The sequence below is a fragment of the Stylophora pistillata genome, chromosome 2 (assembly GCF_964205215.1).
Source record: "Stylophora pistillata chromosome 2, jaStyPist1.2, whole genome shotgun sequence".
Taxonomy (NCBI): domain Eukaryota; kingdom Metazoa; phylum Cnidaria; class Anthozoa; order Scleractinia; family Pocilloporidae; genus Stylophora; species Stylophora pistillata.
In genome coordinates, this window is record NC_142520.1 from 32,180,183 (window position 1) to 32,231,261 (window position 51,079).

At 38.6% G+C, this 51,079-nt stretch overlaps 6 protein-coding genes and 1 pseudogene across 7 annotated transcripts; 4 read left to right on the forward strand and 3 right to left on the reverse strand.

Annotated features, from left to right (window-relative positions):
• The first annotated feature begins 4,445 nt into the window (after positions 1-4,445).
• LOC111341123 (geranylgeranyl pyrophosphate synthase) lies at positions 4,446-16,340 on the forward strand. Of its 2 annotated transcripts, XM_088750854.1 has the most exons (13): positions 4,455-4,605; positions 5,264-5,388; positions 5,866-5,934; positions 7,869-7,954; positions 8,382-8,428; positions 8,543-8,659; positions 9,340-9,441; positions 10,458-10,518; positions 10,879-10,957; positions 14,047-14,149; positions 14,891-14,955; positions 15,070-15,119; positions 16,206-16,340. In XM_088750854.1, the coding sequence occupies exons 1-13, from the start codon at positions 4,533-4,535 to the stop codon at positions 16,285-16,287; spliced, it is 1,059 nt and encodes a 352-aa protein (XP_088606980.1). In that variant the 5' UTR covers positions 4,455-4,532; the 3' UTR covers positions 16,288-16,340. The 2 variants fall into 2 exon arrangements, with proteins under 2 accessions (XP_022803813.2, XP_088606980.1); XM_022948078.2 differs by lacking the exon at positions 5,264-5,388 and having other exon boundaries at positions 4,446-4,605.
• Positions 16,341-17,080: 740 nt separating this feature from the next.
• Positions 17,081-22,669, forward strand: LOC111341113 (uncharacterized). Its single transcript, XM_088750840.1, has 7 exons — positions 17,081-18,282; positions 19,027-19,137; positions 19,303-19,413; positions 19,847-19,960; positions 20,601-20,711; positions 21,666-21,776; positions 21,911-22,669. The coding sequence occupies exons 1-7, from the start codon at positions 17,418-17,420 to the stop codon at positions 22,018-22,020; spliced, it is 1,533 nt and encodes a 510-aa protein (XP_088606966.1). The 5' UTR covers positions 17,081-17,417; the 3' UTR covers positions 22,021-22,669.
• Positions 22,670-23,577: 908 nt separating this feature from the next.
• Positions 23,578-25,285, forward strand: LOC148738369 (uncharacterized). The gene is made up of 4 exons (XM_088747864.1): positions 23,578-23,634; positions 24,085-24,161; positions 24,640-24,805; positions 25,061-25,285. Exons 1-4 carry the CDS (start codon positions 23,578-23,580, stop codon positions 25,283-25,285), a joined length of 525 nt encoding a protein of 174 aa, XP_088603990.1.
• A 524-nt stretch (positions 25,286-25,809) lies between these two features.
• On the forward strand, positions 25,810-33,750 carry LOC148738370 (uncharacterized). Its single transcript, XM_088750909.1, has 12 exons — positions 25,810-26,033; positions 26,652-26,756; positions 27,330-27,492; positions 28,325-28,518; positions 28,924-29,043; positions 29,491-29,647; positions 30,003-30,084; positions 30,792-30,844; positions 31,538-31,804; positions 32,294-32,368; positions 32,739-32,855; positions 33,220-33,750. Exons 1-12 carry the CDS (start codon positions 25,836-25,838, stop codon positions 33,609-33,611), a joined length of 1,923 nt encoding a protein of 640 aa, XP_088607035.1. The 5' UTR covers positions 25,810-25,835; the 3' UTR covers positions 33,612-33,750.
• A 247-nt stretch (positions 33,751-33,997) lies between these two features.
• Positions 33,998-37,776, reverse strand: LOC111341110 (scavenger receptor cysteine-rich domain-containing protein DMBT1-like). The gene is made up of 3 exons (XM_088750864.1): positions 37,201-37,776; positions 35,397-35,753; positions 33,998-35,007 (listed from the first exon to the last, which is right to left on the reverse strand). The coding sequence occupies exons 1-3, from the start codon at positions 37,523-37,525 to the stop codon at positions 34,682-34,684; spliced, it is 1,008 nt and encodes a 335-aa protein (XP_088606990.1). The 5' UTR covers positions 37,526-37,776; the 3' UTR covers positions 33,998-34,681.
• A 2,124-nt stretch (positions 37,777-39,900) lies between these two features.
• LOC111341109 (uncharacterized) lies at positions 39,901-46,256 on the reverse strand. The gene is made up of 6 exons (XM_088750863.1): positions 45,432-46,256; positions 43,963-44,289; positions 43,387-43,509; positions 42,739-42,861; positions 42,229-42,372; positions 39,901-41,009 (listed from the first exon to the last, which is right to left on the reverse strand). Exons 2-6 carry the CDS (start codon positions 44,279-44,281, stop codon positions 40,654-40,656), a joined length of 1,065 nt encoding a protein of 354 aa, XP_088606989.1. The 5' UTR covers positions 44,282-44,289; positions 45,432-46,256; the 3' UTR covers positions 39,901-40,653.
• Positions 46,257-47,728: 1,472 nt separating this feature from the next.
• On the reverse strand, positions 47,729-50,437 carry LOC148738371 (uncharacterized; annotated as a pseudogene).
• Positions 50,438-51,079: the final 642 nt, after the last annotated feature.

Here is a 51,079-nt window from a genome sequence, read left to right on the forward strand (position 1 = left end):
GAGTTATAGTAATTCAAAGAGCAGTTAATGAGTAACAAATGGTTTGATACGTTTCAGAAGCGAAAATATGCTCCTAATGAGAGAGCACATATCGCTGATGTGGCTTTCCCAGGAAAGAAAGGAATCAATTGCTATGCCAAGCAATTTAGCATGCGGGACTTGCTCAATAAGGTTACTATTAACAACAATATCAAAAAGAGGTTCAGATAAATGGGCATATTTCTGAGATGTAGTCAAGAGAAGAGCCTTAGTTTTGATAAAATTAAGTGCCATCCTTTCAAAGACAGCTCAAGCAAAAATTTGAGTAGTAACGGAGGTAAGACAGTTATTTAAGCAAGGGAAAGAAGGAACTTTCACTAGAGCAGAGGTATCATCAGCGAACATGGTAAGATCAACATCCGAAGACAAATAGAGAGGTAGATCATTTATGAAGAGCAAAAAGAACAAAGGACCCAAGATGCTACCTTGCTGGACACCAAGAGACATAGGACAAGACTCAGATAGGACTCCCTTGAAGGTTGTACGTTGTGAGCGATTTGAAAGGTACGAGGTGAATCACTCAACAGAGGATGGAGAACAACCATAGGAGTTGAGTTTAAAAAGAAGCACACAATGATCAACTAGATCGAAGTCCTTTTTTAGGTCAACAAGAGGCCACTCAAAAGACGGTGGTCCATATTAGTGAGGATGTGATCAATTAAGTCGGTAAGAGCCAATTCACAAGAGCGAGACTTCCTGAAACCAAACTGAGAATCAGAGAGCATATCATGCAAAGAGAGAAATTGGTAAAGAGAAGTGTGAACATGGCGCAAGAATTTTAAAAAGAATGGGAAGAATTGAGATCGGACGATAGTTTGAACAATCAAAGAGTGAACCGTTTTTAAAAAGAGGAGAAACTTTGGCCATTTTCTAGATATCTGGAAACATGTTCAGCGGAATGCTGAGACTGAAAATGGCAGTGAGAAAAGGAGTAATGGATGGAGCCGTCATCTTTAAACAATAGCCACTAAGACCTTCAAGACCAACAGCCTTTCCAGTAGAGAGATGAGACAGACTGTCAAGTACAAAAGAAGACGTAGCAGGTAAAATAACAAAAGATTTGTCAATAGGTAATTTAGACCGGATAAATTCATGGAGAAAATTCCAATCAGGAGGAGAATCGAGAGGGTGTAACTGAACAGTTGAGGCAATATTGGCAAAGTGAGAATTGAACAAGTTGGCAATATCAATGCTCTTGTTGTAAGTTATGCCATTGACAGTCAGGTGATTAGGCAGCTTGGAATAATTAGCTGGAGTTATATTACGAATTATACTCCATAGATGTCTAGGATTATCAAAATTAGACTTGATAGATTCCTGAAAAAAATCACGCTTTGATTGCCGAATAAGATGTACAACGCGATTACGGGCTGAACGATATTTACGCCAGCGTATCTCAGTATTGTGTCTGACAGCTAGTGCATGAAGACAACTGCGCTGTTTAATAGCGTCATAAATAGAATTAGAGAACCAATCAGGCTGAAACTGCCTTTTAACACGGCGTGTTTTAATTGGCAGATGGGTGTTAAGAACACTATTGAAAAGACAATACCAGTGTTCTAATGCCTCATTAACATCAGAAAACAAGTCTAATGTATTCCATGGAATACTGTCCAAGTCAGACATAGATTATCAACATTGAGGTTTTTTGAAGAGCGATAAGAAATAGTGACATGAGACGAAGATTTGGAAATAACAGGTCTAGACCTCCGAGCTGTATACACAGGCAAGTGGTCACTTAAAGAGAGTGGCAGAGAACCAGACTTCAAGATGTTTTCTCTGCTATTGTGGAGGTCATGGGTTGAGATCCCGTATATACAGGCCTAAATATTGTCAACCTTATTTTCACTACTGCTCGAGCAGTGTTCATTACTGCAAGGATCGCTTTCATATTTATTTAATTAGTTGCTCAGATTTGATTCTACTCCCTTGGCTCTCTTGATAGGGAACATAGCTCCCAGCGTTATGGTCTGGCCTTGATTCCGCATTTAAGGGCACTTGCCAAAATCTCCTCAGAATACTGCAGTTTGGCCAAAGTCCCCAGCAAAGGGTTGCTGTGGACCTTTGTTTTCAAGGTCAGTAACAGCCGCAAATGTTAAGAGCAAAGAGAGGAGCTTCACGACTGTTGAAAAGAAAGGGCATAATTTGAAAACTTATTTACACTCCGTTGCAAAAAAAGTTGACAGTTAAAAAGCGTAAGCAAAGGACATTGAGACTCAACGGCTATATCGGAACACATGTACATGGTAACCACGATAGCTTGCACGTGCCAAATGATAAAAGCCATTCACAATTTTCTTAAAAAAAAAAAACTTAACATAAACAAAAATTCATGCAAACTACTGATTACTTAACTGTGCGAACATTTCTCATGAAGCTGTTGGGCCACATCGCTCTTGGATCATGCTTTTTCGGTTACAACATCAAAACTCTATTCATTTAGATTATATGACAATAACTTTTTCAGAGGGATTTTTGCAACAAACGCGTTCCAAAATAACCATGGGGAGAAAAATTTGCTCTCTAAGTGAACCCTTGCCCTAGTTGAAGGGTCTGTTCAAAGTCAACGTCAACGTCGGCGCCTGTGACTTAAAATGGCTCTTGAATGCATGTAACGAGAGGGAACTTTATCGATCAATAAAATAGAGCTGTTTTAATCAATTTTAATGCGTTCGTGGCCGTATATGTAACGATAAAAGATGGCGGACTGTTGAAAGAATACATGATATTGATTGGTTTCAATAAGCGCGCCCAACCGTCATACTGTTCTTTTAAAAGGAGATAAGTAGATGTATGTTGGCAGGTTAGTGTCGATCAGGAGGACATGTCAATTTTGAAGGTCATTCACTTGATACCATACAGTATAAGATATCGAATTTCAAAAACCCATTGACGAAATTGATCCTGGTCAAGCTATTTTCAGTATATTTATCTCGATAAACGCTTTACCATGTGGTTTTGAATTTCTTCGTCATATTTTTCCTTAAAAGGTAATAATAGCATCCTGCATGTAGAGGCATTTTTAGATGTGGATTATTGTAGGTCAAGGAAGTTCATTCATAATGAAGGTTATTCATATCTTATTGAAGAAAATGACTTGATTTTATTGTGTGGTTTATCTTAAATTTCCGCGTTGCCTTGAAAGCCCTTCGCTTAACCATTTGCATAATAACTAGTTTGCCGAGCATCTGAATAAGACTTAAGCTTACTATTTAAACAATAGAGTGTTCCTGTCGAGGAACTATCGGCTGATAGTTGCCCTGCGGAAATTTGATGTTCTTAAAACAAATATTTGCCCGAGAAGCGAAGCTTCGAGGACAAATATGCTAGTTTTAAGAACATCAAATTTCCAAGGGGCAACTATCAGACCAATAGTTCCGAGACATAAACACTCTATTGTTTTTATTGTTCACCACTAAATTTTCTTCCGCGCCTACAGCTTGTCACAAATGTCAATAATTCGCAACCGTACATTGGCTAAAGAATACGTTATACCTGTCAGAATTGAAAAGTCACTGTTTTCCGATCTGCCTAACTTCGCGGCCGTCAAACTATTCAAAACTTTTCACGGATGAGTACTATCAATCCAGGTATTTTACGCGGACGGGCACTATCCATCCGGGTATTTTCCGCGGGCGGGCACTATGGACTGATAGTTTCTCTCCACGGATGAACACTATCGCGTCACGTGATCGATTTAAACCAATAAGAACCGGAGAAAATTTAGTGGTGAACTATAACATTGAATAGAGCAGAGTTAAGAGTTAACCAAATTGAATAATTGTTTCATTTGGATATTATCTCTCGGGTCAAGTAAGCAACATAAATAATGTACATGGGCCATTTGATACATGTTTTTTGATACATGATTAGGGCAGTTTTCATCGCTGGCGTATGGTGAACACATTTAATTAGTATGGGTAATCGCATGGGGCCGAGTAAAATTAAGGATTAATATCACTTGTGTTTTCGAAAGTTGCTGAAATTGCCCGAGTCGCGCAGCGACTCGGGCAATTTCTGCAACTTCCGAAAACACAAGTGATATCAGTCCTTAATTTTACGAGGAACCATGTGATTACTTGTTTATAATATAGGGGGCAAAATGTTTTATTACTGATCTCGAGCAAAACGGGACGCCATTGTTACAACACAAACAGAAATTTCTTTACCTTGACAGCCGATTTTCAGCCAATCATTTTCAAGTAATTTTGCCCGGGGCAATTACAGAAATTAAAAAAAATGCCCTCTGTCTTGACCAATCATAATTCAGTAATTTTGCCCCTAATATGATAAAGAGGATAATTCCAGTCGCGTTACAGCAGAAAACATCTCCTGGCGTAGCCTTGCGTGACAACCTGCTGTTAGTAGTTGCCAGGTTCCGGTCAATCAAGTACGGATCAGCTGGTAACAGCCTGAGCTTGGTAACTAGCAAGAAACAAAATGGCGGATACGAGAGGGGCGATTGCCAGGATGTAAAGCATTTTCACCTTTTTATGTTTCACAAGTCAACCTGTGCGTCTAAAGATGTCTTCAACTTCAACAGACCCTTCTTCCATGCAGGAAAAGGTAGCTAATGAAATATAAACTAACTTAAAAAATCCCTTGACACTTGTGAACTAGTCCCAAATACCATGAGCCGCGAAGCGGTAAGTAATATTAGCATAATGTTTTTATACATTTTTTTTTTACTTGCACTGTTCAAGAACATAATCCCTCCCTGATAGATGGAATTGCGGTCGTTCTTCCCGAAAGATAGTCCGCCTTAAGTCGATCCGCCCGAGAATGGAAGTCGATCCGCCCGACGAATTGAACAAACACTTGCATCAAATAACAAAGATTAAGCTGTTATTCTATTCTTTTGATTTCTTTTAGTAATGTTTGTTGATATCTGTTGACCATGCTATCAAAACAACAGCTCAGTCAATCGCTGGAATATTGAACTTCCTCGGAACTTCTGCGATCGAAAGCGACATCATTTTGTTTCGTAAATTACTATTATAGACGCATCGAGGCCAGCTATTTGAGGCAAAAAATCAATCGTGATGTCAGTTGAATAAATTGTCTGGTTTTGTTCGATATTTCACTGAAGATGCTCACAACTTTTGCTAAAATACGGGCTTAAGAATGGGATGCCAAATTTGTTAAAGTTATGTTTTTTATGGCGGCCATGCAAACAGTGGAAGGAACATAGCCGAGACGAATTTTTCCACTTTTTTTTTTTTAGTTTTATTGAAGACACCATTAAAAAACAACTCTACACAACTAGATAAGATGATGTATACAGCAAGTGAAATGACTTTGAAGTTCAGGCGGAAAGGTCTCGGGCGGAACGACCGGATACTGATAGATGTATGTGCCTTGAAAGAAAATTAACAGCATTAAGTTATGTATGTAGAATTAGCTGTAACACAACATCATAACCACAGTGTCAATGTCATCAGTTCCAAAGTAAGTTCCACTTTCAACGTAATACATGTACCACTATTAAACTGAAATAGTGATACTGTCAACCATCTGAATCTCTGAAATTTCTTGGCTTATACTATAAAGAAATGTGACACTCATTAGGTTTGAATAAGATTTTATTTGCTGGGAAATTCAGTGAATATTTCTACTAATAAGACTGAGCCAAAATTTATGATTGTTAGAAGCATAATGATGTTTTTGATCAACTACAAAACAAACAGAGTTTTTGGAATTACTATACTCTATTAACATCTTCTAGCATACATCTGACACTTTCGAAGGAAACTTTGTGGTAATTTCTACTTTCCGTGCATTAAGTAGAACCACTTTACAGACTGATATTGCCTTTTTTGTTCTTAGATTCTCTTAGAGCCCTACAGCTATGTTCTAAAAGTTCCAGGAAAACAAGTCAGGGAGAAGCTTATTCAGGTGAGAATCTTATTCTTTTTAAGGGTGAATTTAAAATACAGCCAAACCTCTCCACAGGGGCCACCTTGAGGACAGATGAACTGAGGTGGCCACTGTAGAGAGGTTTAAATGAATGTATGGACAGCCCTCCAGAGCCAAAAAAAGTGGCCTTTGTGGTGAGGTGGCCATCAGTGGAGGTTCAACTATATTGAGTAATTATTTATTTATGTGGAACTTTGAGCTAGTATAATATAAGGTTGTTTTCTGATTGTAAAATTTTACTGGATTGCAATTTACTAATTGATGTGTTGTGATGTGAAATCAATTGCCTGTAGGAAATCATGTGGACTTTTCTTTGATCCTCTTTGGGCCCTTGGATTAAGATTGCCATGACCTCAGTTTCTTTGTGCAGCCTGCCTTTTGCCAGTATCTTTAACTACAGTTTTACTCCTGCCAGCTAACTCTCCACATGGGCATCATTCTCTTTTTCACTGGGCATCTCTTTTTCACTTTTTATTGCTAGCTATCTCTTGTTCTTCATCTGGCATAAGGTTTCGTCTTGTCAAAGTCTTCCATTCAGAGACACCTCTGCTGCCTGCCTTTTTCCTTCTTCTCTGACTACAGCCTAGCTCCACCCAGCCAACTCACTACACTGACATCTGTTTGTGTTTTTAACTACACCTGTTTCCAGATTTCTTTAACTCTTCATCTGTTTTGTGGCTTTAGTAATGGCAGAAGGCTCCATTCTGTCAAAGTGGTCCATTCATTGACATGTCTCACCGTAACACTTAACACCACATCATCAGCATACAAATTCTCCATACTGCTATATAATACATTTCTAAGTTGCAGACCTGGAGAATTTCTTTATCAATCATTGGAGCTTCTTTGGTTGGTGATCATTTTCTTTATTACTGTGATTCAGGGTTGACACTGTAACGAGAATATAGATGATGGCGTCGCTCTTAGCAGCAAAAAAGTTAAAGGTGCTTTCAGTGCGGCCTGCATCATTTTGTTTTCCAACATGGGAAATACTCAGTCTTCTGCTTCTTTGTGGACTATTCTCACTCTTTTGCACTCTATCCTGCTGCTAAATTTGTTTTTGAAAATTAACCTCCTGTGTTGTTGGTATTAACCTATTGACGTCCAGTGCGCCCATAAGCGCCCATGTGGAACCACACTCTTTCTGCGCCTTGTGACGTCATCACTTTTAACCCTAGAGCACGACTTTGAGCACGTACTTAAACAGGTTGAAAATACCTTACAAACAATACCAGAAAGAGTGCAATTGAGTGAAGGAGATTGGAGAAATAGCCAAAAAACCATGTAACTTTGACCTCAAAATCTGCACGAAAATCTTGTTCCATTACCCACCTACCTTTCTGAGCATGTGGTTTGAAAATAATGAGTAGTTTCCTAAAAAACCTCTACACCAAAATGAAGCCTACTAAATTTCCAGCAAGTGAGGAGAAACTTCAGGCAAGGAAAGGTGAAAAAAAGGGAAGGAGAAAGAGAGAAAAGTAAAAGTCGTAAGTGGGGCATTACTTTTCAACCCAAAAATCTCGAAATTTTGCTTTCTGCACCTGCCCGAGATTTTCAGGCTGCCATTTTGCATTTGGATAGAAAGGCCGTCGAGTGTACAAGCCGTGAATGGGTTTGTGGTAAGTTTGAGCTTTTAAAACCACAACAGTGACCCAAAATCTGCTCGACTAGCTTCAAAACACAGTTTTTCACAAAAGCTGTGGCTATTAATGGGTTAAGTTAACGTGCGTGGGATATTTTGTCATTTAGAATGGTGTTTCCAAGGCCAAGAGATTTTTCGAATGGGACATGCAAAATCACTCCATGGAAATTGGAATCAGAAACCCTGGAATTCATGTTATTAAAAAACCACAATCATGAAATTTTCTCAAAATAGAGTCTCAAAGATACTGTTTTTTTTTCTTTTTTGACAGGCATTCAATTTTTGGCTAAGCATACCAGAGGATAAACTAAGTGTGATTGCAGAAGTGGTTAAGATGTTACATAATTCTAGTTTATTGTAAGTGTTAAGAGTTAGAAGAATATGCCGCTTTTACTTAATTAGGTCAAGCATGTCTGCTTAAAGCTAATTTAGCCATTTAGCAAAAGTCACCATTAATAGGCTGAAGAAAATAGGCCACTTTTAGAATTTTAATCACCGATTTGTGGATATACATGTAATGCCTGTCTATTGTATGCTTCCCATCTCATGATCTATTGTACTTATTGTCACATGGCACGTTCATTTTAACGTTATTCTGAAGTCACTTCAAGTTTGCTTATTATTTTGAATATCATTATTTTCCAATCGTTATCCTATGTTGAATTTTTTGATAACTACAGATAATTTGCCAAATAATGCCATGCCTTGGCGTAATTCTCAGGACCAAAGTGCCATTGTTGTCCAAGCATGATAGTAATGTTTTGGTTTTTTTTCTTTTTCACAGAATTGATGATATAGAAGATAACTCAAAATTACGAAGAGGAATTCCAGGTAATATCTGATTACATAAAATATACACAGAAATGTAACTGGCTGTTGATCCAAAGTTTGTCAACTGCACACATGCAACATCTTAACCTTATTTTTTTTTCAATGATGTCTTAGTTGCTCACCAGATTTATGGAGTGGCTAATACGATCAACAGTGCTAACTACATGTATTTTAAAGCTTTGGACAAGGTGCTCTCCTTGAATCATCCAGATTGCATAAACATATTTACAGGTACTAACAAAATAGATATAATTCTTATATTGCCAAACAGGTGAATATTTCTAACTTGTAGAATAGATACGCTTATTAGATTCAGTACTCTACTGCTAGTCATGTGGATTGAGTACTCAGCTCCAGTACTCAGCTCCAGTACTCAGCCCCAGTACTCAGCTCCAGTACTCAGCCCCAGTACTCAGCTCCAGTACTCAGCTCCAGTACTCAGCTCCAGTACTCAGCTTCAGTACTCAGCCCACTAACTCTTAAAAGTGATGTGAGTTCTATCCACTGATGGAATACATCATCAGGCAAACAGGTTAAATGCTCAAGAGTAAAGAAACACATCAGCTAGGAAGTGCTATTTGCTAGAATTTGAGTTAAAGATTTGGTTTACAAAGAGTGAATAACAAGTCATGATAAATATTAATTTTTTCTTTGTGTCACACTTTTAACATCCTTCAAATGAATATCAGTTTCAATTTTTATTTATATACATATGTAGAAGTGTTTCATTTTAAAAGTGGAATCAACACATTTCATGGAATTCTGATTCATTCAAGTTTAAGTCATTAATTTTATTTATTATTTACATGTATAAAAACAGAATAACAGCAAATTTGTACACCTGGTAATTTTTTTTTTTTTTTCAAAGTGTGTTTTTGATGTCTTTTACAACTTGCTATTTCTTGATTCAGAGGAACTGTTGGAGCTTCACAGAGGCCAGGGAATGGATATTTATTGGAGAGACAGCTACACCTGCCCATCTGAGGATGAATATCATGAAATGGTCAAGAAAAGTAAGCCTTAGGTTCAATTCAAACTTGAACTTGTCTCCTACTCATAGCCCTACTATTATAATACCTTTTCTCTTTATATCAGCTCGTGCTATCAGGGCTCAACACTAACGGAAGCCAACTAGCCACAGACTAGTAGAAATTCAGTTTTGGCTAGTGGTTTTCGATGTCCACTAGCCAGTTTGGGTAATGAACAAACAGTACTTAAATTCGTATGATGCACGATCCTCCCAGTAGATAGCGCTATTTATAGCGCCAATCGCCAACCTCTAGGCCAATAGCGAAAATCAGACCTGAAAAAAATCAGGCCTGTACGGGATTCGAACCACTGACCTCTGCGATGCTAGTGCAGCGCTCTACCAATTGAGCTAACAAGCCAACAGGGAGCAGGCCGTTAAGTTGATTCGTAATAAACCCGTGAAAGTGATAAATAAGATACCATGAATATATGAAGTTCATATATTTTGAACTGCGGTATTAGATACGTATGATGCACGATCCTCGCAGTAGATAGCGCTATTTATTCAGGTCTGATTTTCGCTATTGCATAAATAGCGCTATCTACTACGAGGATCGTGCATCATACGTATCTAATACCGCAGTTCAAAATATATGAACTTCATATATTCATTGTATCTCAGTACTTAAATTGTTGTAACATCTAAGTTGTCACTAGCCACTTGGCTAGTAAGTTGAAAAGTTAGTGTCAAGCCCTGGTTATAAAAAAGTTTGGGTACCTTGGAGTTACATGTAACTATACGTGTAAATCACGTATGGCATGTGGAACTTCTATGCAGCCAATAACAAACTGATCCTCCAAATTTACCTTTTCACTCCCAGCATGTGACTTCATACATGGACATACTTTAGCTGCTAGTAGCAGTCAATTATCCCTAGCATCTTTGCTAGTATTCCAAAATGTTAAGTCATTTTTTTTTAATCACAATTATAAAACTAATCAGACAGCAATTGAAAATGTGTACTGCACTTATTGTTGAATGGCTTTGTTGTTGATTTAGAGACTGGTGGCCTTTTCAGGTTGGCCGTGAGGCTGATGCAAACTTTCAGTGAAAATACAAGGTGATCCTTTTCTTACAATTTTTAGACATAATCTTTCAATAAATACTGTGAATTCTCTTGTCACAGTATTAGGAGTATAGAACAGAGTAGATGAGATACCAGTGTGTGTAGTCAGCTATAATATATAAAATCACGACACTGATTGATTGCAGTTGCTTGCTTTTTTAAGATTCAGATGGTTTATGGCTTCTGTTTCAAATTTACGGTCACTTTCCCTTTTTTAGATATCTTATTTTCAATCTGTTTACTTTTTTTTCTGCTTGTTTGATGGTTTTTTTCAAGATGTTGTGCAACTAATTTTACTCTTCTCTTCAATCGTCTTTATCACAGTTATCCACTTATTTTATTTTGTATTTTCAGTAACTTTGTCCCATTGCTGGATACGCTGGCCTTGTTTTTCCAAATCAGAGATGACTACGCCAATTTACTCTCGGAAGAAGTGAGAAGTGAATTTATTAATTTCTGACATCTAAAACGGCTGTTCCGAAAACGCGGAGTGCGGAGTCTGAAAAAAAAAATTAAAAAAAAATTAAAAAAAAGAAACAAGGAAAAGAATAATTAAATACATAAATATACTACGAATAGAAATTTAAGAAATAAAAATAATAATTATTAGAAAATTCATGCCGCCTGAAGTGGACTGTTCATTTGGTATATTTAACCCAAGATTTTCATAGTTAGCAGTTCACTTTTACCTTGAGTTAGCAATTCACTCTTACCACTTATTACCAGCTTTAATTGAATATATTAAGTACGTTCATCCCCGTCACATGCCTTTCCATCTCAATTGATTGAATGCCTGGGCTAGGTGAGACAACTTATCCCTAACCTCTTCCAGGCGTTCGGCTAGTTGGGTCATAGCTCGGAAAACGGTGAGCGAAAAAATCGGGAAAATGTGCTTTTTTTACTCTGTTTTGCGTTAAAAGCCTTCAAGTACTGTGTACCAACTTAACTTTATTTCCAGCTTGAAATCGGCAATTTTCTTCCGGAGAAGGTATTAGGTTCCAGCAGGCAAAAAAAAGAAAAAAGAAAGAAATACATAGCTGCAGTCACGGTAGTTGCACGTGGAATTAACGAGATAAGCAAGGGTTGCTTTTTTGGGGTTTTTTGGGAAAACATTTTATTTTTATAATTTGATTTCTCAAAGTGCAACTTTACTTGCGTATTGACTTGTTTCTCTATTTGTCAATCTACATTTTATATCTTACTATTTTTCAGCGCTGAATATCTTTCAAGGTTTTAGATTGAGCTTTGCAAGAACTTTAGGACGCGCAGTTGACAAGTTGTGAGAATGGTTCAAGGGTTAATTCACACGGGCAGTTTATTTGTGGAAAGCAAAGATTGAGATTGTTTCGAGGCAGTACAGCTTTCCAGCAAAACCGAAGGTGTAATTTCTCGCATTTTCTAGACATGGTCAAAACTTGACTGTGCTTTACTTTTTTTTTCCGTAAAAGTGAGTGGCTAACTATAAAAATCTCGAGTTAAATATACCATATGAACAGTCCAGTTCAGGCGGCGTGAATTTTTTTAATAATTATTATATTTATTTCTTAAATTTCTATTTCTAGTTTATTAATGTATTTACTTATTCTTTTAATTGTTTTTTTTAATTGCGTTTTTTAATTTTTTTTTAGCCTCCGCACTCCGCACTCCGCACTCCGCACTCCGCACTCCGCACTCCGCACTCCGCACTCCGCACTCCGCACTCCGCACTCCGCACTCCGCACTCCGCACTCCGCACTCCGCACTCCGCACTCTGCACTCCTCGTTTTCGGAACAGCCATCTAAAACCGTAAATCAACATCGATTATGTCTTTTTTTGTGCATTTCAAATATGTAAATGCATGAAATTTATGAGTATTTTGTGCCGTATTTTGACGAGCCCGTAAGGCGAGTCAAAATACAAATAACGAATAAAGTTACTCAGCGATACTACACAACAAAACTCTTAATAAGTTATTTATTATCTAACACGCCATATTGTTATTTCAGTGCGGGCGAATTTCGCGGATATTTATTTACGGAGAGTGCGTGACAGAAGTATGCGAAGCGGAACGGAATTGGCGCGTTGTCGTGGTGCTGTTTCTATTTTCTTCAATAAATGAAGCAATTACCTGGTTGTCTAGCTGTTTTTCTTCGTTCGATTCATTTTAAAAAGCTTGATCTATATTTGCCAGCCATTCCGACTCCTCGTCGTTAGAAATCCGATATAAATTGTCTGCCATTTTTTTTCGTAACTTCAATCCAATTCTTCGCTTGCGCGATGCGAGAAAACCTGTCTAACCGGTTCTCTGGAGCACAAATACCGCGTGGTATTTGTACTTGTCTATAGCGTTATTTGTACTCTACGGAGTCTAGTTGGATAATAAATATATCTTATTAGACGTTTTGTTGTGTAGTATCACTGATTATTTTTACGAGTTGTGTCGTATTTTGACGAGCCCTACGGGCTCGTCAAAATACAAATAACGAGTAAAAATACTCAGCGATACTGCGCAACAAAACGTTTAATAAGTTATTTATTATCTAACACGCCAAACTGTTGTTTCTGCGGGCGAATTTCGTGGATATTTATTTACGGGAGTGCGTGACAGAAGTATGCGAAGCGGAACGGAATTGGCGCGTTGTTGTGTTGCTGTTTCTATTTTCTTCATTAAATGAAGAAATTTTCTGGTCGTCAAGCTGTTTTTCTTCCTTCGATTCATCAAATGAACTTGGATCTATATTTTCCAGCCATTCTGACTCTTCGTCGTCGGAAACATGATTGAAATTGTCCGCCACCTTTTTTTTTTCCGTAACTACAATCCAACTTCTCTTGCGCGATGCGAGAAAAACAGTTTAACCGGTACTACAATAGACGAGTACAAATACCGCGTGATATTTGTACTCGTCTATGGCGTTATTCGCACTCGCCTAGGTGTAGTTGGATAATAAATATATCTTATAAGACGTTTTGTTGTGTAGTATCGCTGAGTATTTTTACGAGTTCTGCCGTATTTTGACGAGCCCGTAGGGCGAGTCAAAATACAAATAACGAATAAAAATACTCAGTGATACTACACAACAAAACGTCTAATAAGTTATTTATTAACCAACACGCCAAACTGTTACTTCAGTGTGGGTGAATTTCACGGATATTTATTTACGGGGAGTGCGTGATAGAAGTATGCGAAGCCGAACAGAATTGGCGCGTTGTTGTGTTGTTGTTTCTATTTTCTTCATTAAATGAAGAAATTTTCTGCTTGTCAAGCTGTTTTTCTTAGTTCGATTCATCTAATAAACTTGGATCTATATTTGCCAGCCATTCTGACTCTTCTTCGTCGGAAATATGATTCAAATTGTCCGCCAGTTTTTTTTTTTTTTTTTTTTTCGCAACTACAATCCAATTTTTCACTTGCGCGATGCGAGAAAACCTGTTTAACCGGTACACTACAATAGACGAGTACAAATACCGCGTGATATTTGTACTCGTCTAAGTGTAGTTGAATAATAACACCCTTTATTCACTTTTCGTTCTTTCCACGACAGTACAAGGAAAACAAAAGCTTCTGTGAAGACCTAACGGAAGGAAAGTTTTCATTTCCGATCATTCATGCCATTCGCAGTGACTCAGAAAGCACGAGAATTTTGAGTATCCTTTTGGAAAATTTGTCCACCAATAGATCCTAACGACTTTTAAGTTCTGGCTGGGTTGGGTCTTGCCGGGGGGGGGGGAAGGAAGGTGAGTATGATTTGAGGAGAGGCTGAAGGGGGAATAGGCCTCCTGCAAAGGAGAGAGAGCTTGCGCAAAAGGCCTTGCATTATCTGGTCGAGCATTGCGCTCAAGTCAACGTAAAATGCTCACATGAATGATACATTCGCGATTACGGCTTTCTGCGCGGTGGGAATTGACAAACAAAGCGAAATAACATTAAGTTTTGAAATGAAACTTGTTACAATGACGAGCCGTTATGGGGTTTGTGGACGTTCTGCCGCAAGCGGCATTGTTATGTTGTCTTTGGATCATAGTCACGGCTAAGTTGCCTGAAGAACAGGAGTAATTTTTTTTTTGTTTAGTTTGTTTGATCGTTTCTTGAATTTTGTGATTGTTTTACAGGAAGAAACTGCGCGAGGCAGGTGCAATGTACGAGTCATACCCCCGCACGTGACTTGTTTCTTGCGCTCGCCTTGCTCGCCTCGCGAGTGCTTACAAAACGTTGAAGATTGACTCTGACCGCAGACTGTTGCTGCAGGCGACAGTGTTGTTGTTTTCCATGGGATTAAGAACGATGAGATGTGAGCTTTCCTAAAGCTGAATTCGTTTAGTATTTAACTTCAACAAAAATGTCTCAATAATGCTTACGGAGTTAATAGAATCCTTAGTATTCCATAGATATTTTGAGACAGAGAACTACCGACGTAGATCTTAAGAAGTATTTTGTAGATTGTTTAGAAGAGGTGAGTTGGACATGCTTTGACTAAACTCACGATGAATACTGACACTGAGCATGCATAGGTACTGTATTATTAATGTAATGAAGTACTTCTTTCTTTCTTTCTTCTTTTTGGCAGATTGGCTCATTTGCGTACACCAAGGTGATACTCAAACAAATGGAAGAAAAGTGAGTAGATCAAACCAGCTAAACGTCGAAAATGTTCATTTGTTACAGCTAGGTGATGCCAATAATGAGTAGCCTGTACCAGGGAAAGTCGAGAATGTTCATTTGGTACAGCTAGGTGATGCCGATAATGAGTAGCCTGTACCAGGCAAAGTCGAGAATGTTCATTTGGTACAGCTAGGTGATGCCGATAATGAGTTGCCTGTACCAGGGAAAGTCGAGAATGTTCATTTGTCACAGCTAGGTGATGCCGATAATGAGTAGCCTGTACCAGGGAAAGTCGAGAATGTTAATTTGGTACAGCTAGGTGATGCCGATAATGAGTAGCCTGTACCAGGCGTTTACTTAACTGTTTAACTCCCAAAAGTGATTGACATGTAACTTCTCCCTTTAACATTCATACATTATCAAGCAAACAGGTAATGAGAATACTCAAACTTATCAGGTTGAGGTTGTTACCTTGATTGAACACCAAATTCTTGTAATCAATTTACAAGGAAATGTGTAGCAGCTATAGGGGAGAATAGTCCATTTTACAGTTGTGTGCTTGGTTGCCAAGCCTTTCAACGGGAGTGAGGCTAGAAGTGACTTTGTTATGATACAAACCTTGCAGCCTTTCAAATGTAAATCACTTTGTTATCATTCTAACTAGATACAAGTCTCTATCACGACAAGGTCACCTTCAGCCTTACTCCAAATCAAAGGCTTGGCAACTAAGTACACAACTGTAAAATGGCGTATTGAGGGTTATGACACAAAGCGTGATAGTAAACGGTGCAGTAGTGGCGAAGGAATGAAAAAAAAAACAGAGAGGTCTGGGTTGGGGGGGCGTAATGAACGCTACTCCACCTAAGCCTCCCTCGTTTTCTCTCTAGCGCTAATTTCGCTCTGTTTTACTAACTGAACGCTTGGAAAAGGCAAATTTATAAGGCGAGTGAAAACTGGAGCTTCTTTTGAGTCACGAATTTTGGTATTAAGAATTTAAGTATTAAATGGGATGACATGATGGTAGATTGTCTCTTTTTGTAGATATATCTCAGCAATTTAAAGTGACGCATATAAATTGTTTGAATTCTTTTGACATTTCAGATCTCAAGCACTGATCGCAGATTTGGGTGGAAATCCTCAACTTTCAGCTATAGTTCAACAACTAGCAAAACTCTATTCCTAGTTAATTTTTAATGTAATTTAAATAAGAAAAATAAAAATCGAATAATCACTGAAGGACGCCGTAAAATCGTGAGTTAATTGTACCATAAATTAACTGAGGAGAATGTGCTGCCTTTGGCTGGTATGGTATCTGCAAATGGTTAGACACTCTACTCTTCACGGTTAAGAACGATGAACCGTAGACCACGTCTTTTGCATCTTCTCTGTACACGTGAAAGAATCCACGCACTTCGCGTAAAGATTAGGGAACTTAGTGGTGTAATGGTCTGACCTTGTTTTCAAAACATTCTTAATTGAAGGCACCTACAAAATTCCCTTTCAAAAATCTGTAAACTACTCAATGCAATCAGGCCAATGTCTCTGGCAAATTGTTGTAAAGCGCATTAGAGCTTTTTCACGTATATCAGGAGCCTGCCGACGGTCGCAAGTATCGTCTTCGCTGTCAAGAGATTCATCCTATACTTTTATTAGGGTTTAGTTGTCGAACAATAACTTCCGTTGGTGGACACTTTATCTATCTATCATATACCCTCTTTATACATACGCCTCGTCAGAGGTCTCGGTTTTGATTTCGTACTCGAAGATTGTCAGTTCAATTTGAATTATTCGTTCACTTTTTTTTTTCCATCGTGAAATATGCTATTCTTATTCCACAAAAGGCAATAGAGACTCCGATCTGTAAGACGCATGTAACAAACGATGTGTCAAATTAAACAATGACTTCCGGGAAACCTTAGATGCGGGTGGCCTCTTTCACATGCCAAGATATCGCACAGTTTTGACAAAGAACGACCTGTGTCACCAAATTCAAGGTGAAATATTCGTCCTTGGTGGTTCACTTTTGGGATTCTTATCGATGAGGGATTCCACGCCAATGTGAACAGAGAACACTTAAACTATAATTCACTTTCTTCCAGCAATTTCTTCAAACAATTTCGTCAAACAGCGGATCTAATTGGCTGTGGAGGTTTATTGGTAAAACTTTACATAGTGCATGAATTAGTAATATTGTAAGTCGAGGGCTGTGTTCAGTAACCTTTATAATCTCAAAGGTCGATACTGTCGAACGAAAAAGATCAGTCATTGTCGAGGTTCCAATCACAGGTGAGAAAAAGGACAGCGCCTTGTGAGATGAGTGGATGTTTTGCGAAAGTTTTTGTTTTTGTGACATCATTTCTTCTGGTGGCGGGAAACAAACCCAACAACTGCAGTGTCTACGGTCATTGTTCTAGCGATAAAACAGATTCAAAGAAAAATTTGACCAACCTAGGGCCAGACTCGAATTTCGAGAAGAAAAGAAGTCAATTTCATCAAACCAAAAATTATGTCAAGGAAGAAACATTTTCTAAGAGAGACAGCACTTTCACCGATGTGCTTAAAAACCTCTTAGCTAAGGTGGACAAGGCAAAAACTACCATCATAGATTTGAATAGTGTACCAAAACGAAATGCTTCTTCTACCGTAAATCCTGTAACGAATCCCGTGAATGTTTCCAAAACAACTGCAGCCCCCAGCACTAGCACTCTCCCTACTGTTGCAACTACGCCAAGTTCAAGTTCCACATCCGGAGTTTCAACCTCGCCCACGGTCGGAAGTGAGGCCACTACAACTGCGGCACCCACCGTTGCAAGCTCTCCGAGCCCATCCTCTTCGACCCCGGCCGTGAAACCTACGGGCAACGCCTCGTGTAATGAAACTTTAGGGGCTTGTGCCGGCGGTACACTTGTGAAACCTGGCGGAAATAACATCACCATCGCTCCTGGGGTCGTTTTAACTCCAAATGGTGAAATTATTTTAACTCCACACCTCCCACTATTGCCAGGGGCTGGTCAAACTACAGCGAGTAAACCTTATCCCGAGATCTTTCCCGCTTTATTAGCCGGATTGGCCGCAGCAACCGGTACAGCTGGAGTAACCGGGGCAGCAGGAACTGCAGGAGGTGCTACCTCGGTTGCCGGACAAGGAGCTCCCCAGACGTCCTCCACTGCTCAACAAAGTGCGTGAAATTATCAAATGATCTTATTTTATCCCGCCTTATTTAATGGTTGTGAAACAGCGCCCAATTGGAGTTTGTTATTTCATTTAAGCCAAGTCAAGAAAAGCGGTTTCCTCTATTCGAATTGAGGAGAAAATATAATTCAGTTTGAAGGTAGATGTTAGAGAATAATCTGCTTAAAAGTGTGACCCTACGGTTTGAAATTTTCAAGGAGACTGCTTATTTTAGGTAAAAGCGCAGGGAATAATCTTTATCAGTAGGCGGCGTGGCCGAGTGGTGGGGGTGCTGGACTTGTACTCCGGTTTCCCGGGTTCAAGTCCTCCACCCTGCCACTCACTGGATTTGTTCTCGGTTGCGCTCTGTAAATGGCCCACTTGTCTGCCTCCTGCCAGTGGGGATTTTTTTTAGCACTTAGTCCACATTGTGGCTGAAAAGCCCCTAAGGGGGAGCTTCAATTTCCGTATTTATTATTTATTTAATAACAGACTCCAATATTATTCTGAGTGAGATGATGGCTACACCACAAAGCTTAAGAGCTTTCAACGTTATATAGCCAACCAAACTACGATAATACACCTGTATGCGTCAAAAATATAAAGACAATTATAGTCATAACACATGCAGAAGCCAAAAGGTACGAGAGAGGCCAAAGTAAGAAACGAAACACAGCCACGGATTACATTTGAGTAATCTTGAAAACCCCAACCAGTAAAAACTAAAATGAAAAGTTTTCTTTTATCACAGGCCCATGTGTCAATAACTTCGATAGCTGTCAGGATTGGGCTGCTAAAGGAGAATGCACCAAGAACTCTCCGTTTATGATGGTAAACTGTCGACGCAGCTGCACCAATTGTGGTAAGGAAATAACCAATACTGAGAGAGATCTTTATTATGGGAATTAGTTTACGGAGAAAAATTCTGCAATCTTATGTATTCTTTTCTATCATTTTATTTTCTCGGCTAAATATGTATTTTCCTTTTCATCGCACTGACATCGTTTTTTTTGTCTTTGTCATGCAGCAAAGTGCGAAAACAACCAACCGCAGTGCGTTGATTGGGCAAAACATGGAGAGTGCAGAAAGAACAGGCCATACATGGAGCAGAAATGCTGGCGAAGTTGCTCGAAATGCGGTACGTAAAAATTAAGATAAAGACTTCTTGTTAACTGAGAAAAGAACACTGTTTTTGTTCCGGTTCCCGCCCTTGCTGGATGTTTCTTTTAGACTCCCATTAATAAAAGGAGAAACGCTAGTATTGTCAAAAAACACAATAAATTATATCGCTAAAGTTTGATAATCCAAGGTTGGAAAAATTCAGCCAGATGAAGTCGCCATCTTCTATAGCGGACTTGCATGGGCCCCAGGTGTCATAAGATCTCTCTTTGTATAAAAAAGAACAGTTTGTTTTGAAACTTATCTGTACCGGCATGCTGCATTTTCAAATGAGAAGTGAGTTTGGGAGTCTTCTGATGAAAAAAAATAACTGTTAAGGCTATCGTGATTTTTTCTGCGTTTTAGCAGTTCAAATGCTGTTTAGCTAACATTAACCTCATCTTATTCAAAAGCTCCTTGCGTGAACAAATATCCCCACAAATGCATCACATGGGCTAAAGATGGCAAATGCTCTTCAAACAGAAACTTTATGGAGACGATGTGCTGGAGAAGCTGCTCAAATTGTGGTAAGAGGAAACTGGATTGATTGAGGGAATGTCTACCATAATCAAAATACTTGAATAGGTAATTGAAAGCGACTGATCGCCCGTCTCTTTGACTGATCAGCAAAACAGACGCCCCGGAAAAATGTTGTTTAATACACTAAGTTCCTTGAAATGCTATTTCGTAACAGAGTAGATCACAGTACCTGGGTAGTTGACGCGCTGTATTACAAATCATAATGCTTGGTTTAAGGCCTTGGCTGTTATTATGCTGTATTCCAGAGAACTAACAGTGCCCTTTGTCATCGTGAAAGATAAATTAGGATCAGAAAACTTTCAGGGAACATGCAAATTGCCGGAGGTTACTAAGATGGAAGAGGGAGATGCAGGAGAAAAGCGTTATTTTGCTGAACTCCAGATCAAATGTTTCGGGTTCAAAGCCTTAGAAATCCCTGTGTTGGGCCCTTGATCAAGACACTCTCACAACCCCCTTACTCCACTCCTGACTGTAAATGTATGTCGGGAAAGTATCAGGAAATGTTAGAGAACCTGACAAGGAGCTAGGCGATAACCCTGTAGTGGGTTATTTCTTACAGGTACTCACTGCTCGAGTAGTTTTCCTACCTTTCTTCACCTTTTATTTAATATTGTTTTCCAAACTCAGTGAAATGCGAGAACAAGAGAGATGGATGTGTGGACTGGGCTGCAGATGGGCAATGCACTAAGACTGCTTCTTTTATGTTAGCAAACTGCTGGAAGAGCTGTTCATTTTGTGGTGAGTACCATTTTATAGGTTTCGATGTTAACCATTATTGTAGTAGTGTAGTAGCATAGTAGCGATGCGCGTGACATTTAGGCTCCTTTCTCAAAAGTAAGCTCAGAATTCAATCTCCTCCCGTGCGGTGACTTACTCTTAAGAGACACATCCATTGATGGAACAAAACCAAAGTGAAAGCTAAGTTTGAAATTAGGCGGAAACCGTTATGAGTGTTGATGAAATTGTCTTTGTTCTTGGCTTTTGTTTTTTCTGAGCTTAGTTTTCGCGCCTTCATACCTTTTGTTACCATTATTAATTAGTTATTAATTGGTCGCAGAGTGACTTCTGAAGGATCTCAATATAAGTTTCTTTTGGTGTTTCGACCGACCAACACCAACACAGCTTGTTAATACTAATATTTCTCACAATATTGATGTTTCTTCATTCTTATTATCATCCAAGTTATTATTACTATTCCTTTTATTGCTAATGACACTTCAATTATTATGATGATTGTCTTAATGCATTTCAATGAACTTACGTTTAAAAACCATCGTGAGCAGTTAGAATAGTTTGGTACATTGGTCTCAGAGCTTAGCGGAAGCCTTAGGGAAACCAACTTGGGAGCACAGTAATTGGAATGATGGGGTTACTTCACAATTTCTTTTTAGGCCTCCAATGTGCCCTCATTGACAGCGTTTCGGCGCGAGCGTTTCTTCGCCCGCGGGAAAAGTCGAAGCCTTAAGTAACTCAAGCCCGCGATCGGTCTTCAGGATCTATCACTGATGTTAGAGCCAGACCTCCAGTAAACCTCTTTCTGACTCGTCTCAAATCATCACGCGGGTGGAAAAACGCGCGTTCTGCAGCGTTACGTTATTTTTTTCATTTCTTTCCATTATAAAGACATTTCTCATCATCATCATTGTTGTCTTAGTTATTTATTGGTGAAGTGTTAACCTTGTTCCCTTACAGCTCCTTGTATCGACAAACATCCGACCAATTGCCCACTCTGGGCTAAAGATGGAGAGTGCAAGAAAAATAGGAAATTTATGGAAGAAAATTGTTGGAAAAGCTGCTCAAACTGTAAGCAATTTTTTTTTCGTTGTTTGTGCATCAGTGATAAAAATGTACTTTTAAGAATAAGGAGAAGACTCTTCAGAATCTCTTCTTGATTTCGGTTCTTGATTTTCAGATGTAAATTCGACTTTTCCCTGCAGGTTGTAAGGATAAAAACAAGCATTGTGCAGAATGGGCCAAAACCGGAGAATGCATGAAGAATCCAGATTTTATGAACGAAAACTGTGCTAAGAGTTGCAAAAAATGCTGAAAAAATTTATTGCTACATCACTTATGCAAAGTTGGTAGATCAGCGGGAAGCTCTTCTTGAATTGCCGTTTTTTACAAACCATTTTATCATCATTGCAATACAAACTGTTTAAGAGGAAATTACTTATTGAGAAACAAACTGCGGGCATCTCTCGACAGTTATTTTGCTTGACTCAGAGTCGTTTGACTCATCGATTTGCATTCACCAAAGCTAGTCAGTACAGGTGTCATGGTGACACAGATAAATTAGACTAAAAAATCTCCTACGTGGATGAGATATTTCTTGAAGAGTGGCCAGTCAGGCAACTCGTTCAATAAATGACTATGGTAGGTAGGAATCAATAGGAGCGTATCTTTGATATCGAATATGTCCACTGTTATGTGATATTCGAAGTCAAAACGCATTGTAAATAGTTCTCCATTCATAGAGACAAGCTCTCTGATATCGATTAATCAGTTCCTGTGTTTTTTGTTTGTTTTGATTTGTTTTTTTTCCTTTCTTCTGATCTACGAGAGCACAATTTTAAAGGCTGTTTAACAAGAAACATGTAGGTAGTGTCATGATAAATATCTTCCTAGAAAAAAAGTCAATGGCTAATGTAAAAGACCATTAGTTAGATAATTAGAGATTAAAGTCAAATGGAACCACATGTTCGTTAGCTGGTTTTTTGTCTTTCTTTCTCCAATTTCCTTCAACCCTCTTCAGACGGGGTTTTATGTAGCTTTCTGGAACATCGGGAGAGGTAGGGAGGGAGGGGAAGAAAGGTGAAGGAGGGTTTCTAGAGATCTCTCCATATTTTGAGGGGGATACAAAAAATTACTAAGATAAAAATTGGTAACTTTTTGCATGCCATGGCCACAAAATGCCTACTTCAATCACTATGTCAGTGCGAAGGCATTAAATTTTCGAAGGAGAAGCGGGGGGAAAAACAGAACAAAATATAACCGTGTTACAATCTTAATAGCTGAGCATATTTCTGGTTTGTCCTGAGTAGTTTACATGTGACTTGTTCCACCAATCATAACTTGGTAATATCTGAGCACATTGAGGGTGATGTTTTACTCAAGTTTGAACGTTGTCCTGAACTGCCGTTAGATTGGAGGAAACCAAAACTTTTAAATGAAATAACCTAAAGTACATCTATCTTCTCAACATGAGAAGATAGTTGTCAAAATACTGCGCTTTATTACAAAGGGAAGTTGCGCTGAATTGCGTCACGAATCCAACAGCAATAAGCTAAAACGGCGGGGACATTAAATGTGGCAGGTGTTTCTCAGTGGTATAGATCTTTCCATCAGTCGATTCTTTATGTCAAGTTAATAATGTTTTAGTCCACCTACTGATAAGCACATTCATTGAGCGGCTTCAAGGCGGAGTGTTAACTCCACAAAGCTTTGATCGATGAGATCTGAAATCAATACTTAAGAAACACTCTGAAAGGTACTTCATTAATTAAGACTTTCAGTTAGCCTGTTTTAAGCATGCGAGCTTTCACATCTTTAAGAGTCAGTCTTACATCAACTTCAATATATTCGTCTTCGGTTGCGTAGTTGCGAAATGGAGATTCGTCTTGTTTTAATCCAAGTTTTGATGTGGTGTATACTATGCCTTAAGGTAAGTAAAAAATGTTGTTTTACACGGTAGCATCATTTGAAACTAAGTCGTAAAATTAATTACAGCCCACGTTTCTTCATTTACAGCGTGAGTTCCTCTACCGAGCCATGTTTTATTCTTTAAGTGCACTACTACATTGCTGAGGAAAGATTTTAAACCTTTGAAGATGAAAAGGTTAATCAAATCAGTGCAAACAGCTCGATATATCCCGCTTAGAAGACATGGAAAATTAATGTCAGGAAATAATTCAAAATATCGTAATTATTTTCTATCGTTTTCAATTCCTTTTCGGCAAGCTTAATCCAGTCCCTACAAAATGTATTAATTTCTATAGATCTGCAGACAGAATGCAATCCTCAGCTTCATTCCCCAAAGCTCTTACAGTGGCAAGGTTTCTCTTTCTTGTAAAACTAACGTCTATTTCCTTTTTTATCTCTTTTATATTTGCAGGGGATTTCCGTAGATCGACCAAAACCAATCTTAAGTGTAGAGCTTTCAGTAGATGACAGCCAGCCCTTGTTTCAAGGGTAAGTCTAGCAAAAGCTAAAGCTATTTTTAGAACAGTTGCAAATTTTTTTTGTTTATTTACTTTGTTCCTTATTGGCATGATTGCTTTCCCACAATACTCTGCCATAGCTTGTCATGATGCCTGATTTGTTAGTCGACCAAAACAAAAACAAAAACTTAATAAAAAAAAATGTCTGTGACCTTCACATGGCGATCATTGGAAAAGCTTTTGAGAGGAACGCACGGGTATTTGCAGTTTCATGGTTTAAATTATTCATTCTTCACTTTTTTGCACAGAAATAAGACCTTATGTTTATCTATTTCGTCTCTGAGTGGGATGACTTCTTTTCCACCACGTTCTTCCCATGCTTGTCATAATGCATAATTTAATCATCGACAAAAAATAAAAAAATAAAACAAATAGATAAAAAGTCAGAGGGCGGCACATACTTTACGGTTTCATGGTTTGAAATGTTTTATTCTGAATTTTTTTTACAGAAACAAAACTAAACTCAATGTAAATGTAACCCATGATATCAACTCCACGTCTGCAGCCAGCCATATAATTATCATTCCACAGGCTTCATTTAAAGCAGAGTTCAGTTCAATAAATTTATCATCGCATTCAGTGACTCCAGACGTGCTACAAAATAACAGAGTCGAGGTACGATTCCTCTCTTATTAATATATCTATTCAGTATATCATCTCGTTTTAAGGAAACAATAGAATAACAGTATATTCACACAAATTACAAAAAGGAAAGCGGTGTGTGTCTTGCAAGTTCCCATCGACGTATTATCTCTTTGTGGCTTTAAATTGGATCGCAGTTTTACAAAACAATAAAAACAAAAGGAGTGAAGAAGTTGTATTGTTTCATCTAGTTGTAGTTAATAGTAACCATCCTTTGGCTTTATTCAGCTCAACAGGCTCGAGCCGGACCAACAATTCTCGTATGAAGTTTTCATTTCCATTGATCCTCATGGACTCACTGAACCTGGTCGCGTACATATAGCTTATGTGATCAGCACCATAACATATAGCGGCGATTATGACAATTTTACAGATCCGAATACCGGAAAAAGGGTGACTAAAACTACTGACAACTCTCACACTTCGTTCTACTTCTACGTACCAGGTTTGTAAAGAAGCGCTAGACTTAAGTTTCTCCCTAGACCAGACGCCTTACACTTGGATCTGCTAGGCACACCAATGTAAAAAAAGGTATCAAATTTGGTCGTCGTAAAGGAACTCGAGAGCCATCCAGTTGCATTTTGTTCCTCGGCTATGGCGTACGGAACTCGCTGCGCTTGATCCGTAACTCACGACCTTAAAGGATAGGGTGGATAGAGAAAATTTCTAATAACATACGGAGGTTTTGAAAAGAATAAAACTGTTTCGGAGCCCACGTGAGGGAAGCTGTTATTATCCGTCCATCTGCATTTCGAAAAATTAGGTTACTGTTTTTTTTTTTCGATGTAGCATTTTATGTTCTTTGCTTACTCAAGTCGAAATGACCCTTAACCAAACAAACGGTAAAACAATATATGCTACCTTTGAAACAAGCCGCCCATAAGAAACTATGATAGAAATTAAACCTCTTTCAATCAATATCTGCGACAAGCAGATCGCGATATCACGAATGCTCAGTCTAGAATTTTCCTTATTAGAGTTTTCCTGCTTTGAGCCGCTGGGTATGAGAAGTGGGTACATCAAGGAGAGCCAACTTTTGTCATCGTCATTCTTCAAGACATCTCAAAATTCACTCGGTGACAGTCCCCATCAGGCTAGGCTTGGCAGCTCAGGGCACTGGTCTCCAGCTGCTGGTAGTGCTTCAATTGACAGAGAACAGTTTATACAAATCAACTTTGGGAGATTCATTCAATTGAAAGTGGTTTGTTTAAACACCTTTTGTTTACCTCGATGTATTCCTATCATAATAACACACATGGAGAAAATTTATGCGTGTCTGATTGGCTGAAAACGGGAAAATTGTAACACGATTGCAAAGTTGTAACATGAGTACAAATGACAAATAGCGCGCGCTGTCAAATTTCGTCTGTATTGACTTTCTGTGATGCATTTTCATGTAAATTATTATCAAGTCCCAATATTATTTCTCCTGATTCCAACGGGCTTGAGTAGCTTTCTTCTCTTTGAAGAACTTACTCTTGCTTCTAACACCAAATTGCAATCGAAATCGTGTTGTTAACTATACCTATCTAATACATGTAGCCTCCTTCCGAATACTTTTGATACTCCCTTCTCTACTAATAATTAAGTTCATACAAGCCAGTTATTATCGTCCATACTTCTGTAGAACCAATATTAAGTAGCTAGTTTATGACCGTTCACCAAGGTCTGAAGCTCAGGAGCTCATTTCGCAGTGATTTCACCTCAACCCACGGATATTCCAGCTTCAAAATTGTACTTAAAAACAAAATTCCTAACAGAGAAGATGCTACATTTGAATGACTGTATGTTTTTCTGTTTCTGAATGTTGATATTTTAGATTGCATTACAAGGAAAACCAAATTCTGAAGAACACGTTAAAACGTTTAATGCTTGGACGAGTCTTGACGGTGAGGAATGGAAGAAAGAAAATCCTCTACCTAAGGTTTCTGTATGTTTTGATTTTATGGCGCAACTATCTCACTTGGTGTACGTTACTGATAGGACTTCATAGAATATCGATTTTCATTAGCATATTGGAACGATGATCAGCCTGAAAAACCTGACTTTCGAATTGACCTCTGGGCCGTCTATCCGGGAGCTTATTTACGTGCAGCTGATCGCGGGAATTGTCTTATACCCCAAAGTTAATGGAAAAACCCCATGCAAGGTTCGTGCGCGATGATGCAAACAGGGCCTAAAAAGCTGTAAGGCCCAGTGCATGGACTCTTGAGTGCAAAAGGCAAGCAGGAAAAAAGAAAGAGAAAGAAAAATTGGTTGTTTTATGATAAAGTGCTGATTGATTTAGTGAGGTCGGGCCGGACGGGAAGATATTTGGCTCTCGGTCGTGGTGCACGAATCGAGTGCTGTGAGGTCCATACCTTTCAGCCACGAGCCAATCTTTTTCCCATGCACCCGTATCGTAAAGTACATTAGAGCGTATTCCTATGGAAAATGCGCTACATAACTGAATCATTATCGTTATCAATATCATCAATCCTCATTTCATTATTGTAAGGGGCTTGTCAACGTGACAAATGGAAACGCTGCAATCCCAACTGCTTATCAGATTCCTACTTCCATTCGATTTCTACGAATTCAGCCCACGTCCTGGCACAAGGGAAGTGCCCTTCGAATTGAGGTTTATGGATGTTATAGAAATGAAACAGCACAAACAGAAGGTAGGGTTTTTTTGTTTCATTCCTTTGCTGATTCCTTGGTCTATTGTTTTCTAGTGAAGGATATATTTTTTCGATTTGTGTTCAGTATTTTCTACGATGAAAGAGCTGAAAAATTATGTCCAGTTTATTAGATTTTAGGGTATAAGCTAGATATGCAACATCTGAAAAAAAAGGGACGCAATTTGATAAAGTTCGAAGACGTTCATGTGGCCATACTGGTCAAGCTTGGAACTCTCATTACAGACCGTCTGAAGAGTGGAAAAGAGTATTCGGAGAGTGCATTTTTTTCCTTGAGCAATTGCTAATATAAGAGGCGAGTTACACATTCAGTAAGGTAAAATCACCACTGGTTGCGAGCAATTCTATTCAAGGGCACACGTTTTCAACCCTTTGCTCTCTTCGATAACTCATGTGGCTAGCCCACCAGGGCATGTGGAGGTCTCTAAGAGCAGTATGATAGCTGGCCTCTAAGTTCACGTGAGAATAAAAATGAAACGGCTGTAGGTCACGGCCAACAAATTTTGAGACTATGCATCCATCGACGACCTTCAATTCTGCTCCTAAATTGTATATTCAATTTCTTTTCACTTATTATTTAAGTCAAAACATTTTTTAAGGTTAGATGTGTCAGATAGTGCAAGATAACTTCTTTGACAAATTAAGTTTTCCTTTTGAGGAATCAAACACGTGCTGAGCATGCTCCGAGACCGTTCCTTACCGGCGAGAGAATAATCAACAGTTCTTTAAAAACTCCAAAAGCGTCCTGTATACAAGGAGATTGAAGAAGATGCTAAAGTTTCTAGTTCTGTCTTTGAAATATTGCCTGTTTTAGAGTTCCCGGCTCTTGGGGTGGAGAAGCAACTAATAACAAATGCTCAGATGACTGCTTCCTCTACTGCTGATCTACAAAAGTTAAATGCTACAAGTGGCCGCTTAAACTTCAACAGCGCTTGGTGTTCAGCAAATTCCAATGAGCAACCGCTATTTCTACAAATTGATCTTAATGAAATTCACATAGTTACAGCAGTAAGTATGAAAAAGAATGATTTACGCTCTTATGGTAACTGAAAGCTGATGATCGTCTTGACAGTGAGACACTTTTTAAAGATGTTATTCACTTTTGTCCCGATTGTGGGACAAAGGAAAGACTCTTAGTCGTCAACGAGTAATCGAAAGTCACATTCTACAACGCAATAATCCACCATTACGTTACACAAAGGTCAATGGTAAGGCAGACCAGTACTTGGTTCATGTGTTGCAAGCGTCCTTTATGCTGCAATTGCTTTCCTTTTTTGTGTCCGAGTATAACGTCGAAAAACTTAATTTATCTGAGAAAAAGCCCACAAAACCAAACATCCACAGCAATGCGAGAAGAAAAGAGAGGAAAAGAAAAGAAATCCCAATCTATTGTTTGATTTCTTCAAATTGTAGGTAGCTACCCAACCACGCCCCTCAAATGTCGACAATATCCAAAGTGTAACAAAATACAGCCTGAATTACTCAGAGGATGGAGTCAATTGGAGCATATATCAACAAAATGGCATTGACAAGGTAATTTTTTTGTTTTTCTTATTTTAAATATTTTGCTGAGCTATTAACCCTTTGTCGCACTGGGTATTCAATGAACTGACCACTTCAGTGGATACTTATGATCTTGGCTTTGGAGACCTGGTGCCAGAACTGTGGTGCACTGAAATTAAATCTTGATCGATGGGTCCGGATTTCGATATCTACTCTTGATCGCCGTGTCGTTTTCCACAGACCAGAAACGTTCTTCTCCTTTAATGTAGAACAGAGTTACTAATGTCTCTAGCATGTAGGTGGGACAGTTTCCGAAGATGAACTAATCTAGCATTCCGACCAAAGGAGTAGCAATACCCCTTATGGCTCCAACTTCTGGAATTCGAGGATACCCTCCAAAATAAATGAACCTCAGTATTTGGGAGACTCACCCTCTGGTTCTCACCTATCAGTTTTTTTTTTCTTGTTGATCTTTAGAAGTTCTTTGGAAACTTAGTTGAAGATATCCCTACTAAAACTCACCTGCCAATTCCAGTAAAGGCGCGACTTATTCAGTTTCTGCCTCTTGGACTAATATCTGCCGCATGTATGAGAGTTGAACTATACGGAGAAAAGTCTACCACAGAAAACACAGGTAAACCGTCTTCAAAATAAAGATTGTTTCTAAAAGTTTACTTTTCTTCTGAGACTTCTTCCTGCAGTTACTTTTTCTTTGATCCCTTTTTTGCCTCGAGTTTTGCGGATGATGTCTTTCACCGCTACTCATTGCCTGTCTCTATCTTCGGATCCTTTAATATCATTTGCCTCTCTTCTTATATCGCCCCTTGATTTATTTGTACCTCTGCCTCTGAGGATCAATTTGTCACTGATTATATAGAAGGACATTAAAACTTTCTCACTTCACCGAAAAAGGATAATATACATATATGGAAAAAAAAATTCAAAAGAACCCTTTTTTCTCAGTTCAATTATGCTACATCTTTTTGCAGGAAAACCACCAGTATATCAACGAAGTATTCTTTTAGATGAGAGAAGTAAAAGGCTTTTCTTGTGTAATAAAGAATCAGTTAGGTACGTAAGTAGTACACGGAATTTCCTTTCTCAAAATCGTAAGTCCTATCTGTTTGGAATTGCGATACGAAATGTACCCCATATAATCTCTAAAAGACAGTTTTAGGATGATGAACTCGATTTCGTGTCCCTTTCAAGAAATATACCAATCCCTTTAGTAATTAATATTTGCGATTGCGATATTTGCCATTGTGCCACTTGCTGCTAGATAGTGACAATTATCCGTAGAAGGTGATGGTGAAATATTATGAAAAATTATGGCAGTGTGAACAGTTGATCTTGTCTGACCTAAGTTACCATCTCTGCAAGCTGTGTAAATCGAAATAAAAACTTGATTACAAAAACTTGACCATCTCAAACATTTAAGCCACAAATAATGTGATGCAACAGATTTAAGGTTAATGTTACTACATTTACGAAGTCGGTGACTGACTTTTTCTTTTTCCTTGCGACAAGTCTTTTTGATGATTCTCTTGTTAGGAAAGCCTGGATAGCTCTGGTGAAATTTATCATGATTATTATCCATGTATACTCCTAATGCGTTTGGGTCCAATCTTTTATGCTCAATGCGTTTTATTTTTTCATATTTTCGTAAATCGAGAGTAAACTGTTAGAAATACCCTCTCGATCCGAATGCCAGTAATAAAAGGCTTCAAAAGCTTTATTCCTAAATTCACCTGATTAATTCGCTCCTTATGCTCACACAGGGTCAAGGCGGTATGTTTCATCAGAATATATTTAGAGGACGAAAGTTGGATAGGTAAACTGACGTTACTATTCCTTAATCCCTCCCTTGCAATGGTAAAACAACTTCCCTCTCTTTAGTCCTCCTTCATGCCCTCTTTACTCTTTCGTTCCTCCTTTTCTGCTGTGCCAAGTGGGAGGCATTCACCGTCCTCCTCCACCTCTCTTCATCTTGTTCTTGATATATATTCCGCTGACCTATCCCAATCGTCAGTTTTGTTTGTTGGTTGTATTTTGTTTGTTTCTTTTTTCGTTTGTTCGTTTTTAATCGTTTATAACTATTTTGTTTGGCTTTCATTTCCCTTTCGGGTTGTCTTACGCATTAAAGAGGCTTGTCTATCCATTTCAGTTCCTTTTTTCTTTATTTGAGTCAGCATAATTTCTCTGTACCTTCCTGCCAGTGTCTTCATTGATAGTGATACTTAGTCATTTCACCCCAGGAACAAACCTTCAGCAGCGATTCACCAAGGCTGGGACTATATATTTATCCAGGTCTTCTTTTTCCACATATGTGGTAAATTACTTGCGACGTTCAGGATAATAAAATGTTCAATAAAAGACATAAGATCGGAAAAGTTAATCTATTTTATCCATTCACAGAGGTTATACCAATCGCAAGCTCGCTCCCAGACCAGTTCGCACCTATCGAAGTGAGTTCTCCCTCACTTTTACCCCCCAGTTCACGGTGAATGTGATTGATTTGTTTCAGCCCTAGACAGACGCATTGTCAGCATTCTTGGTTATGATCAAAACGAAGACGTCATATATGGCGTGGCCAGGAATAGAAGATCATACCTACGATGTAACGTCACTAAATGTGCGGCCGTTCCAAGTGAAGACTGGTTAAGGTTGAGGGATTTGCCAACCACAGTCCTATCCACAGAGATACCTTTTGTTCCAGAAACAGGCCGTGATTTTACTGACACTCAAATTTCTGAATACGAACAGATTGATAACGATGGCAACAAATGGGGAGGTATTTGCAACTTTTCATTATTATCCTGGGAGCGTTTTAATACTTAGGACCATAAAAAAAAACCTTTATTTTATCTCCATTGCAATTAATGAGGCACACCTTGTGCCAGTATGGTGGTTCACGGTTGCAAATGATTTCAGATGTATTCTTCTTTCGGAATCTCTCTAAATCAGGGCAACTGTCCATAACGTTGTTTTGCCGTCCACCAGTCAGGACCCATGAAAATATTAGGGGGGGAGAGAGAGGTTAGTGGGTAGGGAGGTCTCCCTTTTCACAACGAATTTGGTAGTTTTTCTTTGTGCATCTTTTTCGACTGTCCAGACGTCGAGAGGAGGTGTCAGCTATCCAAGAAGAAAGAAAGGGACTTCTGATTTGTCTCTGCCGGTTTATATTTGTCAATCAGGATCTATCAATCTTCGTTAAACTGACGATGCTCCAACTTGATTCTAATCGTTGATTGTCCCTTTTCTTACAATTTATATCTTAAAGCTTCAGCGGTGGGTATTCATTTCTTCAAAGTGGAAAAACAAACATGGCAGTTGATAGCTCATTGGCGGGCGAGGGGTAAGAGGCTTTTTTATTTTATTTTCTCTTTTTCTTTTTTTTTTTGTATCATGATTTTTCCTGTTTTAAATCGAGAAAATAATGCAAACAAATTTAGAGTTGCTTAAATGATAAAGAGAAATATCAGAAATAAAGGACAAATGTGAGAAGATAATTTGAGATCGAAAGATAGGTTACACCACATCCCCGACTAATTTTTACCAAATTCAAATATACTTTTTAAAAAACAATGACTGATTAAAAAGATAAAAAAATTAGAAACTTATTATATACTCTGTCTGAAGACATGAGAGCGGCCTGCTGTTTCAAATGTATGGGCTGCGTTTTGTTCCCTTTTTTTATTGCAATAGTTGACCCTTTGATTTTACAGATCTAAACAAATGTTACAGTGGACCGTGTGAAAATGGCGGTTCTTGTGTTGGGAACAAAAATGACTACACTTGCTTCTGCCTCAGCGATTGGGCTGGGAAAAACTGTGACACCAAGTGTGAGTGCCATTTTGAATATTGTTACCACGATCAACAATGAGCATGTTTTAAATTGCATCTCATTTATTCGATATTGATTTACCATCCCTTCATCCATCTATACATCCATACCTGCCTATGACTGGCTAGCTAACCTTTTGCCTTTCTCTTTGTTTGTTCATTACATGTTCCAGCATAAATCCTTGCTTTCCTCGTCCATTCACACGTCCTTAAATATATTTTGTTCTGTTCCTAGCTAACTCGATTCACTCTTACACACGCCAAACGGTGGCGTCATTTCAGTTCAAATACAGTTTCCACCTTTTACCAATTCAAGTGTAAACAGTTTTACTTAACTTTAACCCATGCATTTTTTCTGTGTAGTCGTTGCTCCCCAAATTGAGGTGACGAAGTCCACGTGCAGTTCAACTACAAACAAAGTGAAACCACTAATAATAAACACCCCAAAGTATCCCAATAACTATGGCAGTAATAGTCGCTGTGAATGGCTTATTACTTCATCACATCGGATCAAACTGGTTTTTAAATACTTTTACGTGGAGAGGGGTTGGGATTATGTTTATATCCACGACGGAAAATCCACCAGTTCCAGACGGATTGGCAGGTTCACTGGAGGTCATACCAACAAAGTCATCAAAAGTTCTGGAAATTACCTTTATCTAAAGTTTACGTCTGATTCAGTAGTCAATAAAAAAGGATTCTTAATAGTCTACGAAGGTAAGTCAGTTATCTCCTTGATACTGTTACTATTATAAGAATACTTCGTATTGGTAAATACTGCAATTTCCTTGCATTGCGTCAAATCTCTGTCCGTGTGTCTCTCTTCTCGTCTTTCTTTTGTTTTTTTTGGTCCAAATCCGTGACCCTTTTTTTTCAAATCCGTGATACAATATTATTTTTATCTTGCAGCCATAATTTAAAAAAGCCTTAAGAAGACACTGCTGCCTTGTCGAGGAAATGGGGGAGATAGAGGCCGACACTATCGCTCACTAAACACTCAACCAGGAGATTCTAACAGACAACTGAGATTGCATTTGCCCTAGCCTCAAAACAATAAATAAAAAATGGGAAGGATCGAGAGATTTATCCTGGACTCCATTTTACCCGATTCAATTTTCACTTTATACTGACACACAGTTACTTTTTGCTCAATAAGTTTTATTTCCTCCATTTTCTAAGTCATTTTCATGTACAAAGTTTCCACCCCGTCAGTTTGTATGCTAATTTAAAAGGGAATATTAGATCGATATTAAGCTTCCTACCCACTTATTGGGAAACACATTTTCGTGCGATATGCTTGATAAATACGTGGATCATCCTAAAGTCACGACTACAAGGCTCTCCTTCTCTTTCTCAGCTCAGTTCATGCACCACAGCAACGTAAAGACTTGTTGTTTATAATCAAATTTAACTATCAATTAAACGTGGAGCATATTTGCCATTTTCTAGCTTGGTTGGTGATTTCTTTGCATTTACAAGAAGCAGAACAAAATGGAAAGCTTGAGCCTAAGTATTTAATGCCATCTGCATAACAGTACACCTGGTAGTCCAAATTGGACGGAAATGAAGTTATTATATCAAAGAAACATTATTTTATACATAAGGTGAATCTATAAAATATTATAAAAGACATAGTCCTTAATAAGGGGTTTGCATTCTAGATAGTTCATTATGGAATCATCCTGCAAATGAGTTTTCCTATTCAATTTGTGTTTCACTTATACATATTGCTAATTCTCTAAAGACAAGGATAACTTTCTATCCACTGTGGACTGTTTCTTATGTAATATTTTAATGTTATAAACCCGAGAAACTCGTGTCATCATCAGGGAATGATAGAGGAACACTCTACGCTGGCGTCTCCGGAATGATCGCAATTATGATTTCCCCATCCACCATGGCTGCACTCGTCGAAATGCAGTTCATTCCCTGTGCAGTCCAAATCATCAATCCATATCTGACCAGATCCTTGACCATGGGTGGCGCTGCCAAAGGCTTGAGTGGCTGAGGGGAAACCAAGCTGTCTGCAGATCACGTGAGCGTCGTTGATGTCCCAGCCTTTGTCACAAATTGTTCCCCATTGACCGACAGCAAAAACTTCCACTCTCCCAGTTAATGACGTGTTACCGATAAGACGGATTTTGTCAACAACTGTATCAAATCGAAAAAAAAAATCTTAGGAAGAAATTGAAAATGCAGGGCACACTAAATCCAGCAAAAATCGATAGGATATCTTTTGAAAGATTTGCGCGGTGACTTGTAAGTTCAACTATGGTCCCTTTAAATGGTCATTAAATGGTCCTTGAAACGAAGAGAGCGGATTCAGATAGGCGCGATAATTTATCAAAAATGGGAACTAAGTAAAGTAAACAAGCGTTAAAAAAATACTTAAGTAGTTAGCTGCAACTCTGGTTTATAGAGGGTACATGTTAATGCCAGTCATAATTGGTTTCTTCTAGCCCGTAACTACACCTTCTCACGTGATTTCGTAAGTTGTTTTGTCATAAAGTAGCGTTTTTTATCTCAAAAATCTCGCTTACCACGGTAACTTGCCGCAAATCCTGGGCGTGTGATGCTGGAGTCAGTTTTAAAATCAATGAAGAGTTGGTTCAATGAACTTGTAACTACGGGAGGTAGAGAGGTTCCATGATATCGCCCAATCATTGGAGATGATGCAGATTTGCCATCGTATACGTATACGTAGTCGTACGATTGCTCAAGGTTGAATTTGAAGAATGTAAGCATGACGTTGGTGTTTGAAAGGAGACTCCAATTACAATACATATAGTTAGAGTAGTACTGAGCTTTGTTTGAATATAGTATGCCACTTGAGCCAGTAAGAATAGTCGAAGAGTTGGCGCATGAACTTGAAACAATCACAAATAACTGTACGTGAACTGTTGGGAGAAATGATTAAACAACACATTGTTAATGACCGAGACAGACAACCGAATTATCGAATGGGGATAAATAAGAAATGTGTTGTTGCAAATTATCTTCACCCTTCCTCTGTAAATTCTCCATAATAGCAATTGCTGCATACGCATGCCATGAACAGCGATATGTACTTCAATTCTTCAATTTGTGACTTTGATTCTCACGAAAAAGTCAAGTTTTCTACTAATAAACAAATTCTTCGAAAGAACGACTTTACAAATTGAAATCAGTCAGGCCAAGGGGTCCTCGGGGACCAAGGGGACCAAGGAAGTCCGTTGTGGCGCATTTTCAGTTTGCCGAAAGGATCGTTTGTTTCCCTCTATCGAGCGTGGTGAGAAATTCGTAATTGATCTGCTTAAAGCTGGGCATTTATGCGCCCCTCGCTCTCTTGTAAGATATTTAGCTTTCAACAATTTTGGTCCATTAGTCTAGTTTGGAGGTAAAGCTTCTGAAAAAGTTGAAAAATTCACCTCACACTGACCTTATACATGAACTTCGATTCAAAACAATGTCCAAGACTTTTTATTTTTTCTTCTTGTTGAGAAGTGGTTTCAATGGAACTGCCGAATCTTCACTAAAGCTGAGTACACTTGTTTTCGTTGCGCGATTTTGTTTTAATTCATGGACTTTTCCAGAGCTCTATATTGCGTCTTATTTTCGTGAGAAGAAAATTTCGTGTCCATGAGCGGAAACAAGATTTTCTGTTTATTCTTGAGATATTTCTCAACCAAATTCCATTGAGAGCACAGGGTGCAAAATCACATGCACGTGAACTCAGATAAGAAAAAATTCAAAATCAATATCAAACAATAAACAACCCATAAATGGCTCGTCTACAGCGTGTGATGAAGATGTCATGTCTTTGAAACAGTGCACTTCTTTCAATTATATCTATGCCTATTATCTGTACAATAAACACGATTATCTTGGCGCTTTGGTGTCGCTTTTAGTTTTGAAACATTTTGAAAAAGTGAAAGGTGACTACTTCCGTGTCAACACAGCCTCGTCTAAACACTCGCGGGGTTTGAAAGTTCTCGAAAGGTGTGGAAATTTGCAAAGAATCTGTTTGCGACTAATACTAATCCGCCGAGGTACAACCTGAGTACGTCTAACCTTTGTTCTACTTGTCACAATAAGCCAAAACAGGTATCTCAGGTTTGATGAAATCCAGCCAGTATTTGCCGCTGACCGCTCTTCCCTCTTCACTCTTATCAATTTCCTTACACGATTTTGCGGGAAGATCAGGTAGAGAACCGAGAGAGACTGTTGCAGAAAAAAAGCAATTTTAAAAGACGGAAAAATACAACGAAAGACGTTGATGATTAAACAAATGAAAAGGTAAATCTTTTTAGAACGAACCTGAATGAAATAAGTCTAAAATGGAACAAAAACAAATATTTTACTCACCTCTCTTCTTGTCTCGCCTGAAATAGTACCTCTCAGCGTTTGATGTAAAATCTTCAGGTCTGGCTTCTTTTGTGCGGTTGCTCAACTCACACATATTTTGGGTAAAGACGTAATTAAAGCTTTGGCATCTGATGTCACGATAACATTCCCTTAAACACACATCACCGAATGCAGCTCCAGTGATCGTCTTAAAGATGTGCTTTTGTAGCATCATCCCGAAGATGGACGCCTCTCTTTCTTCTCTACAATTCCCAGTACATAGTTCAAGAAAGAACTCAATCAAACCAAGAATGATTAGGATGCGGTAGAACCGCTCGAAATTCATATCGGCCCGCTTCTCCAACCAAGAAATGTATGTCAGGGAAACCGATCTTCTGATGTTAAAATATGAGTTTGAGACGGAATATCAAGCAGTACATGAAATTTTAAACACTTCCATATAATGATATAATGGTCTCCAGTGAAGCCTTAAGCCATTGTAAGAACTGAAAACGAGTTCGGTTTCCGAGCTTTCCCCGATGCTCGGTGTGATGCATTATGCTATGGATCAGTGAACACCAGGAAAATAATTTTGAATTAATTTTTGTAGCAGCTTAAGGCTTCACAAGAAACAATTGTAAGGATCATTTCAAATTAAACTTAACGACAACAGGAAACAGTTCCCCCTGGTAGGGATTTCCCTATTTCTTTATTTGACAATAATGAGATGCGTTGAAAACAGGTGACTTTATAAATAATCGAAAATTAAACATTTCTGACGATCATAAAAACCAATATGTTGAAATGTAAGGTTATAAAGTCCTTGGCACCTAGTACTTTAACAATTATTTTGAGATGCGGTCGATCGCCTAATTTATCTCATGTCAGACTTGGATAAATTTCTTATGAGACTGGTTTGCACGTAGGTAACAGTAATTAACCGATACCTTATCCACAATGGAATAGCAGAAATAGTTGCGCAATTCCTGCTCGATCATCATTCGTTTTTATTTACTTATCTTATTTTGTATCTAGCCTATCACAATTTTTAACGAATGTGCTTCTTAAAGTAGACCAAAGGAAAGCTATTTTGAAACATATTCGAAAATGGTCTAAAATATAGACTCACACCTTCCTGTAACGTTAGACCAACCAATAATAATATATTTACATAAATTAAAATTAAGCTTCGTCTTATCAATTAAATTTTTTCTCATCAAATAGCTTATACAGAAAGTTTGTTTTAGTTAAAATGTGAGTACAAAGGAAATGTTTGCAATCTATTATTGCTACCAAACGATGAGTAATTAAAAATAACACAATAACACTTAACAGTTTCTCAGGTAAACAGCATACATTGTTGACGTTAGGTTAAAGGAAGAAAAAAATTAAATAAGGAAACAAATAAAAAAGGAAAAAGATTAACAAAAACAATATCTAGTCGGATTTCATTGATCGTTGTAAAGTGATGCGGCGTTTTACATGGTAAACTTCCCAACAAAACTTTTGACGAGTTGAGGAGTATACTTGTTTTCTATACAATATCAAAGAAGCGTTTGAATAATTTTTCGTCGCGATGTCACGAGAGGTGATCTAGAATTAAAACAATGAAAATTTTTGTTTCACATTGCATGTTGCATGTAGAATTAAAACAACGAAAATTTTTGTTTCACATTGCGTGTTGTCAATGTACCGTTTTAAGACCTGGAATTAAGATTCGTCCTTCCAGATGATTTAGTCTAAATTTGCCAGACGGTACATAGATGTGCAAAGGTGACGCAGCATAATATTTCACTGAAAAATATATGCATTTAAAGGGGCGCATATAACGCCATTTTAGCTCAAAAACTTCTTGTTAATGGCATCATGCAATTATGGAGTCTTTTAAAATATGGTTAACAATGACACTTCTGTTAAGTCTGAAACTAGATATAGCTATATCTTAGTAGCAACTAATCTGGGAATAAAGCAGCTGTGGAACAGACAGTCTCTAGCCTATATCAGTTCTCGTTTTCTGCTGGGCAAAAATAAGCATTCTAAACGGGTTGATTGAAAAAAGAAGAAGAACAATGAGCAATTAAATGAGGATAAGAGGGATGGGCTGTAAGCAGATTTTGTAAGTCGACACCAGGTCAAATCGTTGCACCTGTGTTTATATCGCTTGTTGTTTTCGCCTTTATTTTTCCGTTCGGATGAGGATCGTAACATTACGGAATTATTACGGATATTGTAGCAATTTTCAAGGTTACGGACGAGGGCACTTGCTTGTTTGTAAGGATTTCTCGTACGGCATTGTATTCGAACAATGTGGTGAGTGTAGTCTATCGGACCGCGTTTTAAACCGCTCTGGCTCATACACTTCACAATTCGGCTAAGTTTCGAAAAATTCGTTGAGCTGTTGGCAGTAGCAAAATGTTTTGTTTTGGAAATTTATCAGTCCACTCACACTCACACGGAGTGATGTTGGAGGGCGGGAGGATTGGGTAGGAATGGGGTCAGGGGAGGGGCCCTATTGTTTGGAGGAGCCCTATTGTATGTTAACATGTTAAATAGATTTTACCATTTTACCATTTCTAGGCCTACCAATATCGTAAGGATTCGTAAAAAGGTCCATTGAACCAAGTGCAGTATACTATGAAAAAGCAAACCAGGCCAAATACAAGGCTAAAAATATCCTAATGATCGATGAGCACTGCTACATATCAACACACAAACGCCATGTAAGATTTACAACAACACATTTTAATGCCATATTTTTATTTAAATTTCATACCCAACAAACTTTATTTCACAACCGGGTATATCAAGAACGAAAAAGATGCACTCCGGGCAATCTGAAATACGCTTTGGGGTATTCCAGCGGATTTTTTTGTAGAAAGGCTTCGAAATTCCCATTTGAAACCCCATATCTCATTCCTTATAATAGTCCTCATTATTTACGAACCTCATGATCCTGTAATTACGCATGTCCTATAGATATATTACACCCACATCAATATGTATTTAATGAACGTGTAAAGAGACAGCTACACAATGAAAGACCACTAGGTTTCTTACTTAGAATTATAGAAAATTGAATGGTAAGAAACCACACCATTCATCTATTTACATTCTGTTGGAAATACATAGACTGGATGCAAAACCGAAAATTGAAATACCAAATACCATTGGGAAGATTAAAATGATGTATTTTGAACAATTATAGGAAACCAATAATGAACCATTTACATGTTCATTGAATTTGCTACAAATACATAAAATCAATCGCAAACCCAAAGCTAATGTTGAAGTAAGAGGTCTGAGAACACATCTCCAAAATAAGGTATCATTACCAATCTTCTTTATCTCAGGAGTCTGTCTTATATCTACAGAATCCTTTCAGAAGGTCTTGTTGTTCAGTTTACTTCCAATATTGCAGCTGCCGCCAATATAAAAACATTTTTTGTTCCTTTTTCGGTGTATTGTCACTGTTAGCTAATCTGTGCTGCAATATCGCAGAGTGCAAACTGGTGCTGGGGGAAGTTTGTAAACAAAATAAGATCCACAGTTCCTCACTTCAATGTTGATGTTCCAGTTACAGCAGTTTGAATTCCAGTTAAAGCAGACCTGTCTCGTAACTTTTCCGTCAGCTGTAGTAGGGTGAACTCCGTTTAGCCAACCAGTTGAGCATGCGTCGCACCTGTTCGTAGGTGGGCATGTGGTAGGCATACGCGTACCTGCAGCATCCTTGAAACGATACCAACCAGTGAGGGAGCTATCACAGGTGTAGCACCCCCTTGTATTTGAGGTTTTTCTGTCGCTTGTGCTCAGAGATTGGTAATTCTCGCATTCTGATAAGTTAATTGCAAGGGTATATTTGTACGCATTTTTCTATTATAGCATGGTTTTTGGTCAATATAACGCGCGCTCTGATTGGCTAATAGCGAGATCAAAGCAGGGCATTACACTCCCTGACAATAAACCGATTAAAGTGTCTATACGGCCAACAGGGGTTTTATTGTTTTGGTATCTCTTTAACCTGTAAAAAAGTAAAAAAAAAAAATTGATTCTGACGCCTCTTCACCCTAAAATCGAGCTTTAAAGTTCCCGCTTCGGCCACGCCCAATGGAGTTGACCGCGTAAGGGAAGATTGGGGATGAGTGACGTCACTCCAGGAGCGTTTCGAAGCGTCGTGTTGTTACTTTGCTTGACAAACGCATTACTTTTACAACACATCTATCGGGCATATTTATGTCGCCGAAAACTCTTTACCTTACTGAAAAAAACAGTGAAATGAACCACTGGCGGGATTTGGCGCGTTCCTGACTTGACGTCACGACCCATTCTGAACCCAATCTCTTTTTTTCCCCGACTCACGGTCACCTTCAATAGGCGTCACCAAAGCGGGAAGTTTAAAGCTCGATTTCAAGGCGAAGACTCGTCAGAATCCAATTTTTATTTAACAATACTTTTTACATGTTAAATACATACCAAAACTATAAAAATCCTGTTGGCCGTATAGAAAATTTAATGGTTAAAATACAAATTAGGAGTAACACAAAATGTAGTTAAGTGGCTTCCGTTTTCTTTCCTTTCTTCCTTTTTTTCATCGAGGAAAAATGTCAGGTCGATAAATATGGGAAGGTGAAATTTTTTATTTACCAGCCGGTAACCTTAGCCATTAGCTAAGAGTTTCAATGATGTCCGCAAAATTAAGCTTAATGACAGTATGACCTAATATGAAAACGAGTTTCCGAAGGCAAATTCCTCATTAAAATTGCGTTCTCCAATCTTTTGATTAAAGAGTTTACTATTTTTCCATAAGTGTAAATGCTGGACACCAACTTGCTTCTTCAGTTTCAGACGTTCCAGCAACGACCTTACTCTTGGTTTTTAAGTTGTTAAAAAATACCCAATAGGGGATTTATAGCACTAATTTCAATCATCAGACGAGAGCTAGACCACACTAGTGCTAAACTGATCAAGCTTCTCTGAAAAAAAAAAAACCTTAAAATAGTTAAGCTTCGGTAAAAAATCGGAGCATTAAAGAATGTACTACGCTGTAATTACCTTCCGGTAGCGCTATCTCGCAACTTGTTTCGCCATCTCCTGTATATCCAGCATTACAGGAACAGCTGTATGATCCGTAGGTGTTGATACAAGACGCAAGGTCGAGAAGACATTCATGGGATCCTTCAGCGCATTCATCGATATCTGATAATGATTAAATACTATTTAAAAGAAGACTTAATGGAAGACTAATCACCTTAATCTTAGATAAGACTCCTCAACCTTTGATTCGTATCTGGGCAAACAGGAGCTTTGGTTGGCTAGAATCGAGATTCATATTAGCTGAAAGGGGAACTTATGAATGAATTTCACGTCTGTTTCTCAATAAACGAACAGGAATGTCATCATAGAAGAGAAATCAAATATGCAAGCAACAGGAAGCAGGATCAATAACCAAACATAAAAAAAAACTTTCTTTTAATGAACGACGAACCAAGCTACCAAATAACTGACAGTGAAGGATTGAAAAAGGAAATCAGGGGCAAGAAAGAGGTAATGATCTCAGCTGACCTGTGCAAGTCAAACCATCTCCACTGTATCCTGTTTTGCAGGAACAGTTGAAACATCCTACGGTGTTTTCACATATTGCATTTGCATCACACGGACTTACAGAAAAACTGCATTCATCTGCATCTAAAATAAATCAGACCGTCATGTCACAAAACATTCATCTTTGAGGTGCTTGGAGCATTGAATCCTTAGATATTTCCGGTTGTTTTATTTGTCCACCAAAATCACTACGTCGGGCCTTGGGCGTGTCAAAAAAGAAAAGTTCTATTTGTTGCTGTGGTCTTTTAATCTCGTTTGGTCCCACCTTATGATGCCCTAAACATCCTCATCAATAATGTAAATTTAGAAACTGTCCCATGTAAGTATGTAAATTTAATTAATTAGCCACTCTCGAAATGTGGCTTTTCGGGGCCAATACGAAAAAAATAAAAACAAACAGTATTAATCAACAGAGCTTTTAAAATCTCGAGTTGGCCGGTGGCAGACCAATTGGCTATATACAAAGTTCAGCAAATGAGTTAAACGAGGGACCGTTCGAGAACTAAGCCATTGAGTAGCAGGGTGGAGGGCTCGAACCAGAGACCACCAGATTATAGGCCCAACGCCCAAAACATTTATTTTACTTATTTTAAGCTATTTAATGCTTACCAGTGCAGGTTCTTCCGTCTCCAGTGTATCCGCTTTGACATAAACATACAAATGATCCGGCAGTATTTAGACAGGAGGCAAGGGGATCGCAAGGAATAACCGAGGAGTCGCATTCGTTAATATCTAGAGTACAGATGTAAACGTCATTAAAAGATGACGATTGAGAGTGATGGCAGTGTTTTTGATTTGTTTTGTTTTCTTGTCTTTTTTGTCTCTTCCTTGATGATGGAAGGGAGTTTCATGGTTCTCAAATACTTACCATCTCCGTCAAGAAATTAAACTGGTCCTGTTTTGTATAATAGAGACACTTTATAAGAGACAATACCCATCAATACAACAAGAAAATAAAACCACGAATTAGTTATTACTTCCTTTCAGCTTCTCACTTCTTAAAGAGTGCACTGATAAGATTTCCCTGAAAATCCCCTTTTTTTCAAAATAAGAGAAGGTCCAGAACCTTTTTCGTAAATATAAATTTGATCTGATTGATTAAGAATCGGAACAAACAAAAATCATTTTCACATTGTATTTCACATTGTATCATGTTTATGAGCACAGTCCGCTACGTTTACCAACCCAATTTCTTCTTTCTTCTAGAATAATACCGGTGAGGATCAGGAATAAAATCTTCAGGTCTGGCTTCTTTGGTTCGGTCATTCAACTCGCAGATATCTTTCAGAATGACATGATTAAAACTTTGACATCTGACATCTTCGTTGCAGGCCTGGATACACTGCAAAGCACTTGAGTTGTTAAGCGTGTTATAAATGTGTCTCCTAAGCATCGTGCTGAATATTGAGGTATCACTTTTACACTGCTGAGCGGTTATCTTATGCAAAATCAAACACACAAGGGTGGCATATAGAATGGTTTTGGCGATGTTTGTCTGATCCATATTTCCCCCTATAACAGTAAGAAAAGTTGGTAATACATTACATATGGGAAAAAGCAAGACGACTTTAGACCTATTAACAGAATGGTAGATCTGTTTAACTGACGAAGTCGTGGCTGGAAATTTAGTACCGATGAGTTAGGAACTTAGACTATGAGCAAGTTGTGTAAGTTATTTGTCAGAAACTACAGTTGGTCAATTTACTGCAAAACTCACAAGCTCGAAAGTTACAAAACTATCAGTGGCTGAAGAGAAACTATCTCATCCTTCTCTTAGGGTGTGTACACACAATTGTCAAGACTTGGCTGCTAATACCTGTTGTTGCATCAACAAGCAGCGATTTCCCAAGCAGCAGCTTCCGACAGCGAATTCAGTGTGCACCACAATTTTCAATCTAAATGTACGGAACAGAATATAACGAGCGATAAAGGTCCCTATTAGCAAATAACGTACATTCTTGTCCCAGCGTTGTGAAGAATTTATTTATTTATGATCTTTCTAGGGGTGTCGTTGTATTACGTAATCTAGATGTGATTCAATATTAAAATCCATGGTTGTTCAAATTTTAGCCGATAGACAAGCTTCCTAGTTTTCAGTCTTTTGGATGTTGGGAAAATTGTTTGTATTTGAATGCAAATCTCGATTCTACATGATCTTCGCTTGGAGTTCAAACGGTCGATTCGCGTTTTTTCATCTTTTATTGTGCCCATTTTCTCGTAAGGAAATTTTGCTTATTATTTCAGGTAGCTAGCAACTCAGCTCTAAACTAATTCACTTCTGTTCAAGACCGGGTTTCAAGTGTCTCTCGGATACGTGTAGCTATTTCGCCTGGGTTGGTCATGCAACCCTTTTTTTAAGCCCTTTCTTCCCTTTAAGAACGTCTTTAAGAGTGTTTCGTGAGTTATCAACAAGTACCAACAGCGTTTGGAGTTGTGGTTGATCGGAAGGTACGAGCCAAAGTTCCTTAGAATGAAAAGGATTTGATTTGATAAAGTTGAACAATTCTGTTGGAGCTTCCACTCGGCGAAGCACGCTCACTTTTCCCGAAACCTTCATCATCAGGCTTTTTTTTGTATAAGACAGTACAGCTCGTATGAAACGTATACCATTTTTTTTTTTTTTTTAATGTCAGAGAAAACAAATACTGACTTACCTTTGGGAACGTTTTCTCTCCTCTGAAATGCTTACATCTCAAAAATGTTGACGGAACAAACTTTGCTTTAGGTTTCTTGTTGAAATCGCTCAGTAGTCTTTAACTGCTCCAGCAACGTTGTAAATTTGTTGAGGGAGACACATCAACTGATGAGGTTTGTTAAATGAGGTTTACATCCAACCGGGACGTTAATTAACCTATCCCAATGACAAACACCCTAAGGTTCTGTTTTCACTAAACATGTGCTAAAATGATCTTCATATCGCGACAGGTTGCTATTGTCTTGACTGAAGGCATATTTTTGTTTTCATTAAAAAACATGTATATTTTTGGGTATTCGAAGAATTGACATCTATCATAAAAGATATAGTTTTCTCTGTATAATTAATTTTACCCCCTGGTACAATTCAAACCATATGCATTTGTTACGCCTTCTTTAAAGCGGCTTTGCTTACTCTCTAAGGGCTTTAAATTTTCTTCTTTTTCAATATAAAGGCTTTTAATGTTTAAAAATGTGCAGACGAGCAGCTGTCGGAGTTGAAAAATAGCGCAGGCAAATGAGTTAAACCCCGTAAAGGCGATTATATATCTGAAATTTAACATTTGATGGAAAAGCGAAAGAGTTAACATAATTTGAATGCATTTTCCCACTGCATTGACCAAGGATTACTTAGGATTTCTCGGCGATTTCTCTAAAGAAGATTCGAACCATAACTAACGATAATAAATTTCAGAAGACACGATAGTAATGATAATAATTTTAAGACGTCCAAGAAATAACTAGATTTTGCTCTCTTAAATGAATATCCCGCCTGGAATTTAATTAAGAGGCTGTCCGCCTAAGAACGGATAAGGCAAATTTCGGACCTTCACCGATTTCCCTGATTTTTACTGTAAAAGTCGAGACTTCTATCCCATCAACAAATATTGCATTTATTTTGAACCAGTCTGGTTTTTTCACTTTTTACGAGATATTTTTCAAGGTGACCTCAAAGGCACCCAGTTTCCCCCCGGACCTCCATAATTTAGCTACAAAAGTCGATCGCTGCTGTAGCCGTATTTTCAATTCTAACGAGCTTTCTATTTTATATGTCTAAGATCAACTTTTTGCCATTATGTTAACGGTAAAATAATCACACTGTATATATTTTTCACTGAGCTACAAATTTTTCAAAATACTTACCTCGAGCACTGAAATTTGTGATGCGTGAGGTACATGTGGTTGAAAGCTATTTTCTCTTATGTGGGACCTAATCTAGAGTCAAATCTATTACAGCCTATAAGCATTTACACCTAATAAGTAAATTATGGAATAGAACTTTTGGGCACTCTTCGTGGCGCGCCGCAGAGAGCTTTGCGAATTTAACAAATATTCGCCATTTTGATCGAAACCAAAGATAACATGATCCGCACATGAATCCGATTTCTAAGCCCTAACGGCCTAAAACTGCTTGAAGATAAAGTACCGACTCCTAAATGAAGTATCAAAATCGATAAAAAAAATTGTTTTGTCCGTCTTACATGGCATGGAGGAAATGTTTCAGAAAAATCTTTCTCTGTAGTCATATGCAAATTAGCTGCATGCATTCCTTGTTTTTCGACAGACGCATCCAAAATAGTTTCCGTAGCAATATTTGACCATGCAAACAATAGTTTCTATAGAAGTGGAAACGTTACTGTTGTACCCCTTTTGGATTTGAGAAACTTACTTAATGTTCAAGGGCGCTAGCCTTTGTTTTCAGTTATCAACGACGTGCCAACGGAATTTGTTGTTGAAGAAGTTGTTCATTTCACTCGTGTTTATTATTGTTGCCAATTTGCCAGATTTGACCATTTCTTTCAGCTATTTGCTAAAGTTTTCCTTTTAAGTGGTTAGCAAGTTGTTCACCATCATTTGTAGAATGGCATCACAGTTGGTTTGTTAGCCTAATGGTTAGAGCGCTGAACCGGCGGTGTTGCATAAGTCAAGGGTTCGAAAAACGTTCAAGCATGAATTTTTCAGGTTTGTTTTCGCAAATTAAAAGTTTCGTCTATAATTGAGATGAACTTCTTCTCGTTCCACAGTTCCTATATACTGTAGTCATATATCCATAATTTTAAAACGGCATTTGTTGAAGAGGTGAATTTTACATGTTTACTTTTTCAACTTGACTGAGTCAGTTACGCTTGGTCACGCAAAATCTAGTTTCAGAGGTTTGTCTTGTCGTCGAACCAAACGCGAATCCCGAAGATATACAATATGATTGAGCCATCGAGAGTACGAGAATCCTGCCGGGTGAAATTGAAAAATAATACAAATGATTCAAACTGGCATTTTAATAAACTCCTGCAAAATTCACATATCATTAATTTCTCGAAATTAAGAAAATCACAAACCTATATTTACGCGTAAATGCTACTAACATCTCCCACGGTCAGGGTAGTATTTTTTCCTTTCTTTTTTCTCTTTTAATTTTTGCGTGTTAAGAACATCGCCACAAACTTAATAATGACAAATTTTGAGAGATTTTCGCGATTTTTTTCAGAAGTGAGTACATTACTTCGCTGAGTACAACTGTTTATCAGGTTACTTTGAGGCTGTGCCTATTGTTCTAAAACAAACTGACTCCACAGGCACCATCATTTGTTTTCCTGGGCTATGCAGCTTCTGATATAGTTTAATCAAAGCATTGGCATTCCTGTATAAATGACATGAGTGGCTCAATAAGGTCTTTTTTCCTGTCTCTTGATTTAAATGGTACTTCAAAAAACGACAAGATTTCTTTGAGTATTGCTACATTAAATAGACTAAGCTTATTCTCCTTTGCGCACTCGCACAGATTAAAGGCATCGTAGGACAGAGGGTGCTGCGGCTTTAGTTCATTAAGGATGTGTTCCATCAGCCGTTGTCGTTCAGCTTCTTCTTCCTCTAGGGACAGTTCCTTCGGATTTTGCTCGATTTCTGAGGGTGTTCGTTGCCTTTTTCTGTTTGCTATGAGGCGAGAGAAAAACCCCTGCTCTTGGTAAGCCACTCGTCTTGATCAATCAAACTATTGTTCTGCTCGTCTCTTGCCTTTTGCATATCATTTGAAACTTGCTGAGGGTCAGCTTTTAGCCCTGATTGTTCGCCTAGATCAAACTTTGCTGTTCTTCACTTTGTCACTGACTCTAGTGGATCCTGCTCGTGGCTTAGCTAGGGCCCAGCCTATACTGACAGTGTTTACTGGAGACATTGAGTCACGTACAACCTGGTGAGTACTAGTTTCGCACTGTGGTTCGTCAGTGATGCTGACTGATGTAGTAAACCTCTCTGCACAATCTCTACGGAGTTTATCATATACTCTTTCTGACAGCCTTTCATCCTTCACACAATGGTCCCCTACGTTCAAATGTAACTCGAGCTCTGAAAACGTTTGGAAACTCTTCACGCATCCAGGCTCCGAACATTCAAACATGTCCATCTTTGAATCGTTCAAATCATCGTCTTCATTTGAACCCTCTGTTCCAGGAACTGTGTATTCATACACACGTGCATTGTGAAAAGGGAAGAACTTCTTACTTACAACGAGAGCGGTGTCCCCTTGGTCATTTGAAACTAGCTGGTCGTAAGAAATCTCCTTGCCACGCCCTATTCCGTACGACCTCCACACACGTATACTTTTTTCCCCAAACTGGATGTTGTGTAGCTTGCTAAAACCATCTATCTTGTTCACTTCTAAGGTTCTCTTAGACTCGTCAACTTCGCATACGCACGCGGATGTACCTTTCACTGGTCTCTCAGAGAGTGCCTTTCTCATGTCTCCCTCTGTTAGAATGTCGTGTCCTTCGTTGCAGAAACGTCGGATGCATGTTTTCATTGGGCACAGGATACGATCACACACATCCTTGCCATACTGTGGCTCTGAAAAGTCATACCGAAAGACTTCAATACCTGCCCGCTGACCGATGTCTCTTGCTGCGGCAATGAGAGAATTATTATGATAACAGCCAGCTTCATCGGACCTTAGGTAAACTTGAGTGATGTGGGGCTTCTTGGTTTTAATTTCTTTTAGTGTACTCTCTACGATGGAACACACGGCGAACCAATCCTGCTGACATGTTGCAAACAGATGGGCATAGGACTGCAGTTCTAGTTTTCCTTTGTGGTTTGGATCACTTGTGATCACTGTCGAGATGTGCCAACTCATTCCTCTCTTGCCGAACCAATCGGACTGCTTCTCACGAAATCTGAGCTGGATAAATCTTATTGCCCAGTCCATTATGACTAATGCACAGTCTTGACTGGTGCTTATCATCTTCAGCTGATCTTGCTTTGCTGCTTCCTGGTTTATGGAGCGAACAATGTGAGCCTTCCACTGCAAAACGTCGGTTTTTACCAGCTTGAAGTCATAGAGGAGATCATCTCGTTGCTCGCTGCTGTAAGGCCTCCAAGACGGTCCTCGAATTTTGTCTTCGACTTCATCAAGGACATTTCGCTGATTTTGACACTCATTACAGTTTTCTGTGTGTTGGTGGGAACAATTTTCCTGGAAGTCGAGATCTTGTTCATCACTAAGAGCGAGCTTACGGCAATGATCAGGACATACAGCCTCCGCTGGATTGCAATGAACGCGAAAATCAGTCTTCAAGTAGCGTTTTGCTTTATCATTCTTTTCTTCACCCGGAGATACCAAGGCATGAAAAAGCCGCTTACCGTCGTTTGGGGCTATCACATCGCACACCAGCATGCAGTCTTCAGCCGCTTTGTGGATGCAGTATTGTCGTTGTGCTGCAGTGCTTTCATCCCATGAGTCCATTTGTGAAGTTAGTGGTAGTCGCGTGCAAGTAATATTGCTGGCAATTTTGTCCATCGCTGCGTTGTAAGTGCTGAGAATCTCTGTGTCGGTGCTCCGAAGAGAGGTTGCTTGAGCACTCCCTGGACCCCAGCCGGGACTAGAGCAAGGCTTTGGAGTGAGAAAATGACGGAATGGAGTGGTCTCCATTTTGGCCGAATGTGCTTGTATAGCAGCTTTCGCATCCGATCTGGCTGGTCTGAGAGATAAGACAGTCTCACTAATAACGGGAAAGGTAAACGTGCATTTCTGAACATGCTTTATCAGCTATAATGCCTCTTTTTATTGAGAGACTCAGTACGGAAAGGCATATATAGGGGTTAATTTGCGAAAAAAAGGAGGGATTCATCTTTTATCCAGCAGTGTTATTTTGATATTAAGTTTATTCCACAGCTACTAACACATTATTTTTCTGAGTTCCTTGCCTAGTGTACATGGTTGATGTGGCATGCGCAAGCTAAATACATTGTGAGAAAAGTACGGAATCTCAGGGACAATAAATAGATCCAACAAACCTTTCAGAAATTGCTCCCTCTTGGTCTTGTGAACCTTCGGCAGAACCCCGCCATCTTAAACTCAATAATCGTTCAGCATGCTTCTTCCGGCAGGGGGTGCAGACAGCTATAGATTAGTGCAAACGATTAATAACTCGCGATCGTAATGCATAATATTACAGGCCTGACCAGCTGACGTCCTTGTGTGTGTGTTAAAAGGAAGAGTATTCTTGAGCGGTAAGGTGCGTCGACGCGAGGAGAATGGGAAGAAATTTACACACCCGATCCTCCGCTCCAGAGTATTGCCGCTCACTAAGTTGCCAGCTAAGCAGGCCAGTATAAA

Bases quoted from the DNA above. Each gene is read 5' to 3' on its own strand.
- LOC111341123 (XM_088750854.1), top strand. From the start codon at position 4,533: ATGTTTCACAAGTCAACCTGTGCGTCTAAAGATGTCTTCAACTTCAAC. The intron at 4,606-5,263 runs GTAGCTAATGAA...TTTTTTTTTTAG, and splicing joins CTTCTTCCATGCAGGAAAAG to TTTTATTGAAGACACCATTA. The intron at 14,150-14,890 runs GTATCCTTTTGG...AGTATTCCATAG, and splicing joins AGAAAGCACGAGAATTTTGA to ATATTTTGAGACAGAGAACT.
- LOC111341113 (XM_088750840.1), top strand. From the start codon at position 17,418: ATGAGTGGATGTTTTGCGAAAGTTTTTGTTTTTGTGACATCATTTCTT. The intron at 19,414-19,846 runs GTACGTAAAAAT...CTTATTCAAAAG, and splicing joins GCGAAGTTGCTCGAAATGCG to CTCCTTGCGTGAACAAATAT. The intron at 20,712-21,665 runs GTGAGTACCATT...GTTCCCTTACAG, and splicing joins GAAGAGCTGTTCATTTTGTG to CTCCTTGTATCGACAAACAT.
- LOC148738369 (XM_088747864.1), top strand. From the start codon at position 23,578: ATGGAGATTCGTCTTGTTTTAATCCAAGTTTTGATGTGGTGTATACTA. The intron at 24,162-24,639 runs GTAAGTCTAGCA...TTTTTTTTACAG, and splicing joins AGCCAGCCCTTGTTTCAAGG to AAACAAAACTAAACTCAATG. The intron at 24,806-25,060 runs GTACGATTCCTC...GGCTTTATTCAG, and splicing joins TACAAAATAACAGAGTCGAG to CTCAACAGGCTCGAGCCGGA.
- LOC148738370 (XM_088750909.1), top strand. From the start codon at position 25,836: ATGAGAAGTGGGTACATCAAGGAGAGCCAACTTTTGTCATCGTCATTC. The intron at 26,757-27,329 runs GTTTCTGTATGT...CATTATTGTAAG, and splicing joins AAGAAAATCCTCTACCTAAG to GGGCTTGTCAACGTGACAAA. The intron at 29,648-30,002 runs GTAAACCGTCTT...ATCTTTTTGCAG, and splicing joins GTCTACCACAGAAAACACAG to GAAAACCACCAGTATATCAA.
- LOC111341110 (XM_088750864.1), bottom strand. From the start codon at position 37,525: ATGAATTTCGAGCGGTTCTACCGCATCCTAATCATTCTTGGTTTGATT. The intron at 35,754-37,200 runs GTGAGTAAAATA...TTCTCCCAACAG, and splicing joins CAGGCGAGACAAGAAGAGAG to TTCACGTACAGTTATTTGTG. The intron at 35,008-35,396 runs GTAAGCGAGATT...GATTTGATACAG, and splicing joins ATTTGCGGCAAGTTACCGTG to TTGTTGACAAAATCCGTCTT.
- LOC111341109 (XM_088750863.1), bottom strand. From the start codon at position 44,281: ATGGATCAGACAAACATCGCCAAAACCATTCTATATGCCACCCTTGTG. The intron at 43,510-43,962 runs GTTGGTAAACGT...TCTGTACTCTAG, and splicing joins TAGAAGAAAGAAGAAATTGG to ATATTAACGAATGCGACTCC. The intron at 42,373-42,738 runs GTCAGCTGAGAT...AATCATTATCAG, and splicing joins AGATGGTTTGACTTGCACAG to ATATCGATGAATGCGCTGAA.